The sequence below is a fragment of the Cupressus sempervirens genome, chromosome 4 (assembly GCF_028749045.1).
Source record: "Cupressus sempervirens isolate cs-2001-9-10 chromosome 4, ASM2874904v1, whole genome shotgun sequence".
NCBI classification, from domain to species: domain Eukaryota; kingdom Viridiplantae; phylum Streptophyta; class Pinopsida; order Cupressales; family Cupressaceae; genus Cupressus; species Cupressus sempervirens.
In genome coordinates this window covers 827,764,613-827,836,701 of record NC_143121.1, presented here as the reverse complement: position 1 = coordinate 827,836,701, position 72,089 = coordinate 827,764,613, and positions in this window count along the sequence as shown.

Below are 72,089 nucleotides of genomic sequence, written 5' to 3'. Positions count from 1 at the left end.
TGCTTAGCACTTATTACATTCTATCTTGCTTGGCACATGAAGAATTCTAATTCACTCCACACATAAAGCATTTTGGTTCACTCGGCACATGAAGAATTCTAGTTCACTTGGCATCAACTATGACTCCACACCTATATATCACTCAGCACCTGTATAATGCTCGACACTTGAAGTCACTTGGCACCTATTGAAATTTTGGCTTGGCACATATTGTAGCTCAACATATGTAGTATACTCAGCTTCTATGTGAAAAGTGGTTAAGTGTGCTAACACTCAAATGTCAAAACCAATTTGATACCAACAATTTCCCCCTTTGACATGAGTGTCAAAAACACTTAACTAAACATTATTTACTTTATAACTGCCCTTGAGCTAATTGGGCCTTTTTATTCCTGTAGCCAAAATTCTTGTGCTAAATTTGTTTCTCGTTGTTGTATCTAATGCTCTTTTCCTTTGCCCTATTTCTATAATCTATACCTATGTGCTGAGACTTACAAGTTTTATTCATATCTCCCCTAAAACATTATATCTCCCCTTTTTCTCCTTTTTGGCTATCTACAATCTTTCCCCTTTTATTTTCCAAAAGAATGAATGAAATAATGTAATCAAAATACTTAGTATTCTCCTCCTTTATTATATCTTCCTTATTATTTCTCCCCCTTTTTGATACTTATGTCAAAGGGTGCTAAGAAGTAATACCATACTTAGCCAAAAAAGTACTATTTACCTTCATTATCATTTTTAGAGCTGCATCCCAATTTTTCAAAGCAATTTCAAGTGACTTATGTTGGATGGTAGTCTCTGCAGCAAGATGTACAAGTCCATCAATTGTAAAAAGATTAGGATCTTTCTTTAGGATGGTTTCAACATAGACTTTCTCTTTATGGAGGACCTCCAGATGTGGGGTAATTGAGGACTATATCTACATTAATTTGGCCTTCATATTGGCCTCTTCACTTGCTAGCGCAGCTAGTTCTTTTTGAGTGTGAAGTGATTGAGAAAAATGCTTCTCACTTTGAGCTGGATTAATGGGTAGCTGCATGCTTGAAATCTTGAGATTTCACTCTAAGCTCAATATCCTCTGGCTTGTCTCTTGTGTGAAGTTGGGAAAATCACACAACTTGGGGTACAGTGAGAAAATTTTCTCAAGTATAGTTTTGACTTTCTCAATCTTCTTGGCAAAATCCACTTGTGCAAGTGCTCTATCACTGGATATTTTCTCATTTACTTTTCCTTGAAATTTCATTTTAAACCACTCCATAAGTTTGACATGGTGTCTTGGTCTTCACTTGTCACCTGGTCAACGATATCTGATAGTTGTTCCATTATAGGCTTAGACTCATCTGGTGACTACAAGCTAAAGGCATCCATAAAGATGTCCTTTATCTCATGTAGTGCTTGCTTGTGCTTATACTCCTTTCTAAGTATTTATTTCCTTCTCCTTCTATTTAATGCATCTTTTATTTCAGTGATCTATTCAATGGTGATAGTCTTAGAGTCATAAGAAGGTATAACTATCTCTTCATCTAACTCAGGGTCTCTAAAGTGAAGTACCCTAGCAAGCTTTGTAGAGCTCGAGCCTAGTGTGGAGATTTGCAATGGAATTGCATTAGTACTTGGCTTTTGAAGAGTTTTAGTAGGAGTGCCTATTTTTGGTAACTCTACATATATTTGAATTGTGGCTTGCTCCTCATCTTTTGTTGTATCCTTATTTTCTTCATCACACTTCCCTTGATCAATCGCAACTATCTATGGTGTACCTATTACTTGTATTGTAGGATCATATGTAGAAATATTTCCTATTTTCTCTATTGTTGTGTCCTTTCCATCTTTTGCACTCGACATCTAAATGGTGTCACCTGATGTGTCAATTGTTGCAATTGGTGGAGGTGGTGGTGGAAGCAGTAGGATTTGAGTGCTAGTAGCTATAGAGATAGAGGGTGGTTCTTGTGGATTTACCTTGACTCTTGATGGATCAACTACTTCCTTTTGTAGTTCATCAACACTAACCAATACAAGGTTTGTGCATAACCTAGCTTGTTGTGTTGATTGGTCAAGTATCTTAGAGAGATCCTCTACAGTTAATGGATTGATTTTCTAACATGATTTATCAGTAACTTTTTTTACTGTTATAGTTTCTACAAGTGTGATGGTAACATGAGAAGGGCTAAGAAGTGGCATTTGAGTGTCTTGTACACTTTATTCCTCTTGATGATGTTGCTCAGCTATTGCCATGTCTTCTCCCTTTTGTGTTTCCTCCTCTCCTTTTTCCTTATCCTCTTCCTCTTTCTTCTCTTCTTCTTGCTTCTCTTCCACTTTCTTCTCCTCTTGTTGCTTCTCTATTTTCTCCTTGGCACTAGCCTCTGCCTTATTTGCTTCTTCATCCTTATTTTCTTCTTCATCAATCAATTTTTAAATTGATTTCCACAATTTTGTGGATTTATTTACTACATCCTCAATATTATTTTGTAGGATGTTGAAGGCTCTATACTTTGGTGCAATTTTTCCACCATGTTTCTTATTAGCCTTTGTTATTTGACCTCTTTTCAGGTTAGGCATTACTTGTGCTAAGGTAGATTCTCTGATCTCCTTCTCCATTTTGAGACAATAATGCCATTTGTTTTCTACAATCTCATATAACTCCCTAGGCATGGTATTGTCTAGCTCTAGAGGTGTGTTCTTAAATTCAGCCATCATGGCATATACAAATTCCTCTATTTTGTTTTTCTCTTCTCTACTTAACTTATTGAAATCAAGGTTTTTCAAATAATATTTTCACAAATTTTATCTATAGCTGATTTTGGAGGATGGCTTACCACTTAGAATTGGCTATTATCCTCCACTCTATCTCCTCCTCATTAGAATCTGGCTGTGCTACATACTTTCTTCTTCTCTTCTACACTACACCAGTCTATTCAGTGGCCTTCTTCTTCTCTTTTATTTCCTCCTTGGCCTTTTTTTGTGGATGCCCTTGTGGTAGCTCTTGTTGTAGGTGTCTTTGGTTTGGTTTTTTGTAGGCTTGGTTACCTTATTGGATTTGGGTTGAGTTGGAGGTTGAGTTTTAGCCTTTCTCTTCTTTGACTCAACTTGTGTAGGTGTTTCCTTAGCTTCTTCTTGCTCGGTACCTTCATCCTTGTCTTCTCCTAAGCTCTGTGTCAACTCCATAGGGCCTTGCCCTTGTTCTTCTTCTTCTTCACTATCATCATCTTATTCTTCCTCTTCTACTACACCTACTATACTTTCAATGTTTGCAACAAATTTCTTCTTAATTTTTCTTACCTGCTTGTCCTTCCTCTTGACTATGAAGGTTGTCTTCAAATCCATTTCTACTTTTGACTTGACAACATCATAAGTGCCAAAGGGTTTGGTGGCTTTATCAATGTCCTCTTCAAGTAATGAAATTATTGTTGTTGATGCTTGATAAATATCCAACTCATAGCCTAGTGGCCTAAGCCATCTCACCCTTGGGACTACTACTTGGATGTAGGTGTAGTCAATGTCAACCAAAAAATAGATATCATTTATATGCTGTTCCACCAAGGAAACTATTATTCTAAGCCTTTGCTTCATGGATTTCTCGAAATCCTCAAAGTTGCTTATCATTTGGGCTTCAAAGTTATCACCCATATGTTCTATGTACTCATTGATATGTGTGATAGAAAACTTGTTTTAATTCTAGTTTACCTTTCCAATTGATGGAAACTCTTCCAATACATAGAAGAATATACACACAAGAACTGAACGAAACTTGCATTGAGCACCTTTTGACCTTCTTATTGCTCCTAGGTTCTCATTTATCTACTGTAACAATAGTTTTTCTAGATCATATTTATGATCTTTCTTCACAAGCTTGTATGCTACATCTACAACTATACATGGTGCACTATTCAATCTACTAGATTGGTAGAATTTGTGAGAAATCACTCTCACTGCAAAATCTAGAAGGGGTTCTATAATTGTATCTATTGTCATACCCCTCTTAGTCCACTGGGCCCCTATATTCCTTTCAATTGCCTCTATTGAATCATTTATCAAGGTCTTAGGCTGATCTAGGGTTGGGTATCATGTAACTCTATGTACAATCTTCTTAGTTATTTTGATAGGTCTTGTTTCTAGCCATAGATAGCCATCATGAATTTAGCTCAGTATAATGCAGATCCATTCTATCTTGAATACTATGGGAAAATCTAGGGCATTTGTCAAACCCTTCTTCTCTACAATCTGAAACTCATCCTTCAGAATCTCATTGTCACATGGTTTTTCATAGGCTTGGAAAATTTCAAGGTCACATATGACACCTATCTTGTAGTTGTAACACTTCCTAACATCTTGCACCACGAAAACCTTAGGTGGAATGAGAGACAACATGCCAATAGGGTTGTTCTTGTAGGCTACTTTGGGAATGGGTCTAAACTCGGGTTGTTTGATCACATTGCTAACTAGTTGAACCTCATGACTTTCCTTTCCCTTTGGGTTCTTAGAACTAGAAGCCATTATACTGATCTAGGGTTTCAATATATAGCAAACTTTAAAACTGCATAGCTTGGCACTTGATAAATATCTTAGATCAATGAAATTAATGTTGAATCATTTTTGAAATTGATGCAAAAGGCTTTAAGGTTGCTCTTTGATCTCTTCAACACTCTTCTTGTCTTTTCTTTGTGTTTGAATGGCATAAAAATGATTGAAATTTGACCTTATATCCCTTAAAACCTAGCATTTAATTCTTAGTACATCCAATTGTAAGCTCAAAAATTGAAGGTTTCAACATGACTTGGCTTCCATTAACATTTCCAACTCAGTAGCTACTGGCAACTCAACATGTACTGGAGCTTTACTTTGCATCTGAGGGTAACTTGACAGTATTGGCAAAAATTTCAAATTTGACTTGGCATCTTTTCTCATGTTGTTTTCTTCTTTGCACTACTTCTTTATCTTGGGACTGATGTATGATATAGCTTTATATATTAGTCCCATACACCTATCCTTTTCTTAGTTAGATGATCTATGACCACTTGACCTCTTAGGTGAAGTGATCCCTCCATTGGATGTGCTTGCTCCATCCCTTCTTTACCATGTCCTATTCATTTCTACCCTAATGTATTCCACATCAACCTTATCTTTACCCTTGTTGACTTTTAACCTGGGTGCCTTGGCCCTTGTTGGGCAATACCTGCCGATATGCCCAGTCTTCAAGGAACTAAAACATTTGGTTTGACTTAACCACTTATTGTAGTTCCCTCTGAAATGATTTCTTATGTAGTTCTTAGGAACATGCCCATACTCTTGATAGTAGTGACAACTTTTCCTAGTATTGTAATCCTAGTTGTAGTGGTGTGCATGGTTATTCCTCCTTGTAGGATGATTTGGTGTCCACATAGGCTTTGATATGAACTCAAAAGCTCTATGTCCATACTTTTTTCAATTATAGCAGTGACCATCAAATCTTGGTGTTTTCATGATCTTGGTCCTGCAATCTTGTGTCGGGTGTCCTTGCTTGTTGCACTTGTGAAAATGACCCGTGTTCTTGGGTTTGTCTTGCTGATTGGTCTTCCTAATCCTACATACATTAGGAGTGTGCCCCTTTTTACCACATAAATGATAAGTGGGTTTAGAGTTCTTACCTTTGTCACTCCTTTTCTCAACACTCTTTGATGATTCTCCTTCTTTAGTATTGGTGAAACCTAGTCCTAAAGTGTCATTGCTAGATCTTGGTGATTTCAGAAATTTCTCAAAGTGCTTGATGGCTTCACTTGATTTGTTGAAGCTCTCTGCTATCTCCTTCTCTCTCTTTAGTTCATTTTGCAATTGTTCATTTTTCATTTTCAGAGTGGAGATCTCAATGTCCTTCATATTTAACTCATGATGAGCATTCATCATCTGGCTAAGCGTATCTAACTACATGTTGGAGATCTCTTTAAGCTCTATGGGCTTCTCTTCTAGTTTGTTTGCAAGGTTTCTTTTGCCATCCTCAAGCATAGCCCTATCCTCAATTGCTCTTTTCTTTTGTTCAGTTATCTCACATAGCATCATGGCTTGTGATTCTTGCTCCAATTCAAGAGATCTTATCTCTTCTGCTTGGGCTCTGTTCCTCTCCATCAGTTCTGCTATTGCTGCATCAATTTCCTTGGAATCTCCATTTGCAAACACTTGTGTGGTATCAATTTCCTTGTAGTGTATGTCATTTTCAGCTATGGCTATATCCTTCCTTCTTTTCAAGGACTTTCTCAATTCCTCTAATTTGTGTATAGTGAGGAGTACATCAATCACCTAATTGTCTATGATCTTCCCAAGTTTGAAGACTTCCATCTTCAAATCTTTTCTCTAAGTTGTTAGGCTTCTCTTTGTGAGAACCTTTGCTTTGATACCAATTTTTGGAATATTCAAATGGGAAGAGTACTTCTGAGAGGTTGGGGGGGGGGATAAGAAGTAACTAAGTTTTAACCTTTTCAAATCCTTTAAAACACACAACTAAAAGTAAACTGCATGCATGTAAACATATTAAATAAACATAAAGTAAACACATGCATCATCACACATAACACCAAAACTTGGTAACCCAGAAACCCTCTAGGAATAAGAAGGTAAAACTAGGGTGGAGATGATACCCACAAAATCATTGCAGCAATAATTGTTTGACCACTTCTGATGATCTGCCCCGTTAAAGGCCTTCCTTGTTAAAGGCTTTACACTATGTCAATAGTGACCTAGTTAAAGGATTTAAAACATTTTACATGAAGTGTCACCCTATTAAATGATTTACAAAAGGCTGTTAGGCCCACCTAATTCCATAGGACTTTCAATCACCTTCTCAAAGGCTCTCCCACCTAGCTGTTAAGCTAACCTACTAATATAGGATATCGTTTCCTAATACAATGGCTAGAAAGTATTAGAATCATTAACCTAATATCATGAAATCTTCAATTATTGGACTTGGGCACTTGATTTTCTATCTTTGATCTTGATCCTTTCTTGATCTAATATTTGATCATAGCCCTTATACTATTCTGATCAACTGAATTTGTAATTGTTTCTCAATTAACTAAGTCCTTGACACCCCTACTACTAGCCCTATTCTACAATTTTCTACTACTTAGAAATTTCCTTAACAAATTCCCTCAACAAATAAAAATCATGTTGTCTAAGCCTTCTTATAAGGACTTCATAGAGTTAGGGTTTTCAATGAAATCACAAACTCAAATTTCCTGCTCAAATCCTTAGATTTAGCCTATTGGTTGCATGTTGTCTCCAATTTTCTGATTGGCTACATGCTGATAGGATAGGTAAAGTAAGAGATTTGATCTTATCTTCTTATCCCTTCTTGAATCATCCAAAAATGATTTTGCATCTAATTTTGTAAAGGCTTAAACTTATATGTTGATTCTGTGTTACTCAGCACATACTAGATTACTAGTGCTCAACACATATACTATTCTAGTTTTCTCAGCACCTATTACATTCTATCTTGCTTGGCACATGAACCATTTTAGTTCACTTGGCACATGAAACATTATGGTTCACTCAAAAAATGAAGCATTCTAGTTCACTTGGCATCAATTATGACTTGGCACCTATATCACTCGACACTTGTATAATGCTCGACACTTGAAGTCACTCGGCACCTATTGAAATTCTAGATCAGCACATATTGTAGCTCAAAATATTTAGTGTACTTAGCTTCAATGTGAAAAGTGGTTAAGTGTGCTGACACTCAAATGTCAAAACCAATTTGAGACCAACATTAATTGTATATCTAACATGCATATGTCAATTTCTGAGATCAAATGTACATGCACAAGGTGATCTACCTCCTATGTCTACAGTTCTAAGGAATGTGACTTTATGATTCACACTAGAGGAAAGATAGGAGCCCCTTTTGTATATGCACTAAGAATATGAAGATCCATGCCAAAATGATGGAGCCCAAGTGCATGTTGTGATGCTTGGATTAGATGTAGCTAGCAAGACAATGGTATTGTTCAAGCTACACATTGGAGAATTTCTATCTACGTTTCCTACAATTGGTTTTGAAATTTGAAAAGGTATAATACAAGAATGTCATGTTTATAGTATGGGATGTTGGTGGTCAAAAAAAATTAAAGCCTCTTTGGAAGCATTACTTTAGCACCAACGATGGCCTCAAACCAAGATTGGAAAATATTCTTTCACTATTCTTTGTAGTAGAGCTCAATAGTATTAAGCGGGTTTCCTAGACTTCTGAAAACAAAATATCCTTTACACATTTTTCCAGAAGCATATGGATTTTCTCGTGCAAGGAGTGAGAAATTGGGAGTGCACAAAAAAGTGCCTTTTTAAAAATTCAATTGAAGAATGTTTGCAGATTTGGGAAACCACCTTCCATTATAATTTATTAATGTTTTACACAACCAGAAGAATCAAGGAGATATTGTAAACTGGAATGGGTGCAAGCAATTGTATCTGTATGAGGAGCATCCCACCAACCATGCCTAAGGACAAAATTTGAAGTAAAGAGAAAGGCATGAGAATGTCTGCCATGGAGGAATAGACCAGGAAAATCCATGGCTAAGATGAATCTATAGTCCAAAGCAAGAGAATAGGAGACACCATTACAACTATAACTTAGGGCAAGAGCTAATTTATTTAAAAAAAAAAGGTTCAGGTGGTGTTTTCTATTCTTGCCATGTGGACTGCAAAATGAATGATCCTAGCTAGAATGGCACTTCTTCCTTGAGCACTCTCATGTCTCATTGTCCACAATAATCAAGTCCCCAATTTTGGAAAGTGTAAATAAGCCACCTTCTATCTTTCAATTGCCCAGTTAAAGCAAAGCAAGGCCCCCTTTCCAAGTACAACAACCAATTAAAAGGTAGGGGTTGGCATAAATATCCAACAAAATATGTTTTTTTTTTCTTTATAATTTGTTCATTAGAACATTGCTGCCCATATCAAATTTGAATAGAGGAAGAAGCTGCAGTTTATAATACCTACTATTAGTCATGAATTTGAGCTCTTGGGTTCCTTCTGTATGAAGGACGAAAGGTGAGATGTTTTCAAAAATAGGGTTTCTTTGTTTGTTGTTTGAGGTGTGGAAGCCACAGATGAAGGGAACAGGCACAAAAATGCTTAAAAAGCATTATTGCACATTTCCCATGCCAGGCTCTTTCTATGTATTTAAATACAAGAGCACTGAATAATCATGTTTTCTTAAAGACAAATGGCTTTTGGAAGCCTAGAATTACACATGGGGCCCACTTAGCTAGATGTAGAAAGTAAAATTTTGAATGAAAATGCAAACCAAAGATACTAACATCATTAGATGATGTGGAACTTGACGACAAATAATAAAGAAGCAAGTGGCAAAGACATTCAGACTGAGCACAATTAGGAGAAACCACTGACTATATTGTGGGAATGCATCTAGCTATCATGTGGCAGTGGGCCCCAGTCAAAGGTTATGTGGTGGTCTAGTTAGCATGGTGAGGTGGCAGTAGACTGGGCAGTTGGAGAGCCAATGAGGAGTTAAAATGTGGTAGTGATGTGTTAACCAGTTGAAAGGTATCATGAGGCACCTAGTGGCAGATGACATAGCAAACGTTGGCCAATGGCACGCTACCATGTGGCAAATAGGTGGTCAAACCTAGTTGACCTGAAATACATAGGTAGGGGAAAGATTAAAAAATATTAAAAAATACTCTTTTAATTCCTTTCAAAGATTCACATACAGATTTTTAAATCCAAAAAAGATATATTCTAAAACTTCAACTTTAGAAATTTTTAATTCTTTGAAAAATAGAAGTGTAGACTACAAAGAGCCATAACATGGGTATGTTTTTCAAAATGGGATTCTGGGTGTTTCTGATGGGCTAATATAGCAATATTATATATTGCCAAAAATGGGAGAAGATGAATTTTTTGTTTATGGAGTATTTTTTTCACACAAGAAGCCATCTATTTAGGTTATACAAGGTTTACTCCCAGATTCCCAATTTGCAACTGCATTTAGGTATTGAAGTTCAAACATGATTTCTAGCAAGGTAATGAGCTGAATCTATGTAAAAAACAATAAAAATGTAGTTAGGAATGAGTTTGATCACCTTCAAGTTAGTTAAATCTAGATTTTATCAACATTTCTTGATGCATTTCAGATATTTTGGTGACACATGAGTTTTCATCATTCATAAGAGATATTTCCAAGTTTGTTACAAAATAATGATGAAAACCAAATTAGATTTCAAGGTTAGAAAGAGAAGAGATGTACAACAACAAAGAATGGAGATTCAAGTAGACACATGTCACTTTCAAATTAGATCTAGGATTCCATTCTTCCTTTATATCTTTCTGTTTCTCATCCATTGAAAGGGTTCCAGTTTTGGAGAAATTTTCTCACTACTATGATATCTAGTTGGCAGTTTTCAGTGTGAGACCACATTGTTGGTTCTAGAACTATGATTCCACCATATTCTTCAACATATTTCTCTTGTATGAAAAACAATAGTTGTGATAATATAGATAGTTCTAATCTATTAGGCATTTCTATGTTTTAATTTCATGCATGCGAATGTATAGTTTCAAGGAGATGAATACAAATGAGCAAGAATCTATTTAGTTTCATTCTAATTCTCATCTCCTATCTCTATAAATCTATAATCTTAGTTGGTTTAAGGACAAAGAAAAAAGACCCATTTACATCCCCTTAAGGTTGTATATCTGATATATTTTCTATTGGAACAAAGGGCCAAGTAAATGCTTGATGTGTTTGACTGGGTTGCTAGTTATTTGAGAAGGATACTTCATAAGAATGAGGTCTTTATGAACATCGATGTCTGATTCACAAAGTGATAAGATAGATCTAATATCTAGATGTATGAAAAATGTCATTGATATCATAGATGTATGTGTTTAATTTGTGGAATTTCCCAATAGATAAGGTACTGATCAATTACTAGGATCAACTTGTTCTTACTACTGCATATTTGGGGTTTTGCTAAAAATCAACATCATTAATCAAAATATTTTCCCTTTCATATTGAAGAGCTGAAAAGGATGCCCTAACTTAGCTTGTGGATTTCATAGAGTTGCAATTTTCTACTGCATATCTTTTCCATTGCATGAGTATAGGAGAAATAAGGGTTTTATCTACTTTATTTAGATTCAGTGTATGCTTTGACAACTGGTACCATATAAAGAATCTATAGTTCCACCCACCTAGGTTTTGTAGAGCCTGAAGTAGAAGAAGGGTCAAGCCTTATAGTTGGCCTGGTGTCTTAAATGGTATGTTGAAGATGGGAAGTAGCTACCCCTAGATGTATCTTGTTCTCATTGGGGTAATTTGAAACCACATTGTTTCAAAACACCAACACATAGTACATCAATGAATGAAAGAGATAAGGGAAAATATCATTAATAGTTTAGAGGCAAAGGGAATTTACAATGTGCATATCAAAACATGCCAAAGAAAATAGCGAAGAAATGACCTTTCAAAAGATTGCAAAATGTGTTTTTATAGCTTAAGGATAACTTAGATAGCTTCTACCCTAAGGCAAAACTCAACAACCATATTCAAGATGGCAGAGAGAAGTCACTGCAAATCTAGGAAAGATCTGATCATGGCATACATCCAATTGTAGGAAAATCACATATTCACCAAACAGATCCCTTAAGAAGATAAAACAATGGCCATTATCACTGTGACTAATTAGATGGACCAACAGGTAGCAATTGAATGTCTCTCTTCATTTATTAGACATGGGGAACAATAAAAGTGGTTGTAGGAGATTGAAAAGATTGAATCTACCATCAAAGAGCTACTTCCCTTTTTATTAGTATGCCAAATCAGATATGTCATCAGTCAATTGTAGTCAAACCTCAGACCTTGCTATAGGGACCAATCATTCTTTGCCATTCTGCCACTTTGCAATGTTCTCCTTCTTTGACCATCCCATAAAATTATGGCTTCCCCACCTTGCCTTTAGACTAAGATCAAATACCTATAAATGAGCAAACAAAATGTTATCGTCGCTACATAGCTTGCTCTTGACATTCTATACTAATTGTCATGACCCTACAAAGCCTAAGACCTTAACTGCCATTGTACCATCACCACCCTAACCCAAGCTCAATCTTAACTCTCCACAACCTTCTGGAACAAGAAGGATCACTCTATTGTAGCACTAACTATGGTCTATTGTTTAACCTATGCGACTGTACAATACAAGAAAAATCACAATGTTGCCACTTAAACCCAAGTTAGTCACTCCATCCTTGTGACCATGCACACATGTTAGAATGCCTTCAGTCAAACTTTAACCCACTATGAATGTGTGAGAATAGTGCAGTTGCCTCATTGCCATTTGAACTTTTCTTAGATCTTACTTCATTGTGACTATGTGAACCAAAGGGTGATATGCACAGTCACAACTTAAAATATTTCAAAGGCATAACATGAAAATAAGGGTCACGAGACCTTGGATAAAAGGATATAGCAAAAGTTAAATCATTTCATAAAGCCTTTCAAATATCTGAAATTCAAAACCTTGGGTGAATGGTGAGTGGTGTATCATTTGAATTTGATTTTTTGGTGGGAGGGCATTTTGGCTAATAGTTTCTTAGAATAGAAACCCAATCTAGAGATTTTTTCCAAGGATTAGTCATCTTATTGTCCCTGTATAGTGAAACTTAGTGTTCCCTAGTTATTTCATTCCATCAAAGACACAACTTCCTTCAATTGTACATCTCCTACATAAAGGAGTGAGTTCCACTTTGTATCATATGGCACTTCTAAGTTATGCAGATATAATTCCCAAAAAAAATTCTTTAGAGTCACTGGAATGAATTGGAATGCATCATTAAATTCATGAGGAGTTGAAATAGATGGACTAAACCCTTCTATAATTCTTGTTGATTTTAAATTAATAAGATGTTCCTTGAGGAATAATGCATACACCAGAGATGGTGATCTACATTCCATAAGCTCAGGAATTATTCCTATAATTTGTCCAATTCTTCTCTTCAAATTTTTATTTTGGTCTGAGCTTTGCTTTAATCACTAGCCTTGCTCATCAATGACATGTTTTAATTTTAATTTTTCTAACTCCCACTATGCTCTTTCCCACAATAATTGTTGATATAAATTGATCCCCATAGATTGAGGTGTAAACAAATTAGGTGATGACAAGGGCTCTTGAATGAGAATATCTATCCATTCATGTGCCAGGTGAGGAACTTCTATGGTACTTTGTGACATGGAGGGTTCTCCCTTCCATAGAACAAGTTTTGTCACTACATTTTCTTTCTTACTAGACTCAGCTATTACTTTAGCCAACCTCTCTAATCCATCCTAATTGAGCTTTTCTAGCACTTCTTCAACAATTTCTTGTCTAAATTTTGGGTATTCCTCAGAAGGAAGATCTTTAGAATTCTCACAAGTTTCTTCCATAACAAGATTTTCTTCAAACTCTTTATATGCTTTAGCCTCTTTATAATCCTTATCACTATTAACAATCACATAGTTAACACTAAGATCAACTTCTAGTTGTAGATTCTAGTTGTGGAACTCAGTGTCACTAGCTATGTTTTGTTGAAATTTTCCCTCTGAAGAGGAGTTCTCCAAAAACTTAGGGGGCTCTAGGTTAACCATTTGAGTAGAAGTCTCTTCAACCCTACTACCTTTAGAAATCCTTGCACTTCTTCTTATAGGGGGTGTAGATGAGCATGGAGGATTCTTTCATTTCCTCCTTGTGATTGATTCTTCTGTAGCTTCTGCAAGAGGTTATTCTGAAGTTTCTTCCCCATGTGAGTGTAAGGTTTCATTGATATTATTATTACTATCAAGTTGTGGTTCTAATTTTCCTTCTTCCAGTTCTACAACTTTACCCTTGCCTCCCCTAATGGTAGACCTGGTCTTTACAGCTAATAGGGTTTTAGGGGCACTAGCAGTTTCTTTATTTATTTTTTTCTTCTTGCTAGAAATGGAGGCATCAACTTTGTAAATTCTTTCCCTAGATGGTCTAGAATTGGAGGGAGAAGCTTTAGGAACATTTTTTTTCCTTGGGATAACTTTTCAAAATCTAATGGATGTTTTTTTCCCTACACCCAACACCCTGGCCTTTAGGGTCAACCAATCTAGGTTCTACCTTATTCAATTGTAGAAACTCTTCTAGTGACCCAATTGATTGTTTGTTCGATTCTCTTTCCATAATTAATTTTATCAAAAAATGATGTGAAATAAAATGGTATTTTCCTAATTGAACTAAGGAAGCTTTCTTTTTTACAATATTAAATAGAAAATTAGAAATATTTACCAGTCTATTGTCGTGTCAAAGATGAGTCAAATTTTTGAAATATAAGCTATGCAAATACTTGTATCGACCTTGACAAGTGAAATAATGGATAATGAATGTAGTTGGCTACATGAATTCCCAGGGAAAAGATAATCTAGAACTACCTTGATTCTTATCTATGTCTAGTGGAGGGTCATCATGTAAATTGAACTATGCCCTAGTCAAATGTAAATCAAAATCCTTCACCTAGTTTTTACCTTCCTAGGGAAACCTAGTTACTTTAGCCACAACATCTTTTGTAAATTAATTTTCTTGTCCTTTGACCATAGAAAATCCATCTCTCAATGTGCTTAGAAATTGAAGAGCAACCTCTTCATCAAACCCTTTTAGACTCAGGTAGTAGTCTAACCATACTTTCCTTCTAAACATTTCACAATCAAACACATCACCTAGAAAAACCTTATAATCCATTGGCTCAAATCTCTAGATACCTCCTCCCACTGTTATGAACAATTTTTTTTTGTAGGATCTTAGTGTTCATAGAACATAATAATGGTGAATCAGCAAAATTCTCAGTGATGTTATAGACATAATATATGGTGTACAATTACTACATGCTTCTTAGAATTAAAAGTTTTTAATGGACAAAATCTAATGATATCTTTACTTGCATCAAATCTCATAATATTTCACTCATTTCAAGGCTTTCCAACCGGAAAAAATTGCTAATATATCATTAAAAGTTAAAATTCAACTTTTAATGTCCTTTATTTCTTTAATGATGCAATTATAGAAGGATGGGTCATTAAACATGTGATAAAAGTCAACTTATAAAGATAAAAACTCAAAGTTTACATGAAAGTTGAAAATTTGAAAAATAAATATTCCCCCTCCCCCCAACTAAGTAAGAGCACATGGCCCACTAGGTCAGGATATGCAAGAGTATAAAATTAAAACAACATCAATTCCTAATAAAGAGTGAATAAAATAAAATATGTACAAGGTTATGTGGCACAAATCTGGTGAGTGTTGCAGGAAAAGTTCTTTAGAATGTATCACCTAAAATGATGGAGTGATCGGATGGTATGGAAAGATGGTGAAGTAAGAGGGTGAGGTGGAACATATGGTAGAGAAATTACTTTTAGAAAGAAAGTGTTTATTATGGGGATCTTGAATGGAATCAAGAATCAACAGAAGTCAGGGTAGAAGACCCACACTCTTCAATTGTAGGAACAAATATGTCTTTATTATGCTAGAATTATTGTAAAAAATCCTCAAGACTAACTAGTTTGTTGTAGAGTTTGATTCAATGCCTGTTAACAAATAATTTGAACCATACAGGATCAATAATATATAACTAGACCGCTCCATTTGGAAACATAACAACAATTTCATATAGTCCTAACAAATGAGTTTGAAAATTTCCTACATTTTATTGATACTTGGAATCATAAAGAAGTGTCCAATTTCCCACAAAAAACATTTTATCCTTGATAAACTTATCATGTCATTATTTCCATTGATATTGGATGAGTTATGTGTTCTTCAATGCAGATTTGTGTCATTCATCAAGGTCATTTAAACTCAAAAATTGGTCCTATTGTGCAATAGTAAGATCCATACCAAGCTCTAGAGAAGTTTTTAATGTCTTATATTCAAACTCCACAGGCATTACATCCAACCTACCATAGACTAGCTCAAAAGGAGTAAAACCCGTTGTAGATTTCTAGGTGTTTCTATAAGCCCAAAGAACTTTAGGAAGGAATGTGGCCCATTCCTTCTTATGGAGTGCTACTATTTTTGTAAGAATGGATTCCAAACCTTATTGGTAACTTCTACTTGGCCATTAGCTTATAGATGGTAGGGTGATGATTTACCATACCGAATGGTATATTCCTCCATTAAAGCAGTTATCAAATGAGATGTAAATTGAGTTCCTTGACCAGATGTCAACTCCTTAAGGACACCAAAATGTGTAAAGATAGATCCATAGAAGAACATGGAAACATTTTTATCCCTTGGATTTTCCATGGGTTTGTCCTCAACCTACTTAGTTACATAATTAGTATAAACTAAAATATAGGATTTACCTTGTGAAGAAGATTCAATAGGACCTAAAAAGTCAATCCCCCATTTATTAGAGGGTGCAACAACTATTTGAGGCTATAGGGTCATTTCATCTAATTTAGTGGATCACCCCATGCATTGACACTTATCACATTTCTTTGTGTACCAAGCTGAATCCTTGTGTAAACTTTCCCAATAGTACCTGGTAGTCAATATTTTAAAGGTTGTTCACTTGGTTGCAAAATGACCTCTATAGGGCTCATCATGGCATGCCTATAAGATATCATATGTTTAATCTTCCCTTATGCACTGACACATTACTTGAGAAGGACTAGTATAAAATATAAATCAAGATATCCAAGAATAGTTAAAGCTCTTTTAAGCTAATATCTTCATACCATGGATTTTGTGCTAGCAATAGGAAGAGATGTTCATTTGGAAAAATATTGTTAATGGTTGTAGGATAATTGGGGACATGCAACCAAGAGAGAAAGTTAGCTACCACATTGGCCTTGTTGGGCTTATCTAATATTGTGATATCAAATTCCTGAATAGAAACTAGTGAGCCAATCTTCCTTATATTGTAGGCTTATTTATCAGGTAATTTATAGAAGAGTGGTCAACATGAACAAATATTTTATATCTTGTAATATAGTGCCCAAATCTATTCAATGCATAGATAACTACAAGTATCTCCTTTTTAGTGACTTTGTAGTTGAACTCTGCACCTTGCAAGTTTTAATGATGAAATAAATAACATGTTCAACTGAGTCTACCTTCTGACCTAGCGTGGCACCTATAGCATAGTCTGAGGAATCTGTATGAATGTGAAAAGGCAATCCCCAATTGGACCCTCTCAAAACTAGTGTTGTGGTGAGAATCTCTTTAAGTTGTAGGAAAGATGTAGTACACTCAGACTTCAAGGAAAATTCAAAATCCTTCTTTAACAAGCTATAAAGGGGTGTTCCAAGTTGACTAAAATTCATGATGAATCTTTTTTAGTACTTGGCATGTCCAATGACACTTTTCACATCTTTCTACTTTTCTGGCATGGGTGGGGTACTAATAATGGCTTCATTCTTTGTTGGATCTACTTGGATGTCTTGCGATGAAATGAAATGACATAGTACAACTCCTTCCATCATCATAATTTTTTTTTCACTATTTAGGGAAAGGTTTTAGTCTTGACATCTCTTGAGTACCTTTTCTAAGTTTTTTTGCTTCCTTAAAAGTAGTCCCATAAATAGTAAAATCATCCATGTAAATCTCCATACAATAAGTAGATATATTAGAAAAGATACTTATGACAACTCATTGGAATGTGGCTAAGGAATTGCACAAGCCAAAAATGAGTAGGAAAATGTTCCCCATGGACATGTGAAGGTTTTTTTTTTCTTGGTCGTCAAGAGCTATTTGTATCTGATTACAACCACTAAAACTATCCAGGAAAGAAAAATATTTCTTACCAGCTAGGTTGTCAAGAACTTGATCTATAAATGGCAATGGGAAGTGGTCTTTCTTAGTGGTTAAATTGAGCCCCCTATAATCCACACAAACTCTTCATTTCCTCCCTTCTTTGGTACTATAACCAGGGGTGATACCCATTGGCTATCAGAGATGGGGTAGATAAAACCAACATTTAATAACTTCTAGAGCTCATTTTTAACTATATCCCTCAGGATAGGGTTGACTCTCCTCTAAGGCTATCAAATAGGCTTGAACTTAGGACTCATGTAGATCTAGTGAGTGTATATTATAGGATTCAATTCCTTCATGCATATGTAGTCCCAAGAAAATGCTTGTTGATTCTCCTACAGTAACTATAGTACAATCTTCTAGTAGGAAGGTGATAAAGTGTTGCTAACATTAATCTCTCTCCTTGGGTCAACTTTCATCTTGATGACCTTGTCTACCAAAAATAATTGAGAAACTGGAGAAGAATTCACCTCATAGGTAATAATGAGTGAAATAATTGGGAGGCTTTTGACTATTGCAGAGGTGTTTTCAAAGGTGGTAATATGATTTCTAGGATACATTCCACTTGAGGACACACTTGAGACTCTAATCCTTACTCATTCATGAAGATGGATGAAATTATCTCATCTTCTTCTCAAGAATATATAAATGAATCTTGATCTATCATCATTAGTTGATGGATGTAATTGATCTTTGGATCATCATCACCCAAGTCTAGCCAGACTATTTGGTCATCTTGCAATAGTGGCTGAGCAAGGGAGTATAAAGTTAGGTTCTTGGTATGGATACAATTGAATATTGTCATCTTCCTAGACTGACAAGATATATAGACATCTACAATAGCTAATCATGGTTGTCATGGAATTAAATAATACCCACCCATGTTAGCCTTTAGGGAGAGGACAAAAAAGTCTACTAGATAATCCCAAGAGTTTAAGGTGACTATGACATTTTCTATCATCCTATCTGGCTTGATAGTAGAACTATCAACAAGCTGAAGTATGGTTGGTGTTTCTCAGAGACCAATGATATGCAATTAAGATAATACCTCTTTTTTAATGACATTTATGGATGATCCTAGGTCAACTAAAGTATTTTGAACTTACATCCCATGAATAGTGATAGCAACCACATGACTCTCATAGTCAGAATATTTGGGTATAGTTAGTTTCTCCAACATTAGATCAAGCAATTATCCTAAGACATGAATAGTTTTTGAATCCTTCTTTTTTCTTATTTGATATTTGATACATGTTTCCTTGATGGATTTAGTATAGATATGAACTTCCTTAATAGCATCAAGTAATGGTATTTTTACTATCACCTACTTTAGTTGATCAAACAAATCAATTACTACTTGGTTTTCTATAGGCTTACCCTACTCTATCAACCTATGAGGAAACAAGGGCTCTTTGGCTACAAGAGAAGTCTATTGAACTAAAACATTCACTTATTTAGCTGGGGAGTCTTCAATTTTAATTATTATAAGTTTTTCTAGTGAAGGAAGAGTAGTGCCTAACCTTAAGTGGATATCATTCAAGGAAATATCATAAATTTATTGTTATGCTAGTGTTTTGGTATTGTTGGGATTAGGATTAGGCTGAATTGGTAGTTGAGTCTTCTTAGGATGAGTATTAGTGGTTGTAGAAGGAAGCATTAGAGCTTGTTGTTGAGGTGGTGGCATTGAGGCTTACTAATTAGGTTGCTTATTTCAATTTTGAGGTTGTTGCCGCCCTTGCTAAGGTTGTTTCCAACCTTGTTGAGGTTGCCAACCTTGTAGAGGTTTCTTCCAACCTTGTTGGGGTTGTTGCCAATTATTATTTCCACTAAAACTAGTATTTTGAAAATTTTGTCATTTATTGTTACTATTATAATTTTGGAGAGGATCTTGTGGCATACCTTGTCTTTGAGCCCATGGCCTTCATTGAGCAACATAGAGAACATATCCATTTTTTTTCAGTGGCTTTAAACTTAGTAGGTATTGATTGTGACTCTAGGCTTGCAATAGACTTGCATCTATAGTTCTTTTTCTTCTCTCTACAATGTGAAAAGTATTCTACTAACATGACATCAACTTTTTCCTTCTTGTTTCTCACCTGCATGGTGTCTAGCTGCATAGCTACATCATTAATAATGTCTTGTTTTAAATTGGATAGAAGATTAGATATCTCCATCTTAGATACTCTTGATCCACCAATAGACTTATGTGGTAGGTCTCTAAGTCCCCTAACTTTCTTCACAGTAGCGCTTGAATAATTTAGACATGTGTTCTTTATGTCAACCTGATTTTTCTAATTAATCTCTCCTCTCACCATAAGGACTAAGGCCTCAATACTTCCATCAGTGACACCCTTCAGAAAAAGATGCTTTTGTGATTCATTGTTCAACTGGTGTTGTGTATTATGTTGTAGGCTGAACATGAACCGTGAGACATAATCCTCCAAGGTTTCATCCTCCTTTTGGGACATTTTGAAAATGTCATCCCCTTTTAAATCTTATGTCCTAGAATATTACTTATATTTTGAAAGGAACATATTTCTCATTACAAACCAATCTACTAACACCCAACCTCATGAACCATATCAGAGTAGCTTCCTTTAGAGTATATACAAACAACTTCATCTTGTGAGTGTTGGTTGTAGATTCATAACTCCTTAAAAGGATGTCTAAATAAAAGAGGAATGTTGCAAGGTCTTATGTGATAAGGCCATAGAATTCAGGTAATGTAGCGGCAGGGATATTCTTCAAATTTTTGTTACCATGTTGAGTAGGAATAGGAAAAGGAAATGTGGGTTAGGGCTGAGCCATTCTTGGAGGAGGACTTGGTGATAGTGGTTGATAGATAACAAGGGAAAGTAGGCTTTCTTGGTATTTAGGTTTAGAAAAAAGGTCATTCAAATGCAATTATTCTTTAGAGGATGAGGGTATTCATTCTTGAGCATCATCAAATTGATTTTCAAAGAGTTCTTCTTCATTTTTGTTCTGAGGTTATTCAGGCTTAGGATTAAAAATATCTAATGGTTTATTTTTTATTATTATTATGAGGAAGAAATCTCCCAAGGAGGTTTCTCCTTCTATTCATAAAATGCTTACTTAAGACTAAGCTCTAGATTATTAGAAATGGAAATGCAACTACAAAGATAAGTTTAAATTAACACCATCCCCTACAACAGTGCCAAAAATGATTGGCAAAATAATGGCATCATTAATCTACAACAATGGACTTCCTAATTCAAGATTGCACGCCCTGATTGGTTTCTATATGAATTATTTAGCCTCATTTAATTATCGACCAGGGACATAAACTTGGAATGGCATTCACAAAGTATATGTTTTAAACTTTCTCAATCTTAAGACTAACCTATGGAATTCAAATGCTTGAGCTTTAGGAAAACTAGACTAGAACTAGCAAATTAAATTACTCCAACAAAGCATGAAATCATCGATAGAGGCTACTCTAATCACCTATGCTACAAGAATAGTTCATCGATTCTGTTATCAATGGCTACATGAGCAACATAATTCCACCCTACTTAGAAATAAACAAGGAAATGAAATACACTCTTAATAGAATAGTTCACTCACCAATTGGGCCCCCTTGGATGAGTGATTAGGAAATACAATCAAGATAAGAGATATAAACTTGAAGTATGAATTCTATTCATTTGTGGAGAAAGATTACGCTTGATGAAAATTAATATCACAATAGTTCTGCTATGAAAATCAACTCATTCTACTTCTTTGACTACCCTCAAAGTTACACTAGTCATTATTTTAAAGGAAACTACAATTAATTCCTAAATCTAAGATCACTCCATTAATAAGGATCAATTACAGACTCATAAAGTTCAAAATAGAAACAACATTAACCACAAATAAATCCTCCTGGAAAATAGCAAGTTGTGGAAGCTACATCCATGCACTATAATAATAGAAAGCAATAAATGATTTTCCCTACTTACAAAGGTCTAGCAATCCATGGTTGGCTCTGACTACTACAACACTAAAATATTGATCCTTGAATACCCACAACAAACACCTATAAAATAATCAATGTGTTGTAATGCCCCGCCAAGGGATCCAAAAGAATTAACCTAAAGTTTTACTAAGTTTGTTAAACATTTTTTAATAAAAAAATCATGAAAGATAAACCATTCATATCAAACACATAGTAGCAGAAGCAATAACGTACATTCAACTGAAGCATACATAACAGGTTACATTCCTTAATGATCCCAAGATGTTGAGTCACATTTAATATAATTAATACTAAGTCTATCAACCACCTCATTCACATGAAATAATAATTAAAAATTCCAATATCCATAATATGCATTTGTTTCGAATGCCTCTTGGCAAATGAAATTTAGAATGCTCAATCATCCACTATTCATGTCATAGGGTATGAAAAGCTTAAAAGAATAAACATATGTAAAAATAAAGATACATCATCCTCATCAAATCCATGATACAAGTGCTATAAAGTAAATGAAACCAATAAAATACATGATACAACCATCCATCAATAAAGACATAACAACCATTGTAAAAGATAACCATCCATCATAAAACACAACTAACTAAGTGCACGATTCCTCCCAACTATCAATAGCATCATTAGACCATCGTGGGCCTTAGCCATCCCCCACGCGTAACATCCCAAGCCACTGAAGAGATCATTACTACTATTATAATAGGGATGTCACACCTAAAACATGTTACCACATATGCATAAATAAATCTAACATGCAAGAATAAAGCATAAGATGATCCTACAAAATAGATAATATCATCTATCACATGCTAATCATCAATAAAAAAAAAAACTAGTAAATAACATCCATCTTAATGATCCAAGAATAGAATGAAGGTAAATACCAACCAAGAATGCTCCAGCCATGGTGACTATGGATGGGTCTCAATGGTAAGAGTGAAAAAGCACTACCACCTGACCGCGTGGGACCTAAATGGCCCACTCCCACCATGCTGAGGAGATAGTCTCAAGTCCCAAACAAGATATCAAATCACATAGCACAAAAAATCTCTAAGTCCAAGAATCCTAAAAGTACACTAACTCAAAGGTTCCAACATAGACCGACATCTATACCCAGAGGCACACAAGATACATAGGAAACCTACTATGTAGGCGAGAAAGTGTCATCATACGAATCACACTAGAGTTACCCTGGTAGTCTCTCAATAGACCCTAGCCCCCTAGAGATCCCTATGTGGCCACTACTATCCTCTCATACTGACAAGGCATACTATGGAATGCAAGGTTGCAACCAAGTGTTCTCTCTACTCCCATCCTAGTCTGTACTAGCACTTGAGGCATGGGTGAGAGCATACAATTATCTTATTAGGTTAATTTTAATCCCCATTTAGTGTAATGTATTTACTTAATACAACCTACAATGAGTTACCTTGGCAACCACTTAGGGCCCCTGCCCCCATTGCAAGCCACTTCCCAACACTACATATAGATAACCTACCCTAGGCTCATGAAATCAAAAATCACATGATCACCTCAACCCTATACAAGCAACTAGAAGGCATCATAAAGATAATCAAAATAATCACATCAATTCTCTATGAGCAACTGAAAAGTATCAAATGATAGATCACAATATCCATTGGTTCTCAACGAGCAACCAAAAAGTATCTCAAAAAAATACTAATTGAAGACTCCAAAATGGTAAAGTCAAACATGCCACAACATGACATCATCAAGATCAAAAAAAACACTTTAGTCCCATCAAGGTGATTGGAAAGTAATCCAAGTATAACTGATCAAGACTCAAAATGGTTAAGTCAAGTATCTCATATACATACAACTCAGCTTCACATAGGAAGATTGGAAAGCAATAACAATCAATAAACCACACACTCATAGAGCATGCGATTGCATTACCATGGTTTGGTTTTAAAAAGATTGAGATCAAATAACATCAACACGACATCACATCTCATAACCCCCGAGCCTCTAGTAGACATCCTATAGTGGAAAGTAGATTTCCACAATCCATAGAATGCTTAGAATTTTTTTGGATTTGATTGTGTTGTAATTTTTGCATCAATGTTTTGGATCACACTCTGTGATCCATCATTAGGATGAAGAAAGAGAACATGAATGATGAAACGTTTCAAGGTGTGATTGATGAGCAAGTGGATGGAGTAGCTATGGGCTCCCCTCTTTCTCTTGTCATGGCTAACCTCTTTATTTAAGACTTTGAAGAAAAATCTCTCTTCTTTGCCTCTCTTAAGCCAAAGTGGTGGAACCGATATGTTGATGACACTAATGTTTGTTGGACACATGGTCAGGACAAACTTGATGAATTCTTGAGTCACCTCAATAGTGTTGCTCCATCTATCACCTTCATGATGGAGATTGAGGTCAATGGTCAACTCCCCTTCTTAGATGTCTTGTTGTTAAAAAATCGGATGGCTACCTTGGTCGTCGAGATTTTTGTAAAGCCATCGACATTGATCTTTACCTCCACTCGCTTTCTCATCACCATCCTAGTCAAAGATTTGGGGTTTTAAAAACTCTCGCCTTAAGGGCCTATAGAATTGGTGACATGAATAATATTAATCAAGAACTTGACCATCTGCACCACATCTTTAAGTTGAATGGGTACTCTAGCAAGCATATATCTAGGGCCCTTACCCAGGCCAAATCTTGATTTCTATCCCATTTTGCCCCTCTCCCAGTTCAAGCCCCCCTTGGCATCACCTTACCTTATGTTGAAGGTATCTCCCACAAGTTGGCTAGAATCCTTTCTAAGAAAGGCATTCATTGTGCCTTTAAACCTCTCTTTGTAGTTAGGAATTGCATTCCATCTCTCAAGGACCCTAGAGATAGCCTCTCTGAGTTAGGAGTGTACAAAGTGACTTGCTCTTGTGGTATTCCTTACATAGGTGAAACTAGTCATTCTTTCAAGACTAGATTCAAAGAACATAGTGCTAACATCAATCATGAGTGAGTCCTCAAATCAGTCTTGGTAGAACACTCCCTCATCACCAAACACCACATTTGTCTTCACGAGGCACAAATTTTCTCTAAAGAGGCCAATTTCTTTTGGAGGAAAATGAAGGAAGCCATTGCAATCAATAACCACCCATCTAACCTCACTCATGATGAGGGGTGGAGTTTAAGCATTTCATGGCAACCTCTGCTTACCAGCATCAAAAGCAATAGCTAGCTCCTCTTGCAGCTTTTGTTCATCCAGTCTGGGTTTGTTGGTCTTCTTGGTGCATCCTTCTTCCTTTCTCCTGTCCCTCTCCCTCTGTCTTATTTCTCCTTTTCTTCTCTTGTTTCTATTTGATTCTTAGTGTGGTTAAAATTTTGGTTTTTTAAATTTTAAATTTTATTTATTTTAAATTTTATTGTTAGTTTTTCATTTTCTTTATTTTATTTATGATTGCTATTATTTTTGTTTATATATATGTCTATATATATATATATATATATATATATATATATATATATATATATATATATATATATATATATATATATATATATATATATATATATATGTACACACACAACATGTGCTTTCATATATGTTTTTAGATATAAATCTTTCATTTTAAGTCCATTTTTAATTTGTTTTTAGGTTCTTATTTTTTATAGGTTCTGATAGTCAAGTACACTCATATATATATATATATATACCTCTTTGTTGTTATTATTATTATTATTTGATTTGTGCTCCTATTTATCTTCCTGTATTTATTTTGATTTATAATTAGAACGCCCTTTCTCTTATTATATTTTGGTCCTTTTTAAAGGTTATCCCCATTATTTTATTATTTTTTGTTATTTCTTTAATTTTTAAACTCATGAATTTATTAATTTTTATTTTTATTTTTATTAGTTATTATTTTTAATTTTGTTTAGTTTTATTTTTATCTTTATTTTATTTTTAGTTTTCTCCTTCTTCCTTTTAGGTTTGGGCGGTGGTTGGTCAGTTTCTTTGTTTGGTTTTGTTTATTATTATTATTATCATTTTATTATTATTTAATTTTAATTTTAAATGGCATTGTTTCTTTTTAATTTTTGAGTGTTAATTCTTTATTTATTTATTCTTTGAGTTTATTGTTTTTATATTTGTTTTTATACCCATCGCACCCCTCTTACCTAACTCCTAGTGGCCTGCATGATTATGTGCCCTACATTTACACTGTATACCGCGATGACAAAGGGACTGCATGACTCTTTATCATTAAGGCCGACAGTTTAATAACCCTACAATGATTTAAATATCACTTGGTAGTAATTTGGTTTGTGTTTTTTTTATATAGTATGTCTAGTAAATATAAACTGATAGAGAAATTTCAACCAACCATTCGAATTCCTAATTTAAATTCTCTTTTAAACCCTAGCCAAATTCAATTCTCAATTCTATTTTAATTTGAACCCAAACTTGATTTAATTTTCAAAATTTGATTCTACCAAGGGAAGGTTGCAATGATAATTTTTATTCCTCAATCCAGACGAGACAACATGCATACCCAAATTTCCACAATATAGAACATTCACCACAAGAATTATCCAAGCAGTCATCTAGCAGACACGATGAAGTCGTTAAGAGAGAGAGCGTAATAGAGTATGTGAAATAATCACTAGTGCCTACTTGGACACTGATGCTAATTTGCTATGCCTTAGAAAATCATAGAGAAGCTCCTCCTCTCAAATACCTCTCCTATTTGGAAATTCCTTCCTTCTCCAACATTCGTAATTCCTCCAAGAACTGAACCCCCCCAAGTGACTAGGAGTGCCTGAAGAAGCATATGAGCATGTCGAAGCATATGAGCTTGTAGAAGCCTATGAGCTTGTCCATATACACTAGGATAGCCTATATATAAAGGCCTCTAAGATGCATCTAGAATGTGTCTAGAAAGAACTAGGAGATAAGCATGACAACTAAACACATATCTTCCATGATAAGAAGATAAACATGATGAGGTGTCTAGAATGTTTTAGACACCATGTGCTCAAATAATGTGCTAATTCCTAAGTGTAGACAACATGTGCATAATTAGAGTGCAAACTCCTATGTTGTCAATATGAAAACTCACAAGAGTTTGCATACTCCTATGTAAATAAGTATTAAAATAATGCACATTACTTAATAAATTACTTAATTTAATATTCACTTGACTTTTTTAAAATTAATTTATTAATTTTAAATCTCATGCACTTATCATGCAATTTTTAATAAATTAATTTCTTTTCCACTTCTAAATTTATTTTTGAAACTTAATTGATGAAATATTTATTAACTTAAATAATAATATTATTTAGCATTTATTTAAAAATGAACTCTAAATATATTATTATTGAATTAAATAAATATTATCACATTCCAAATTTAAAATTATAACTTTTCTTCAAATTTAATTCCTTTTATTTAATTAATTTCTCAATTAATTAAATAAAATAAAATACTAAAAATATCATATTAATTTTCCATTTAATTAAATCTTTAAATTAGACTTAATTAATAGAAAATACACCAAAGACTTACAAACTAAAATATGAAAACCCATCATAGCAAAACACATACAAAATCAAACTAAATGGTTATAATCACGAATTATTTCACTAACACATTCAGAGGGTACTTGACTCAGATACTTGTCCTAATTTTCAATCAGGACAAATGGCTTAAGGGTTTAGGATTTGGACTTAAGGATTTATCTCCCCTCTCTTACCATTGAGATAATGCGATAGGGTATGCCCATCCTGGCAATTCAGGGAAGTTGACACTTGGTACCTACAACTTGCATGAAATCCATGCATGTACAAGCACAATATGTACTAAGCTAAACAGGCAATGGCAAGAAGTGGTGCATCATGTAGATCCCAACTTGTAGGTGACTACGACTCCCTTCCTTAACCACATAAAAAATGTCATACATAAAGAAAACAAACACACACACCATACACATGTAGTATGGGGTAAGTATCCATAAGAAAGCACATATGATAATAAACCATCTAACTATTCATCATCAATATCTGAAAATACTGGATAATCATTACGCAAACATGAAATATAAAGTACCAAGTAATCTCATCATATATCAACTGAATTTGAAATAATATATGATAATCTCAAAATAATGTTACTAATAATCATCAACATAAAACTAGCCCTAAAAGAGTTTGACAATGATAGCAAAAATGCAAACTAGGGGCAAGCACTACTATATATATATATTCATTCTCATCATCAATATTAGAGAAAAGTTGTAAAGTACCAATTAACACTTTTGCAAATCCTATGATTATAGGAAGAAAACTACTCAAAACATAACATAGATGGGGAAACATTTATAAACATGTATAACTACTTCATTATACCATTTATGTCAATGAGTTCAAGAAAATATAACATCTTTAAACTATCCATATTTCTACTTCATATATATATATATATATGTATATATACCATAAATTCATATGCTTGAAACCATAAAGTCATGATTTTATATATATGTAAACCATAAATTCATATGCTTGAAACCATAAAGTCATGATTGTTTCCAAAATACCTGTTTGAAAGTAAGATAAAAAAGAGTTCAGAAAGGTGGCTTTTTGGAGGCCCGTCAACAGATATTTTTAGAAAGAAACAAGCCATAACCTAGTTAAATTGGTCTAATTGTTGATTAGCTAGGTTGATTACAAATTCCTGTAGAAATGTCATTAGAGTAGGTACAATAAAATGAGTAATAAAGGGCATAATTCAAATCATGTGTATTATATATTTTTGACACGTAATCTAATTTTTGGTAGGTTCTATTCTAATTCAAGTTGGAAAATAATTATTTATAATTTGAAACTCTCAATTCAAAGGATTAATACTATTATTGACAAAGAAAACTTCATATTAGATTAGGAATCTTATCTTCATGACTTGTTCCTATAGAAACTCTTGATTTTCATCGGATACCTCTCCTTACATCTGCAGATTTTTCTGTATACAATATTATTTTCTAAGATAAAGGATTTGGATAGTAATATGATTAATTTTATATTTATAGAATATTCACTATATATGGTTGAAACCAAATGGCTTCGGTTTCTAAGATAAGCATTATCTTTGCTTCATTTAGAAGAAACAACATAATCTTGTGCATTATAGTAAGGGGTAATTATTTTTAGTGATGTAGTATGTTTGAGACTAGTACTCCCAAACATAACTATCTCTTCAAAAATGTTTTCCCTTGGATATTTCTCATTATATCTCAATGTATTCTCTCTCATTCAGAGACAATTTTTCTATATTTCAAGCTTATCTTTTGGTATAGATTTTAAGTTTAGTCTCTTTGACGTCTAATTTTTTTAAGAGTTAGATGATAGTTTTATAATATTATTTTAATCATATAGAATCTATTATTTATTTATTTTTATTTTTTCTATCATGGACCATATTGACCGAATGATAAAAAGATCAATATTCATAATAGATCAATCTGGATAGTACATGGGGATCTTTGCATCCTAGACTAGAAACCTTCCCCTTTTTTGGTCTATCATGAGGGTGAAAACCCTCAGTATACACTAGAAAGGGAATGCTTCTTTTCCTTCAATATATTTCTCTCATAGAGATTTATCTTTATGCCCTACATTAAATATGAAGGTATTGTGTGTATTAAGATTCTTGAATAACCATCCATATTTCTAGGAAATGATTTTACTTTATTTAAAAGCTATTTTGGACTATCTTATATACTTTAAGCAAATTAATCCTTAGTTTCTTTCAACCTTTCAATTTTTTGGGTTTTGTTTCACATTTTTTTTCCATTTTGGACAAGATATATGTATAACATACAATCGATATATCAGTATAATATAGGATCAATTTAAATTAGGTTCAAGTATGGAAATCACCATTAAGCTTCATGGACCTATGTATAAAATAGTATTCAATGGGCATATTGTAGAAAACATAATCAAGGAATGTTGTTGTCTATGCATTTTTTGGTCCTCAAAGTAGTTTATCAAAAACTAGGAAAGGAGTTCATTTTTAATCATGAAAAATAAAGAGTTCAGTTTGACATTACATCAATGTTCATTGCAATGTTCTATATGGTGGGAGACAAAAAATACATCATAAATTTTTTATGCACAATAATGTTTTAGAACGTATATTTAGGCAATTTAGAAAATGGAGCAAGGGCGATGTATATTGAAACAAAAAACTCAAACTTAAACATACAACAAGCCTTGCTCAGAGTTACACATAGAAGCGATATAAATATCACATGTAATAATGGAAACAAGATCCATATAAGACTAAGCAACTGACAGCCACACCAATATAATAATTAAAATACGTTTATCAACATTCTCGACTGTGAGGCCTTCCAGGTTTTGACCATATGAAAGGAATTCATGAAGTTAGAATCCAAATTCATGTCATATTCTTCTTCATCATATATTTTATATCATCTTCTACTACTTTCTATCTCTTTAACCAAGCTTCTTATATAACTAGCTAAGCCACAAGTTGGCTAGTCAAGCATTTAATTATATTATAGGTCCAGCCTAGGAAGAGTAAACCAAAACCAATGCTAAATGAGACATAAAGAATTGAGCACTCATAGGCAAATTCACATGTGTCATAGGAGTCAGATCCTAACTTGCAACATGTCATGTTAACATAACAAATTTCACCAAACGAAACAACACTCCACATTAGAAGGAAAATGCAAGAATAAAGACCACAAAGAATGGTTCATAACTCAAGGAGTAGGATCAAGAATAGTCCCCTTCATCATGGTAACCATGCAAAAAATGAAACCAATAGAAGCAACAACTATGTCACAAAAAAAAAGCTTGTATAGCAAATAAGAAATATTTTTGGTTGATACAAGACTGCTCAAAGACCCAAGATGATCTTGCATCAGAAACCTGGCATTAATAAAGAACTGATGTCCACATGAGGAACCAGGCACTTGGGGTTAATAAAGACTTGTTCCTATAGAAACTCTTGATTTTTATCAAATACCTCTACTTACATCTACAAATTTTTCTGTATACAATATTATATTTTAAGATAAAGGATTTGGATAGTAATATGATTAATTTTCTATTTAAAACATATTCACTATATATGGTTGAAACCACATGGCTATGATTTCTAAGATATGCAAGCCCAACAATGGAAGCCAAGGATGTTGAAGAAAATCTTTAGTGAAGGGTTGAGTGAAAGGAGTTGAAGAAGCAAGTTTTGCTTCTGTGTAAATGTCATAATCATGAGGCTCATTCCCTTGCAAAAGCCTCTTCCATAATGAAATTTCCTCTAAACCTCTAAACATATTGAGAGACATTTTGTGGTCAAAATTGAGGCCCTTTCAAATGATGATCAAATAGGGCCCTAAGGTGGAAATTTATTAGACATTGATTTAAACACCCAAGACCACAATTGAGGACTTCAAAGTCATGAGGATGAACTAGGTGAGATCACCTCCATAACATGGCTATCAAATTGAATGTGAGGGGGACAAAAAAAATAGCCCAATCCATCAGGAGTTAGCAAGGTAGATCTAATATCAACACCATGTTCTTGCTTCTAAGCTAATAGTTCTTTAGATGCATTTTCATGTAAAACATTAATCTTATTAAACAATTGTAAAATCTTAGAAAATGTATTTCTATTTTCTATTACCATTGATGAGCTTCCCTTGAACAAAATCAAAATGAAGAGGCATAAATACACCAAATTTTTATTTCAAAACCATATGTGCAGATATAAACATTAAGTACAACATGTCCAATATTTTTGCAGATATACACATTAATTACACCAAATATTTCTTTCAAAACCATATGTATATATATATATATATATAAACATTGAGTACAACATGTCCAATATTTTTGTAGATATACACATTAATTACACCAAATATTTCTTTCAAAACCATATGCATAGATATAAACATTAAGTACAACATGTTTAATATTTTTGTAGATATATACATTAATTACACCAATTTTTTCTTTCAAAACAATATGTGTAGATGTAAACATTAAGTACAACATTTTCAATATTTTTGAAGATATACACATTAATTATGCCAAATATTTCTTTCAAAACCATACATGTGTAGATATAAACATTAAGTACAATACGTCCAATATTTTTACAAATATACACATTAATTAAACCAAATATTTATTTCAAAATGATATGTGAAAATATAAACTTAAGGACAACAAACTCAATAAGGGTACATGAATAATTTATTTGCATAAAGAAGCATCATATCAGATAATACATAGGAGTTTGATCAAAATAGGGAGACAATCACTAGATTATTGTCTAACATTCAAAGAGGAGGTGATGGAAAATTTACTTGTCCTTGCAAGTGTTGCAATAGCTTAAAGAAAAGAATAATCAAAATAGCTAAGAGACATTATAGGGAAAATGGTCACACTAAAGGGGGGTTTGATTATCATCAATTGGTAAGTTGTTTGTTATATTGTTTGCACAATTAATATGCATATGAACCACATAATGGGGGTTTAATTATCATCATTTTTATATAGGTCGATCTCCCTAGGGTAGTACGTGATATGAACCAACACATCTTTGAGGAACATAGAGTTGTGAATATGGAGAAAAATGGAGGTGTGATTATTGAAGAAGAAGATCATGATCCTATGGAAGATGATGATCATGTGCCAGAAAACACATTTGAAGATAATGGTACGAATGTATTGATCCATGACACATTTGGTACTGGTGTTGTTGTTGCTGATGATGATGATGATGATGAGGATGCTAATGATGAGGATGATAATGATTTTGTCCATGATATACCTCTATTTGATAAGGAAAGCATGACCCTTTATGAAGCATCCCAATCAACTCTTCTCTCTGTTGTATTGTTGTTGGTAGATTTGAAGGATATGAATGGTTTATCCAACATAATAATGTCACATATGCTAAGGTTTGTGATATTCACCATTATAGTCTATAAAAGGTGAAATATGTACCATTAAGATTATTTATACTAATGAATAATATTTTTTGTTGTAGATTGATAGGCAATTATTTGTTACCACCATCAAATGCTCTCCCTCACTCATACTGAGAATTATGTGCCACTACAAAACATATTGGAATGGAGTATCAATAGATATATTCTTGTCCTCAAGATCATGTAATTTATCATAAAGAATACAAGAATGCAACATAATTCCTTGAATATCATACGAGAAGATATCGAGATGATCAAGTGACAAAAAAGGTGTCTCACAAGGTTCTTCATTACATTCCCATTATTTCACATCTTAAATGATTATTCAGGTGCATTATCTTGGCACAATGTATGGATTACCATGCATGCAATAGAAGTCAAGATGCCATTATTCGAATGCCTATAGATGGTTTAGCATTTAAGGACATAGAGAAAAAGAGGCCACACTTTAAAGAAGAACCTTGAAATCTCATGCTTTCTCTAGCAACTAAAGGTGCCAATCCATATGGAGAGATGAGATCTATTTACTCGATTTGGCCTATTTTTGTTATCAATAATAACCTTCATCCATGGATGTCAATAAAGAGGGAGCACATTATGTTGGAAATGATTGTTCTAGGTATTTTATTATTTTATTTTTACCTACATGTAATTATAAGTCTTGGAGTGAAATGACCATAATAATTATTTGATGTTGTTCATTCAACTAGGTAGGTACCAAGTGAAAGATATGAATGTATATATTGTGCCCCTTATCGATGAGTTTCTAGTGTTATGGAATAGTTTCACTATGTATAATATCTCTAGACCAATTGGACAAAAAATAATTCGATTCCATGAAATACTTTTGTGGACAATTAGTGATGTCCTAGGGTTGATACATTTATGTGGTATGTTATGCTAAAATCTAGTTGTACACGATAATACTAATTCCAAAAGTGAACATATTTAATCCAATTGCATCTTTATCTTGTAGGTCTTCAAACAAAGGGAATATTTTCATGTCCGATGTGTAGTCCAAAGGTTAAATCTCATTATTCCAAAAGTTTAAGAAAGCAGGGGTTTGATGAGAATGGGCACTTCCTCCACAAAAAATATAACTATTGAACATATGAAAAACATCTTTTCAATGGGAATGAAGAGACTACATCAAATACATGAAGAATGACACCTCACTTATGGCAATTGGAATATAATAAAGTTCAAGGTCATCAAGGCATCAGTATTGACCACCTTCCAATGGGACTAAAATGTTATCCCAAGGAATTTAGTAGGTTGTCCTACTATGAGTAGCTACAAATTGTGCATTTGTTTGATACCATGCATATTGAAAAGAATGTAACAAAGACATTGTAGAAAATATTGGATGGAAGGTGTAACAAAGAAAAACTTGCCAAAAATTTTAGTGCCATTTATGATTCCAATCATGTAATGAAAAATATCATTGAATAAATGTCCTTCCTTTCTTATTAATGGAGCAGAAAAGTGATGCCATAAAAGAAGTCATAAAAAAAATTGATTTCCTGTAGGATTTTCTATGAATATGGGCAATCTCATATCAAAGAAAAGTAAATTTGGCCTGGGGCTAAAATATTTGTGAAACTGCATTCAATTTTTTATTTTATGAATAGTCCTTTTCTATTAAAAAAAATATTCTTAGATAATAATTCATAAAAAAGTGACTAGGGGATACAAGATCACCCTAAAAGAGTTCACATGGCTAAAGCCAGAATAAAAAACTATTCATAATATATATATATATATAAGAAGCAACCCCTTAACCAGCTAAAGAAGTACCAGCTGAGGGGGGTTGTTCATCTTGATCATGAAATCCCTAATCATCCTTAGGGTTGGCAAGTAGGCTGGGAATAGTCCAACCATTAGCATAATCATTAGGGGCCTGGTCAGCATCTTTTGTATCAAGCCATGGAGGAGAAATGGCCAATTCCAAGTGAAAAGGTCACTTTCTAGAAACCATCAACCAAGGACCAAGAGAAGGACCCGAGGAATATCCAATGCCATCACAGGGTAGGGAAACCAATGGTGCCTCCACCCACCATCACCACCACTAGGAGAGTAGTGATAGGAAGCTTGGGAATGTAGGGTGAGTGAGAGAGATAGCCTGAAGAAGTGCACCCATGGCAGTGGCCTTTGGGTGCCAAGGTATTAACCGAGGCATCTGGAGGTACCTTGGCAATAGTACAAGGGAATTTCCCTAGTGATTAAGAAGCTCTTGAAGGTGGGCCACCTCTAGAGCCACCTTATTTGCTTGTACTTGAATCTGCATCATTACATTATTACAAATCCATGCCTTAGTATACATAGGAATATTTATATCAAGAAAATTGTGAGTGAAAAGAATAGCATTTCTATCTTTACATGAGTGAACAAAATCTCCATCCTATAGGTATGCCAAATATGGGTAAATTTTCTAGAGATTCTAGGGGAATCCCCCAAAATAACCATGTGCCAAGAAAAGGGTTTAGGCTAAAATGGCTTTAAAAAATCATGAATCTAGTGCCAATAATTTTGAGTACATGTACAACACTAGAAAATATGTAGGAAAGGCTTTGGTTGGCCACAAAAAGGAAATCTAGGATTTGAAACCCTAAAATGCTTGAGCTGAGGTCTACGAGGAAGACCTTGAAAAGCCAAGCACCAAGAAAAATGGGGAATCTTGGGCCCTGTAATGGCACTCCAAATAGTGTCAAAGCATTTTCTCAATTGAGAAAGGGAAGATTGCAAATGTGATCTCTAATTGATTGTATCCATCATCAACATATGGGGAGAAAGCCATCTATAACCCAACCTTGGTTTGTAACTAGTGAAAGGAGTGGTAGGATACCACTTCCAATCAATCCACCAAGGTCAAATAGAATAGATATCAACTTTATGAATTAAGTGACTTGGAATTATAGAAAGCAATAAGTCAAAAGTCTATCGATCTATTCTTCCCAAGATGTAAGACTCATGAAAACCCTAGAGAAAAGACTTTTAGGAGTCTTGATGCCTCATTTGAAAAAATGAAAAGCACTAGCACCTTGAGTCTTGGCTAGGGGAATACCCTTGATGGAAAATAGGGGAGACTACCAAATGTTCTACTAGTTCAAAGAGAGCCCATCATGGAACTCATCACCAAACTAGTGAAGTCAAGGCTTAATAGCTTCCCAAGCTTTCCATATTCTCTTGATAACAAAAGAGCCATGTATGTGTTTAGGTTCTCTCATGATGAGAAGGCTTTGAAAGCCAATACCCTTCCATGCAAGTCTATTGATAGGAAATCTAGAGGAAATGCAATGCTAAACTAGAATCTTCCAAGCTTCATCTCCAATGATGGCACAAATAATCCATTTGGAACATAGAGCAAGGCCTTGCTTCCAATTGGAGAGAAGGCCAAGGCCTCCAGATTCTTTGGAGAGACAACAAAAGTCCCAAGCAACTCTATGAGAGCCATGATGATTGGAACTAGAAGCTGAAAGAAAATCATGGAGCAATCACTCTAATTTTTTATAAGAGGCTTTTGAAGGAGCCCAACAAGAATAATAATAGACATGCATAGTAGCAAGAAATTTGGAGCAAATCTAGAATTTTAATGCAAGAAAAAGTGGTTTTGTAAGCCAATATTCAAGCTTCTTAGTAATCTTGGCAAGCACAGGGTTCCATAGATCCACTAGAAATGCTTGAAAGACAAAACGAATGCCTAAAAAGTATAAAATATCCCCATGAGTGACCCATTCAAACTAGTTAAGCCAAGGAGGAGCTCACAAAAAAAAATGGCAATAACAGAGTGTTTTATGCCATTAAATAGAAGAGCCAGAGGCTTGACAAAAAATGTCAAGGTAATTCAAGGCATTATTGATGTTTTCTTCATCCTCCAAAAGAGTGAGAAAAGAATCATCGACAAAATGACCATTGACCAATTGGGAAGAGGATTCTAGTAAAGAGATGCCATGAACCAAACCAGAGGATGCGAAGTGGGCTAGCAAGTAACCAAACCCTTCAACAACAAGAACATAAAGTGTCAGAGCAAGAGGGAAACATTTCTTGATGGAATGAAAAAGTCCAAAGGCATCAAATTGGGAGTTATTCATGGTAATGCAAGCATTAGCATCTCCAAAGAGCATCTCCATATATTATAGGAAACTGGGACCAAAACCAAGAGCCTGGAGCATAGCCAAAATGAAATGTAGTGCCTACCCTCATTCACATCTTTTCTAGACGTTGTTGTTGTTATTATCAGACTATGATCAATTAGTTTTATGTTGATGGATTAGTGGTATTGTTTTGAGACTATCAGACATTATGTTATGGATTCAGTGGTTATATGATGAGATCATTTAGACTTTACATTTCATGCATACATGATGATCATTACATTGCTTTCAGTTATTGTTGATGATTAGTTAGATGGTTTATTATCTCATGTGTTTTATTATGGATACTTACCCCATACTTGCATGTGTATGGTGTGTGTGTTTTCTTATTTTATGGCATTTTTGATGTGGTTAAGGAAGGGAGTCATAGTCACCTGCTTAGTTGGGATCTACATGATGCACCACTTCCTGCCATTGTCTGTTTAGCTTAGCATTATATATATATATATATATATATTGTATGTACATGCATGGTTTTTCTACAAGTTGCAGGTACTGGGTATCGACTTCCCTGAATTGCCAAGATGAGCGTACCCTATTTTGCTATCTCAATGATAAGAGAAGGGAGATAAATTCTCAAGTCCAAATCCCAAACCCTTAAACCAATTGTCCTAATGAGGTAGGACAAGTATCTGGATATTTTACCCACTGAATGTGTCAGATGACATAATTCGTGATTTTTAACCCTTTAGATTGATTTTGAGTGATTTTCTCTATGATGGGTTTTCATATTTTATCTTGGAGGTCTATGGTGAATTTTCTATTAATTAAGTCTTAATAAATAGATTTAATTAATTAATTAATTATTTATTTTGGAGAAAATTAATATAAAATATCATGATCTTTGATATTTTGATTATAATTAATTAAATGAGAATTAATTGAGGAAAAAGAATTAAATAAAAGAAAATTAGAAATTAAAATTAATAATAATAATAAAATAATAATAAATTAATAAATAAATAATAATAATAAAAGTTATAAGAATTAAAATGAAAGTTATAAATATTTAAATAGAAATTATATAAAGAGTAAATTGGAGTTATAAGCTTGGATGGGAGTTAACACACTTTTCTATTTCTCATGTGTCAACAACACGGAGGTTGGTGCATCAATTAAGCACATGGTGTCTACAACCCTATGACTCATCTAGAAGGTTGGAAAAGACCCATGCTTAGTTGGTGACACCTTCTAGCTATTTCTAGAGGCATTCTAGATGTTTCCTGAGAGCTCTTTATATTTAGGCATTCCTAGAAGCTTAGACATAGCGTTTGGAGTGCAATTGGAGCATTGGAGGATTCAAGAACTTTGAAGAAGGGAGCTTGCTCTGCGAGTTTTCTGAGGAAGAGCGAATTAGCATCAGAATCCGGGTAGATTCTTGTGATTTTACTTATGCTATTTCCGCATCTTGCATTCCCTGTCTTCTTCGTGTCTTCCATATATCTTCTGAGGATTTTCCTTTTTTTTTTTATTGTATGCATTCTCAATATGGGTAGTTAAATTTATTTGAGAATCTTATATGCATAGATCTGAAAAGAACACGGGGCTAGGGATTAAATTGTAGCCAAGCCATTAGATTAATTATTGGAAAATTTTTGAGATCAAAGGTTTATAGGAAAATTCTGAGGATTGGAATTTATATATATATATCTTGTGTATATATATGTTTATTTTTTTAATTTGCATACACATATACATACATACATGCATATATATATATATATATATATATGTATGCAATTATATATATATATATATATGTATATATGTTTATATGCTGTGATGTTTTTAATTCTGCATGTATACACACAGACACACATATATATACATATACCTTCACACACATATATATATATATACATACATATGTATATATAATATATATTTATTAAAAAATTGAATATTATACCATTAATCGAAAATGTTTTGAGAAACATTAAACTTTATAAAAAAACCAAATCGCATACCCGAATGGAAATCGCATAAGCGATTTTAAAGAAAGCAATATGCATAAGTGGGGGGGACGATACCCGCACCCCCGTGCCACTGCAGTCGTAGTGTACCACCGTGCAAGTACTATGACGGCAGGGGTACATAGTACCCACTGACATCGTAGGCCCTGCAACTGCAGGGTCCTACGTACCACCGAAAGTTAATATGTTATAAGTATGTTTATAACACTTGCCATATATGAAGTCAGGTTTTTTTTATTGTTATTAAAATTTTATATGTTAAATGGTATTAATCGAATTTATTAATTCGATTTTGTAAAATGTAATAATAATTTATATATTTATATATGTATATATATGTATATATATGTATATATTTAAATATAAATATATATATATGTATATATATAATATGTAAATATGTTAATAATAATTTGAATTATAATTGTATAACTAATAAATGATTTATACCAAAGGTTCATTTCTTTTATAATGGTGAACTCTTGTTTAAATTAATTTATTAAGTATATGAAATTTAATTGTTAGTTTGGTGGGGGACATTTTCAAACAAAGATTATAATTGGAAGCTGGAATTTAAGAAAAAACTTTTATTCATCCAAATGTACAAAATGTTCCTCCAATTCATTCTCTAAACTTGGAAACATAAAATCTCTACACGTAAATTCAAGTTTGTAAATATAGCAAAACCAAAACATGTGTTTGCATTGTGTATTCTCTATGCTATTTTTTTGGGTTTTGGGTTGACTAGTGTTGACCAATTATAGGACATCTACCAGAGGCTTGGGAGTTATGTGATTGTGATGTCATGATGATGTTTTATTCTCGATCTTTTAAAACCCAACCATGGTTATGTGATGGAATGCTCTATGTATGGGTTGTAATTACTAATTGTTATAGTTAAGATTCTTATGTATGAGATACTTGACTTAACCATTTTTGGTCATCGATCAGTTATCCTTGGTTATTTTCTAGTCGCCATGATGGGACTGTAATGTGGATTTATTCTTGATGATGTCATGTTGTGACATGTTTGACTCAACCATTGAGATATATTTTGGTTATTGAGAACCATTGGATACTTTTGATTATCAGTGATGCTTCAGTTGCCAATAGAGAGCTGTTGTGATCATGATTTTCTATGGATGTTTGCTCATGGAGATTTGATGCTTTTGTGCATATTTGATGATTTTATTATGGATTATCTTTTGTGATTTTGAGATTTATGATTCCATGAGCTTAGGGTAGGATATCTGCATGTAGTGTCGGAAAGTGGCTTGCAATGGGGGTTGGGGCCCTAAGAGGTTGCCAGGGTAACTCATTGTAAGTTGGATTAATAAGTGATAACATTCACACCTAATACTAACTGAATGAACCTAAAAAGATAATTGTTTTGGTTCTTTCCCATGCCTTGAGTGCTTGTACAGGCTAGGATGGGAGTAGTGAGAATGCATGGTTGCGACCTTGTATTCCATAGTATGCCTCGTCAGTAAGAGAGGATACTAGTGGTCGCATGAGATCAGTATGGACCCATGGAGTTTAGCTAACTGCTAGGGTAACTTGTACATGATAAATGCGATGACACTTTCTCGCTTGCATAGTAGGTTCCTACATGTCATTGTGTGCCTCTGGGATTAGATGTCAATTTTGTGTTTAGAACCTTTGAGTTAGTATACTTTTAGGATTCTTGGACTTATAGAGATTTGTGCTATATGTTTTGGATAGCCTGTTTAGGACTTGAGATTATTTCCTCAACACGGTGGGAGTGGACCACTTAGGTACCACGCGGTCAGGTGGTAGTGTTTTTCCACTCTTATCATTTGAGATTCATTGAGACATCGTGGCTGATGCGTCCTTCATGATGGTGGATATGTATCCTTTCATTGATGATTAGCATATGTTAGATGATGGTATCTTATGCTTATATTTGCATGTTAGATTATTTTCTACATATGATGTTATATATGTTAAGAGTGACATTCCTACTATGTTAATACCGATGATCTCTTCGGTGATTTGGAATGTTATGCATGGAGGGATGGCTAGGATCCACGATGGTCTAATGATGCTATTAACGGTTGGGAAGAACCGTGCACTTAGTTTATTATGTTTGATTTTTATGATGGATGTATATGTTTTCTATGAAGATGTATCATGTATATGATGTGATTATCTTTACTTTGATGTATCATGGATTAGAATAGGGTGATGTACCTTATTCTACATATGTATATTCTTTGAGTTTGTCATACCCTGTGACATGTACAGTGGATGATTGAGCATTTGAAATGTAATGTATAAACATTGGACTTATCATTATTATTTCATGTGGATGTTGTACTAGATGGATTCATGTATGTTAGTTGATTTAGATGTAATTCAATGTTAAGGGATTCTTAAAGAATGTAATCTATTATGTATGTTATGATTACTTTCAGATGGACATTGCTATTTTCTTCCGTTATTATGCATAAGTTATATGGTATTTACTTTCATGTTTAAAAAAAAAAAAAAATGCTACCAGACTTAGTGAAATTCTAGGTTAATTCTTTGGATCCCTTGGCGGGGCATTACATGAAATGCCATTCAATCTAGTCATAAGCTTTAGCAAAATCAATTTTCAAAAAGATAGTTAGTTGTTTGGACATGTGAGCCCACTCCATACCTTTGTAGATAGCAATGATGTTATCAAGAATATATCTAGACTTGATAAAGCGAGTTTACTTGAGGCATAGAGATGGAAAATTTTGAGAGAAATTGCCTTAACAATAATCTTATAGGACACATTAAGAAGGATAATGGGCTGCCAATTGCAAATATCCTTAGGATCTCCAACTTTAGGTATGAATTTAATGTTTCCTTTGTTGATAATAGCTCCTAGGCTCTTAGAATGATAAGCTTCAAGATAAACTTTGTGCATATTGGGACCAATATACTCCCAGAGGTGTTTGTAAAATTCACAAGGAAACCCATCACACTCGGGGGATTTATCATATACCATGGAGAAACCTGCCTCTTTAAGGTCTCAGAGGGTAAAAAGTTGTTGTTAGAAAGCATGTTGCTCAACTGCTAGGCAGTTTGGAGTAATAAATATACACTTTCTGAGAGCTTCCTCCTGAGCAACCAAATTTCTTTATGAAGAAAACACATTCTCATATTGATGAACAAATACTTGCAGGATGTCAAGGAGATTGGAGAGAATAGAAGTGCCTTATTTTATTTTTTTAATCCCAAAATTTGTATGATGAGCTCTAAGAACCTAAAAGAACTCTTTTGAAGTTCTATCACCAACCTCCAACCAATGGTGGAAAGCTTTGATTTGGGCCCCTCGAGCAGCATAATTATCTACAACCTATTTGTCATAGAAAAATTTGGCAAGTTGAATTTGCAAATCAACATCAAAAGGGTTAAGGGTGAGAGCCTCAAAAGCTTTTTTGATAGTAGTGGTAGTGGATTCATAAGACCAAATTTTGAAAACTTCCAATTGCTACCCATAGATGCATAGAAAGCAAGCAGTTCTGGTAATGGCATCATTCCACCACTGAATCCACCCTATCTAGGAATGTGGATGTGGCTCCAAATTATAGACACATAGGATATGGGCAATAATGGAGGCATGCATCAACACTATGTTGAGGAAACATTGAGATCTAACAACTCTTTGGATAGCTATGTGCCATGAAATAGAAAAATAAATGGGATAGTGGTTAGATAATATCACATCTAGCAAGGGAATGACAGGTAAATCTCAATCCTCAAAAAAGGAGAAAAAATATTGTGTAGTAATCATGGCATGATTAAGATGCTTTAATATGGGGTTAGAGCTAGCTCAAAATTTGGACCAAGTGTGTCAAACCCCATTATGCTAGTAGTAGTTAGTATTAGGATAAAAAAGAACCAATTTATTACACATATAGTACTAGGCTTCCCTTTCCCTAGCTATCTAGTGAAAAGGAAAATTTTCATCTTTGTCAGAGGCCAACCCAACCATATTGAAGTCACCTCACATAACCCAAGTAGTTGGAGGCAAGTTGTTAGCCATCCAGCCTCACAATTGAGATCTTTCCATAGCATCATTAGGAGCATAAACATTAATGACTCCAAAATAGTGATTGTTAATGGAAAGAAAAAGCCAAATGATTCTAAGCATTGGGTCAGAACCATGCAAAATAATAGCAAAATGAAGAGGAGGTGACAAGAGATTAACTAAACCACCCCTACCAGAATCATGTTGAGAAGAAAATATAATGTCATTTGATCAAATGATGTGACATACAGAAGAAAGCATGAAACTAGAGATCTTAACTTCTTGCATATAGAGAAAATCTAAATTTCTAAGTCTATGAAAAGTATCCCTAACATAGTACTTTCTAGAGAGGTCTGTAAGACCTCACACATTCCATCATAAAAAATTCATGAAAATTCTTCCATATATTCCTCATCCTCAAGAGAGGAGTAGCTATTCTACAAGAAAGTTGAAACTAGGTTAAACCTAGAAGGAAGATCCTTTGGATTGATGGCTTGACATTTCTCCTTTGGTTTCTTAGCATGTTCAGGAGGACTATGAGAATGTCACACATCCTAAATTACTATGAAATAGCAAGAGGGGTGTGAATCACAACCAAGGTCTTGGCCCTAGAGATCTCCTTAATCCCTTATGAACTAGGGTTTGAAACTTGTGAAACAATAGGGGTTGGTTCTAAAAAAACCACTTGTATACCTATACTGGCTAGGGTTTTCACTCCTATTGAGATAGGACAAACCAAAATGATAGCCACATATGGTTGTTTAGGAGCTAAGGGAGCCTTTCCCTTGCACCCAATAGTAGTCCATTCTTCTTTTTTTCCTTCTACTAGTTTGGCAGGAGCCTCTTTAGGTAGGGGTTTAACCCTAGGCATAGCCAAAGGGAAATCCCTAATCTTGTTCTACTGAATGGCACCTATAGAAGTTGTTAGGCAAGTTCAAATAAAGCACCTTCTAGGAGAAGGTTTGAGAACCAATCTGTATTTCCACAGAATCCTTAAGATCCTTGGAAAGATCAACATGAATGCAAACTCATTTTTAAGGACAAGCATTTTAAAAAAAATCATGTTTCTTTGTAATAACTTTTCCAAGAGTATGGCAATGGACTCAATAAAAGGCTAGCATGGAAAGGGTAAACCCGACAACTCTATCCACATAGGAACCCTAAGATTTTTATCCTCAGAGACATTGAAATCTCTTGACCATCATTGAAAAACAAGAAGGAAAAATTCATAGACCAAGGACTATTATTAAAAATTACATCTACCTATAATGGGTTAGCAAAGTGAAATAAAAATAGCCTTTGATAAGGTTTTGCATAGCATCAAGGAAAACTTCATGAGGAGTCCAATGTAAGGAAACTCAGGTGCGGAAACAGCTTCCTACACTAATCTCATAAGGGAAGTATGATGCAAATCCTATTAAAATCTTCTACACTTATAGATTCAATATCATGTAAACAACAATATTGCACCCAACCATGCATACAAAAAATAGACAAAGAAAGAAACACATAACAAAAAGATTTTCTGGTGGGGAAAAACCTTTTGGTAAAACAACCCCACCCCTCTAGAACCTGCACAATGTATTATCTTCAAAAAAATGTTACAATACACTTTGCAGTGAAAGCTCAATAGCGACAACAGAAGACTCCAATGGCAATTCACAGTACCAACAATACACTATTACGCATCACTTCTCTTCGTAACCCTAAAAATGCTTATAACATGCGCTTCACTTTAGGGCTACTCCCAAAGATAAACCGTATTAGGGTTTTACCATTCTCAGAGAAAATAGGAACCCTAACCTCGAACCCCACTATTGGGGTAGAGTGTACAGTACTCAAATATCTTAGTTGCCACATGTCTTCACCTGTCATTGAATCTTCCTAACATAGCTCTTACGTGTCATAGGAATCCGTCATAACCATTTTAGTCATGATCTCCTTACACACAATTCAAGATGTCGACACATCAACATTATTTGCAAGAAATACATTTTACAAAACAAATAATAATGAATAGGAATTATACAAGGTTGCGACACCTTATTCCTAACATCCAACTCTTGTTAACCCATCCTTAGAGCATAGCTTCAAGAGGAGTCCTACTCACAAAATACCCTATTAAGGTATGTTGTTTTAACCAATCACAAACAACATCAAATTCTAGCAAATTAAGGATAATATCAGGATTACCTCATGAAAAACCTTCAGGACGAACTTGTGAGAATGTTTGTTCAATATAGGTGCCATGGCTTTTTGAAGCAGCAGTGTGAACACCAGTATCAACAATTGGGTCACCATTGGCTAGAGCCATTATAAACTAGCATGAAAACTCTTGTAGTAAATGTAGTTTGATAAGTGGAGGACATAAAAGAAAATCTCAAATAGAGATTTGTATGTAAGGAAACTCAAAGATTGCATGAAACCCTAGAAGAGGGAAAAACCATTTTCCCCCTCTCTGTCTTGTCAATTGCATTCAATTTTCATTGTATTATGTAATAAAAGAATAAAATGATGAGTTGACAATTATTGCAATATGTGCTACCCTTATCACTCCCAAACAACTTTGATAATAATATCAAACAAGTGATATATGATCTTGGAAAATACATGAGGTAAGTAGTTCAATATATAAAACAAGTGATATATTGTAAAGTCTTGTATTGATATATTTTTTGTCTTGAATCCCTTGCAAGTAGTTGTCTTAAAAGATCCATAAAGAAGATATAAAATATTGGAAGAAAATAATTCCTCTACTAATGTGTGAAGTGCAAAAGTGCTTACCTTCAAGTTTTTTCAATGCACAAGAACACTACCTCATACACCAAGTTGAGGAGATTGAATTGTGTAGACCAATACAACTTAGGTCAATGTGGATGGTTGAGAGACACTTGAAATTTTTTAAGGGTTTGGTTTGAAAAAGAGTACATCACGAGGGTTCTATGACTGAGGGGTATAAGGGATACTAGATGATGTTGTACATTATTCAATATCTTCCTAATCTTGCAGCAAAGACCCATTTAGATTGCATTTGGGATCTCAACTCCATTAAAAAATTCAAAGGGAAGTACTTGGTGGGGAAGGGTAGATTTAGGAAAGTGAAAGGTAATAAATTATGAGATTTTATTTTAGTTAATTAATTCTTAATCTTCCAAATAAATCTATTCTAATTCATCTATTTACTTTTTGTACAACTGCTAAAGAATGGGATGCAATACATTTATTTATTGCAAACAATCAAAGATTGGATGATGGTATCGATTGAACAATGTCAACATTTTGGTCATGGATTAAAATAGGAATCTATGTCTTCGTTGGTTAAAGAAGCTCATTTTAATGGAGATCTCAATGTTACACAAAAGAAAATAGATTTAGCATATGGTTTAAGAGATCTCCAGGTACTTATAAAATTGTTAATCAACTATATGTTTTTAAACTAGTGATGGAATAATTTATACATGTTTGACATTATCATAGGTGGAAAACCACAAGACTATAATGGTTATAAATTTTGCATCAAACATTTAGATGATACAAAGAGAACTTGCGATTTTGGGATAAGTGTAGTCTTCTAGGTGCCCAATATCCTTGACAATCTCAAAATCAATACTATGGCATTTTGGTTGATTTAATTGACTATGACTTTAATTCCTTCAAATTAGTTCTCTTCATCATCAAGTGGTATAGACTATGACTCAATAAAAATAATTCTAATAGAACTATTTTTGAGCATGAGAATGGATTTCCAATTATTACTACAAGGTTGTTTGAGCTAGTTGGGGACGAGTCCTATGTTCTTCTAAGCCAATGTGAGTAGGTATTTTACTCAAAGTTTCCACATAAATTGGGTTGGTCATTTGTTTTTACACATAATCCAAGGAGAAGGTCGATAAAGTATAATGCGATGAAAGAGGAAGATACTAAGGAAGAAGGAGAAGTGGATCATGATCGAGAGTTAGTCGATGATGCTCCTAATGCAAATGATGTTTCTACTGATCATGATGATTATTCTTATACTAATGATGATGGTGGTGATGATGATGATGATGATGATGATGATGATGATGATGACAATGATGATGATGAAAATGATGATTATAATGATGATGATGACGATGACCAGGATAGTGGTGGTGATGATGTTGACAACAACGATGATCTTGATGATGGGATGGATGAAGAATAATATCAATCTATATACAAGTAAACATTTTCTATTTGATTTTTGATTTCTAAATTATTAATACAAGTAAACATTTTTAATTGAATTTGGTGTAGTAATACAAATTTAACTATAATATTTAGTGGGATTAAGAAAACATCTTACATTGTAGTTGTAGGGGATGCAGAGGTTGTTCCTGATGAGTGTGTTGAGGTCCAAGCCTATGGGCAAGATGATGTGGTTGGACAAGGTGAGGAGAACTACAGTGTTCTTTAAAATCTTTAGAGTCTCAAATTTTTAAATTTAACCCTTTTATTTGTTATTGTAGAGGACCAACATTTGCAAAGGATAGTGAGTGCACATCCATAAGTGAGAACAAATATTGATGACAACATGGATATGCCTCTACAACAATATAGGGAAGGAAATAAAAATGATTCATGTGAACTTATGTAACTTATTTGATAATGACTATGTTTATGTATAAATCTTTTATTTATGTTCTATTAAATGTTAATGTGAATGTTCTAATGAATGTTATGTTTCAATGTTAATGTGAATGTTTTAATAAAACTAATGTGTTAATGAATGCTATCATGTGATACTTCATGAATGTTACATTTTATTAATAGAATGAATGAATTTTAGATGTTAAGGAGGAATCTAGATGTTGGGAGGGGGTGGGGCCAAATGAGCTTCCCTCTTCACGTGGTTGGCCCTAATTAGTAGAGAATATTAAACTATTCTCAAAACCAAGTGAAGCTCAACATTAACCTATGATTGCATGACAACTAACTACGTGAATCTCTTGGTTTTAGACAATGCAAAAAGATGCCATAGTCAAACTCATTTATTTATAAAATTTAGTTGCAATGTATGAAGGATTTGAAAGAATGGATTTTTATGCATTGACTCAAATTATTCCTCTCTAAGGTATTCTATTGTTTCTATTTATCTACAATCATGTTTGATTGCATTTGATAACTTTTTTTGTAAATTGTGAGACATAAAGAAGAATTTGAATAGTGGAAACAAATGATATTAGATCATTCTAAAGTATACCTTGATTCATGAACTATTCTCATTATTTATTTTGAGTGTGTTGATATGTTGAATAATATTATAGGGAGGAAGTAGAGGATCCTAAAGTCTAGTCAAAGATTTGTCTTCAAAACATGGCCAAATTAGCAAAGGAGGCCACCACAATATATCATGTACTTGAACTAATGTTTCATTTTTTTGATAATGGGAAACACTAGTCCCTTCATAATGGACTCACACTATGTGCTCTATATGATATGCAATTCTTAATGGAGAAAGAAGGTAACATTTATATTTTAGTTACTATTTCCAAATGCCAATTTCACCTTTTAATTTTAATATTTTATGATATTTCATTTTTTTATGCTTTTCTATGATAGAAGAAACTTCAACCATCACAATGGTTTCTTGAATCACACAATCTTCTACATAATGTTGTGATTTATTAAGAATGATTTAAAGATCATACTTACAATATGTTAGTATATTTATTACCTCATATATATTTATAAGAAAAAAGTTAAAGTAGACCTTGTGAAATTGAGGACATTTGCAATATTAGGTAGAACTAAAAGAGAGCAAATGGAGTGTGCTTCAGAAGGAGGAATTTTTTCTACATGAATAAAGTTGCACCACATTGAAAGGACCTTATCAAAGAAATGTTAAGAAACAAAAGGTGTGATAAATCCCTTGGGTGTAGATAATTAAAAACAACACAATATCTCATCATGTGTCAAGACATGAGATATAACAAACATTAAATGATACCACAAGGAAAACATTTGAATAACATGTCATGCTACAAATATTTCTCTCAACTCTTGAGGATACACCCATGGCTAAGTAGCCAATTAAAACATACCTTTTATAAAGAGAATGATGAAAAAAAACTACTAAGTTTCCTATACATTTTAGTATGTTGTTCATACCTATGCCTCATGTTTTATAAAGATGATGATGAAAAAAAAAATTGTCTTCTTTGTTAGAAATGCATTTTACTATGTTGATCACATGCATACATTGTTTAGCACAAATCACACAGTTTCCTCTTTGGCCCCTCTCATAGAGATTGTGTTTGACATTCTTCTAAGTTGTCTTATTGATACTATTTCTACTCAATCATTTCACAAATAGTGTTACATTTCCATTTCCTTTTTATATTACTATAGATAGGAAGCCCAATGGCATGATTATTTCTCCATGCAAGAAACCATAGATTCAACATACATTTTCTATGCAACATTAGTTTATTAAGGAATTGACATGAAAATGGGTAGACCACCACCAAAATGCCACTTGGAAACATTTGTCCCTGCCAAAACTTTCAGCATCAGATTTTGCATTATATCATTTCCTTTACAAAGTTATATTTTGAGGAATATTGAAGGCACCACAATTGTAGAAATCCATGACTGCCAATTTGAATCCATAGGCACAAGAATTTATTCCCCTTGTTGTACATACATGACTCTCCCTCCACATCCATACACTTTTCCAATTGCCCCTCCAACAGTGAATGCAACCTCATTGATATCATACAATATCATTCCAGCTCCATTCCAACTAGAGATAAATTATGTTCCACACATCATGAATTATATTCTAGCAATCTCTCTACCAAGTTTCCCTCTCATGGGCTGCTTGATTCCTTTTTCTCCTATAAATACTCCCTTTCCTAGTGGAATAATAGTGGAACCATCTAATTCTCTATTCAAATTTTTTGTTTTCCCTCATGAGTAGTAAGGTTTGAAGGATCCTCCTCCACAACATCATTATCTTCATCTAAATATGTTATGAGATGTTGTACATTTGGACTCAATTGAAAGAGATAAAAAACATTGGTTCTAAGTCCATCCAATGAGAGGTCTAGATTACTATCTTACCTTGCACAATGCATAAACATTGAAGTGTACTCTCAAAGTATTCTTGCACTTTACTTGCAATGAAATTAAAGTTAACATAATATGATTAAGAATATCAATCCTTCAAGAATTTCTCAAGGTAAGAAGGTATAAAAAGCCTTACAAACTACATTCTAGATATAAGTTCTACCTAATGCACCATGATTAGATAATGCAAAAACATGGTAATTAAATCAACCAAAATTAAATCTCATTTTGTTTGGTTCAAGGTATAACTTTCCAACTATGTGCTCACCTCATGTTTCAGTCTAGGACTTAGTCCAATGTTCAATGTGGATGGATGATGGACATGGATATCCATCAAAACACTAGTAGATTGAATAGTTTTGTTAGATGATTTAGTTGCAGTTGCTCTTGTATCTATGTGTGCAAAATGTGGAAGAACACATGGGTAGAGTGCCTAAAATAAATGGATGTATATTTTATGGTAGAGTGAAATTTTGGAATTTCATGTGTCTATGCAAAAAAAAAACATTCAAAAATCAAGTGCATGGAATTTTAATGGAAGGAAAATAATACCAAGAATTGACAAACAAAATTGTGTGTCACAAAGACAAATTCTACTTCCTCTTGTAGCAACCACAAAGCCTAAAATTGAATTAAGTGGATGTTTTAGAATGATTAAATATTGAGGAAAAAAATTTATTATTTCAGCAATCTATCATAATTGTGACATCTTATTGCACCAGCATCTCATACCTGTCGCAACTACAATAGCTAAATCTGACGGATAGTCTTCGCAACCACATCACTACTATCACAATCCATCTCACTTACAATGACTTTTCCAATGGATGAGTTTTGGAAATATAGTGAGGGAATCACTATTAGGATGGAGGACTAAAATTTTTAGATATCATAATTGCAATGGTGGCTTGTCACAATTCCAACAATGTGACAATGAACTCTTGGTCTTGCCTTCAGCCAAATTGCGATGCCAAAAGTCATCAAAATTATGATGAAAAAAATTTCTATTGCAATTGTGACTCCAAAATCCTAATGTCTATCCAATGAGAGCTAATTCTTGGTACTATTTCTTGGGCAACAGTCGACTGTCACAATTATGACAACCTATCATTGCAATTTGAGTCCAAATATAGTAGTGACTAAGTATTGTGTGTCAATACTTAGAAGAATGTAAAAGATTCAAGAATTTTAACACTTAAAGGAAATTTTAATGGAGAAAAAATTATTGTACAAAATTGAACTAAATTAATCCAAGGTAAAACTTCAATGTTTAGTGCATTATCTCAAACTTGCCTTGCAAAATCTAAAAAATGTTAAAGGATGTAAGAAAATGTTTGTATTCGAATTCAAGAATGAACACTTCCAACATCCAACTAGTAGATTTATCTTCTTCCAAGTATTATAGGACCTCCCAAGGTGTGGATTTAGTTAAACCAACCATCGTGCCTTCCTTCCATGTCATAAGTAAAATTTGCACAAAATGTTGTGGATCAACTTTTAAAAGTTGTGGACCACATTGAAATATTTACATTTTTACTTCTAGACCCTTGAAACCTTTATTAATGGAACCAAATAGGTTTAATAAATATTTTTCGACATAATGTGGCCCCCTGGTAACAAATATGCCTCTTTTTGTCCCATAGACCCTTTTGAGCAACTTCTTGACAACTTAGCAATTGTTGGCATTTCATATACAACACAAAAAAAGCCCAAAAAAGGGTCGTTAGGTGCCCTACACTAGGATAATGACAGACAAAAGATATCCAAGAAAAAATGAAAGAACTATAGCTATAGGAATCATAAGAAGAGCATATATAATGTGTTTTCATGATTGAAGCTTTCAAAGAGATGGATAAGCAAGAAATATTGATATCAAATTGCATGAATAAATTAAAAAAATTATTTCAAGTCCTCTCATATTATGAATATAAAGCATATATAAAATCTTGGCATGGTTATGATGACAATAAGATTCAAGCTTAGACATTTACATAATGCAACCAACTCAAGAGTCAAACTTCAATGTTAATTGTATAATAATAATAAGAATTCAAGTTTCACTATTCTCATCCCAACAAAACCTCCAAATAAGTTACTCATAAACAAAAATTCTCATAACTTGTACAATTGAAATACAAATTAATATCATAGCCTTATTCAAATGTCAAAAGATACTATCAAATATTATTATAATGATTCCTACCCTTATTTTGGATGCAAATTACATTAAAGTTAAATATGTGAAATACTTAAAACATAATCAAGAAAAATAAGATATATATTATGATAGCCAATAATGTCATACATGAACAAATGGATGTATCAAATTTGTAAGTCTAATAATGTCATGCATCAAATATATGTCATACATAAAATATAAAATGTCATATATACATCAAATGTATGTTGAATATGTCCAATAACATAAAATCCAAGATATATGTCCACTAATGCCTATACATGTGTCCATCCTTATATCTTCTCCTTCCCACGAGGGGAAGGAAACAAATCCCTAGAGGTCTTTAGTCATTGTATGGAGGGAGATGATGGGGATGATGGATTCTTCTTCACATACTCGCTCGTCCTCTTGTTTAGGCTCCTTTCTTATTGCCATCAAATAGTCACTCTGTACATCCACCTCAAAGGCTAGCGAATGATCAAGAGTAACAAGACCCTACAACAATTCAATCAATATAATCACTCAATCATACTTATAAATACCATTTGAAATTCAAATACTAACTATTATAAATAACAACTAAAACTATGAAAACTATTTCATACCTCAGTCAATGGCTCTAAACTAGCCATCACACAAGCAACTCCATGATCGATGGACTAACGAAGATGAGGAGTCTTAGACTTCAACAACTACAAATCATATAATACAATTTACATTTTTTTTATAGAATATAATATAATCAAATGGATTAAATTAATATGAAACAAATGCACCTCTACAAATCTTGTACCATGCCTAGGCTCAAAGTCCCTTGTGAATGCTAATGGTCCAATAGAGAAATAATGCACATGGATTTAAAAAAAATTCAATCCTTCATATGATTACTTTATATATATATATATATATGATTAAATCAATACATACCTATCACCACATTAATGAAACTTAAAATGGGGTTGGGGAATCTATATTAGGGTCATTAACACTCTTAACCTAAATTTTGAACATTGTCAAGACATGCTAATTAATTAGTCATTCACTAAATATACAAAATGTGATCATATTAGTTTTTTATACTTGTAATTTATCAGTGTGCCAATGCAAAATGTGTCACTCAAGAACTGATCAATGACTAACCCATCATCCATAGTGTCTCCAATGTGACTACCAAATGTGCATAAGGATCCACATGACATGGACATGTGACCACAACAAAGAAGGCTCCTCCTCAACTAATGGATTGGTGCAATGAATGAGGATCTATGTCAAAGCATTGATAGTCCCTAGAGTACTGGTCTCTACATGTTCCTTTAAAACTAAAGGAATAATGACATGCTCACCTTGTGGCTTGACAATAGGTGCCCTAACTACACTAGGGTTATGACATGCCCCCGAATACTCAAATTATGACCCCACCTCTACCCTAAGAATCTAACATGTCAAAATAATTGGGGATCTCTTTGAGGAAAATTTCACAATACAATTTATTCAAGAAATACATTAGAACCTCATGATTATTGCAAAGAGGGGCATCAAAGACCATCCATCATCTATCCCAAAATTTATTTCTAATATCATCATGTATGCACTAGTGGATGGGAAACCTTTTAGTTGTATGTTTAACAGTGTTTGTTCTCCTAGCATTTTAAATAATGCATATATGTTACCTTTGATATTTCCTTTTTTATTATATCTCTACAAGATAATTTTTTTTGCATAATATCTTCTTTATTCTTCTCTCTTAACATGCCAAATATCCATCTGACCACTAATAGAAGCTACATAACTCAATGGACTCAAGGGAGGATGTCAATTGTGCACTTATAGGATTAGTTTTCTAGAAAACTTTCAACCTACCAATCATTTTTTCTAATTCATTTTTCCCTCCTTCTATTTCATTCATTATATTATCTTGGGTGCTAGGAGGAGTTCTTGTAATTGGTGGAGGTCATGGAAGTTCTTGCTCTTCCTCACGAGGGTTTTCATTTTGATCTTGTGGAGGTTTTTATTTTGATTTTGTTCATTAGGATAAGGATTTGGTGGTTGATTATTCACATTTTCAGATAAGAACCCAATAGCATTTTAAATAAATAAATAGATTTGAAGCAAAATGTAAAAAAAAAATACAAAATATTGCTAAAACATACAAAACAATTCAAAAAAAGGAGTAGAAAATATACTTGAGATAATGATCTTGATCTTCGGCAATGAGGAGGCATTTTGAGGAGAGTGAGAAAATTATTCAACTTCTACAAAATGTGTGCATGTTGCTGAGGGCAAAGAAGGCACCAGTAGAAAGAAACAAAGAAAAATGGAATGGGTCATGGGTTTGCAACATATATATAAGTTTTTTTAAAGCTTGTGCATGTTATAGCACGTGCATGCTTTTAAAATTTCCAAAATTTTAGTTGTGTGTCATCTTTTTGGCACCACAACTTGGTGCATTTTCCCATATGATATATTTTATAACAATTGTAATGTAAAAATAGGAGAGAAGAGTTTGGATGTGAGTGTATACGTGAAAACTTAACCTACTGGGAGCACACATAAATAAGAAAATGTTAATGACATATGCAGTTCAACAAGGATACTCATGTGAACCTTGTTAGTGTACTCTAGTTTGGAGGGATGTAGATGTGCTCTCTCAAACACAACTATTTGAATCCCAAAATGGAAAATGAAAAATGAAACTAAGCTAAAATAAATGAATAATACCTTCAAACAATGGCTATGGAAGCAACCATGTTTGAGAGAATTCAAGAATATGGATGATGGAAGTGGATGTAAGAAGAAAATCTAAGAGTGCAATACTATCATGAATATGAAAAATGATGCAAGAAGTAAATAACTACCAAAGGGTTATAACTAAAATCTCTAAAATAACTAGAAAATTCTAAGCACAAACTAGCATGATAACAATGCAATGGAGGAGATGATAAATGCTTGAGATAAGGGCTCTATTTATAAGTTTGAGAGAGGCCTTGGGGAGGTGGTATCCATGTGGCATCCACATAGGTGCTACAAGGGAGGCACATGGGCTAAGGGGACAAGCCATGCAAAGGTCAACATAAGCCTTTTTAGTGAAAGAGATGGCTCAAGGCTTGCTCAGACATGTGTGAGAAACTTTGGAGAAATGAAAAGGGGGACAAGTGTGTAAGATTGTAAGACTTTTTGGATAAAATAATAAAATGGACGATTTCTTGGATCTTGAGTTGCTTCCACGTGTGGGCAAACACTTAGGGACTAGAAGGTGTTTAGGATTAATTAAGTGTGATTAACTAATGGGTAGGCTTAGAAAGATGAGAGTGATGGGTGTACACTAGGTTTTAGGATGGGATTAGGATTATATTAAATAGGATTTAATTTAATCATAGGTTTAAATAATTTAATAAAGTGGAGGGACTTAAATAAATTAAAATTTATTTAAGGGGAATTTTATGGAGCACTATGCATTAAATAAATGTAATACATTGGAGGGGATGTATTTAAATTAAATTTAAATACATTAGGGAAATTAACCTATTTAATTAAGTGAATTTAATCAAATAAGTAGAAGAATATGAAAAATATAATTAATTAATTATAATGTCAAAGGAAATATTAAATAAATCAATATAGTGTTTGGGATGAATTTAAGCATCTACATTTTTCCCATCTTTGATGTGATGTCGGGATGACATTATATCAAAGAAAAGAAAATATAGGTTGCCCTAGAGAGGATATGAGTCCTAGGAGTTGTTTTGTAGCAATGACAAGGGAGGAGGGCTCCTCCTTGAACAAATGGGGTGAAAGAGGAAATATATTTTCCCTATTTTCTCAAAAATAGACACGGGAAGGAAAAGGGAAAGAGAATAGGCTAAAAGATGACCTTGCAGGACTTAATGATAAGATCAAAATGAACCAGGGTGAATTGGATAATGATTTAACTAGATGCATCCTAACTACATGAATGCATGGGATTCAATTATGTTCATATGGGAGAGCACACCCTAGTTTGATATTGCAAGAGGAGTGATGCACCAAATGCTATAATAGCATAGATGACAAGGTTCCTTTGTGTGGACTAGACTCTCAACAGAATAGAGATTATGTAGTTGTGATGGAACAAATTATAGAAACACACTAGAGAGGTATGGGCAAACCCAAAGTCTTTTCAAGGATCTTGGTGGAAAGTGTGCTCACGCATTGCTCCCAATGAGCAATCATAATTATAACTAGAAACCATTAGAGATGTGTTAAAGAATCATGAACATAGATCATATCACAAAATGACACTAAGATATTGAAGATCAAGGCACACTTGAGAAGGCTATCATTGATACACAAAGATAAATTCAACAAAAAGACCTTATGACCAAGTAGTCATTCAATCTACAGTTCTTCCTAGGAACTTTATTTTGATGGTGAATTTGTTAAGCTTGTGTAGGAAGGATGCATCCTATAAGAAAAAATTGATTGTTTGATTGAATTGTATTGAAATTTTTGTGATTATTCACTCACAATTGTGTGAAAGGAACAAGGTTCTCAAACCATTTAGTCTTAATGTGAATTTGTGTAAGTTTTTTTTGCAATCACTATTTTGATAAGCTCAATTTGATGGGTTGAAGCTCAATATCATGAGATTAGATGATGAATAGACAAATTTGGAAAAGATGATGGATGAAGGAAGAACATGATTGAATTAGTAGAATGATTGTGATAGGATGGAAATTGATTTGTAGGAAATTATTGGAAGAAGTAAAAATTGCTAGAAGGTGGAATAGATTATAACCGATGACGAGGGACAACCAAGGAATGTTAAATGGATGAGAAGGGTGGGGATATATGAATGGTGAAAGAATATGGGGGACCAAAAGATTTAATATAGGAAAATAGGGAGCCAAGGACCATAAAGGAGTTAATGTGCCACATACCAAGCATAGGAAAATGGAAGAAAATATGGTAGGAAAATGTGCATAGAAATGGCAAGATGGTGTGAAGGCTATTGTATGGAGGAAGAGAAGGCATGTGTATTTCCAAAGCATGTATGAACATTTTGTTGTCATGCCTCTAGTATTGATCATGATCATAGGCCTAAAAGTGGAATGAATAAGGGATATAGGAGGAAGGGTATAAATATGAAATAGAGGAAATGCATGGGATAATCAAGATCAAGAACATATGGAAGGAGGATGGGATTATATGGGACTATGAATGGAGGATGGAGGATGGAGGATGGAGGAAATGAACAAGACACGGACTATATGATACAAGATATATATATATATATATATATATATATATATATATATATATATATATATATATATATATATATATATATATATATATATATATATATATATATATATATATATAATGTCAAGATAAAATATGTGAATGGATGGTGGCAAATATGTAGGATAATGGATGGATATGAAAAGTGAGAATTAATGGATGAAAGGAATAGGATAGTCAAGATCAAAGATGGAAAAGGATGATGAATGATAGGTGAAATATGGAAGATATTTAAGGAAATGTGGTATGGATTGAGCTTGCCCCCAGTGTAGAGTACAAGAGGAAGAGGATAAGTGAATGGACAGATAAGTGGAATTGGAAGACATTAGATACATGATAGGAAAATAAAGGGAGGACTCAAGCATCTAGATACATGGATGGGATCCCTTGTTATTTATTTCTCTTTCTTCTTTTCAAGGAATTTTTACTATTTTCTCATAGATGTTGTTAGGATAGTGAAAAGAAGGATAAAATTGAGGACAATGACTTATGGAAAAGTTTGGATTAAGGGGGTGGAATGGTAGGGAGGAAGACATGGTTGATGAATGCTAGGTTGGAAGACTTGTGAATGAGTGGATGAATGAGGTGAAAATATTGTCATTGACACACACCTTGGAGGGTGATGGAAAGGAGAAAATTTCAAAGGATATATAGGAGAAAGTTTAAATTTTTGGATATAGGGACCCAAAATGGATGAAGAAGATGATGGATTTAGGATGGTGGATTTTGGGCATAATGACCCAAAATGGAGTTGTTAAATGGATTTTTTTAGGATTTTTGGAAGAAGGAAGCCTTGGCATTAGCAAAATTGGATGCCAGTTTGAACTTTTTTTTTCAAATTCATTACTTCATTAAGTAGCTTTGGAATCCTCATAATTTTTGTATTTTTTATTTTTAGCCTTTGTGGCCTTTTAATTTTTTTTTCTTTTTGGATCACATTTTTCTTTTCTTAAACATGTCTTTTAGAGGGGACATGTTGATCCTTTGTGTGGATATTTGGCTTCATTCATTTTATCTTTGGCATCCAATTTTCTTCCCTTGGCCATGGTATGGGTATATGAGGACATAAAGGGTATGTAGATCTTATGGATGAAATTATGGATGGTAAACATTGGAAAGAATTCAAGGATGTGTGCCTTTTTTGATCTTTATTAGGAGCATGAGGGGATGAAGTGGAAAAATTGGATATGGTGCATGTAAGGACCCAAAATGGATGGAAATGAGGAATGAAATAGATTATGGATATAAGGGCCCAAATTGGACTTGGAATATGGATGATGGGAACATTTAGGTTTGGATGGAGGAATTTTGTTTTTGGAAGGAGGGGAAGGTGTACCAAAATCATGAGATGTTATTTCTTCAATGGGATACTTATCATTTTCAATAAAAGATGTGAGCCCATGTATGGGGAGTTTATGAGTAGATTGGATAGGTTTTGCAAGGTATTGTGGAGGATTGGTATCATGAGATGAATTATGAGGGATAATAGGATCATGAAATGCACATGAAGGGTTACTTTGATCTTGACTTAAAAGAGGATCATGTAGTGGGATGGAAGGAATTATTGGATCATCTAGTGGGATAGGATTATATAATGGAGTTGATGGAATGGAATTATGAGATAGAACATTTTGATCTTGGAAAGGGGAGAGCTAGTGGATTCTATAGAAGGAACATCTTCATGAGGTGGAGAATCTATGGATACTAACTCTTGAGACGGAATGGAATAAGTAATGTCTGTGGTACATGGAATGTCTTGATCTTGATTAGGAAGGGGATCATGAGATGGATGAAGAGGGATAAATGGATCTTTAGGGATAAGGTAATTATAGTATGGAGAATTTCTTGGGTCTAGAGGAGAAGAGGAATCCATAATAGCATGCTTTGGAACAATTTCTTCAGATGGCATTGGGTGTATGACTTTGGGTGATTGGATCACATCAATTTTAGTTTTGTATTTAGATAATTTTTTTACCAATGATTGTGGGACAAATACATACTTATTACAAGGTGGGGATGATGTTGATTATGGAGGATTAGGATTTTATGGTGATTAGGTGTTAGGTAGGGGATTGGGATGATGGTTTTGGACATTAAACTCAAAGTACAAGGAATTACATGGAGGATTTGTGTTGGATAGGACATCAAGATTATGGTCTTCATGGAAGATGACATATTTCATGGAAGGTAGATTTTTGCTTTTGATTTTCTAGGCTCAAGATATAATTCATGATTTCCTCAATTTATTTGGCAATGCAATTTCTATTTGAGGAATTTCTTAGGCTATGAATAGATTTATATGTGGTTGAAGGAAGATGAGGTGGATTTCCCTTATCACAAGTAGAAGAATAATGAACATGAGATGGATTACAATTAGATATGAAGTTTTGAGGATTGATTTGATATGGGGTTTATGCTGGAGGTATGTCTCCATATTGCTTTTGAAGGTCCCCAACCATTTGGTTAAGCCAACTTTTATCCATGGAGCTTAGATGAGGGGTGATGAAAGATTTGATGATGGATGAAATATGAACTTGGGACTAGGAACAATTTTGGACTTTGTTTTGATTTGATATTGGATGAAGGTTTGAGATAAAAATGATAAGATTTGGATCATTCAAGCTAACTAGGATTAAAGTCCAATAATTTGGATGGTGCTCCTAAGTCCAATGTAGAAGATTTTATAAAAATTTGAAATAGAAGAATATTGGAATAAATAAAATTAGAAATATTGATTTTGCATGAAGATGTAAATGGATTGAATTAGGAAACAATTAGAAAGGGATGAATTCGAAAAGGGATTGGATTAAAAATCATGAGGATGAATCATTGAATGAGGTAATTGGATCTTCATGTGGATTACAAATCATGACTAGAATGAAGATTGGGAATTTTATTGAAGGATCGGGAAGATGAGGAAATAATTAGGATGAATAGAGATGATTAAGAATTTGAGGAATGATTTGAATGATTAAGACAAGAGATGCATGATGGTGATGAATTTGATGGATAGAAGAAGTGATTTGAAATTGATGTGGACAACTTGACTAAGAGGAATTAAAAAAAGACTTGTTTTTTTTGTTTTTGAGATTTTTTATTTATTTTAATTTTTTTGAATTTTGAACTTTTATGAAGTTTTTAGATTTTTTTGAAACATAACACTCAAAAGCATATAATGAAGTATATACAAGAAAATTTTAGATGGTCTGCCCCCTTCAACTGGGAAGGGTTTCAAACACTTAAGAATGTCAAACACACCAACAATCATATAAAGTTTTGACTAGGATATACAAGCTCAACTAGAGGTGTCCTTGATATACACAAGGTAAGTGAGGCCCAAATGTATAGATGAAAGAAAATAATGCCACACAGCCAAGAGGAGATGGTAACCCAAATCTCCACCTTCACTTCCCAAAGGTATAAAGTCATTTGGGGCTTAGCCAAGAGTGACAAGATTATGCTTCCAAGAGAGGTGTCTTTTGATTCACCTCCCAATATTTATACTCCACCAGAATGCTAGAGTTGAGGTTGTCTAAACGAGTGATGAAATCCCCAAGAAGGCCTCCTAAAAAATGTGTAAAAAAAGGCCACTTATTTCTTGTGCACTCAAGATCACCCAAAGGCATGAGAGGAGAGAATATGTAAGTGGTTTTCAGATTTAAAAAAAACTTATTCTTTTTCAATTGATTATTTAGATTTTTTAATCTATTGTTGAATACACTCATGTTTATAGCACACAATGTTCTTTCCAACTTATTTCTTATGCACTCAAGATAACCCAAAGGCATGCAAGGAGAGAATATGTAAGTGGTATTGAGGTTTAAAAGACACTTATTCTTTTTCAATGGATTGTTTAGATTTTGCAATCTATTGTTGAATACACTCGTGTTTATAGCACACAATGTTCTTTCCAACTTGATAACATTGTCAACATAATAAAAATCAAGAGTTAACCAACACAAGTAAATTGAGAATCATTCACATAAGAAATTTGATGATGAAAGAGTCAATTCCTTTATGCAATCAAGATTGAGTGAGTGTTTTCTTTAAGCACCAAACTTGAGTGTTTCATCGTAATGGTTCTTTGATCCTTAAGAACTCAAAGAGTGTGTTCACTAGCATGCATTCCAATGAAAAATGTGTTCTCTTTAGGGAACTCAAGAGTGTATTTTAGCATTCATTCTAATGAAAAACATGTAGGTTTTTATCCATGGAATTCAAGATTTATTTTGGCACATTCACTCCAATGATAAATTGTAAGTTCCCTTAATGCATTCAATATTGAGTTTTGGATTCTTTTAGCTTCAAGGCATTCAAGAGTGTGTTTGATTTATCCAATTAAGTGCAACATAAATTCAAAGAAAAGTGTTTAATCATTCAAGTTCATTTCCCAAGAGCAACAAAACTTTAAGAAAATATACAAGACAACATGGTTAGGTGTTTCTAGAAGGCTCCCTTCTGCAATGCTGCAATAAAAAACTTGATTATCTTTAACAAAATCCCAAAAAATGAAATCTCAACTATGGAAAAACTTATTTTTAACTATTTTTGTTATTTTTTATACATGTAGATCAACTTAAAAAATCCCATATCACTGCATAGAAGGCTAAAAAAATGAAGCAAAATCTATGGTGCTCATGTGGGGGCTGAGGATTGTGAGATCTCAGGGGATCGATAAGCTTTCCATCGAGGGGGATTCTATGCTTATCATTAAGGCCACTAAGGGAGAAGGACAGAGTAACTAGTTGATTATACTCATAATCGAGAAAATATTAGTGTTGTTGGAAGATTACCATGACATCCAAGTGGCACACATATATTGGGAAGGAAATAGCATGGTAGATGAGCTGGCCAAATTTGGCCATAGTGTCAAGGATTTAATGGAATGCGAGGATGTCATAATGTTACCATCATCAATGCAAGTGGTGATGGAAAAGGAGCATACTTTCAAAAATTCCATATGATGAATCAAAATAGGTGGCAAGCTATCTCTTTTCCATGTGGGCATGAGGAAAAGATGATCCATAAAGGGCTTGTTTGGAAAGATTGTATGAGGATATGCATTAATGTTTTAGTTGTTAGGAACATTGATTATTGTCATAAAAGCATGCAGAGGGGGGAGTTTGGGACATATAGAAAATGACCTACTAATAATCATAATGGAAAATTATTGTATTCTTGCAATAACTATAGTTGGCATTAGCCATACGGAGGGAAAGAGACCACTCACAGGTGCCATGGAGGAAGGATTTTTTTTCTTTTAGGAAACTTTGCTGAATTATGATGACTATGCAATACCTTTTCATTTTTATCATTTTAGCTTCTCATTTTATATTTCATACCTATAAAGAGGCTATATCATCTGAAGAATTGGTTGTTAATTGCAATGAAGACATGGGTGTTAGTGATCACATAGAACTGGTTTGTGTGGAGAAGGGCATCCGTAGGAGTGAGGTAGAGATCATCTACTTATAGGAAGGTGGCCTCTTACCATATATGGAGGGAATGGGGAAGCATGATGAGATTGTGTCAATGTAGTTCTTCCATACTTGGAAGGACAAAAAGGTGACTATTAATGATATAAAGTTTGAAATCTCTGAGAAAATCATTGTAAGGAATAGATATTTTACTATGGAAGGAAAGAAATGGTGAAGGAAGGCTAAGGTTAATGTGGAGCCTAGTTTGCAAAAAAATTTCAATCTCAAGGAGGAACTGATATGAATGCATGAAGGATTTTCATGGGAAGCCCTCCCTCAACCTTGGGACACCATCTACTATGTGATTATGCAATATATCACCCTTGAGGATCACTTTCAAGTAATCTATTATTACCACTTCCCCATATTGAATCACTTCAGGAATCTTGACCGCATTTTCTTCTCATTTCTATTATTGTATTCGCTAAAAGATTCTATTTTTAAGGCTAGGAGGAAACACAAGGAGGGTAAAACTTTCTACCTTATCCATCAGGGGCTTATGAACAAGTTGTATATCTAGTACCTAGCCCAAAACCTACCTCTTTTGGTTAACTCTCTAGCCTTAGTGACCCCCAAAGTCTCCTTGGACCCTAGACTTGGCCCTAGCCATAAGAAGTTCAAGAAAACCCATGGCCTAGAAGTCAAAATAGACCCAAAAGCCAAAATAAACCTCAAAGAGTCAGACTTAGATACTAAGAAGGGTAAGAAAAACACCAAGAGAACTTGTAAGTGACTCTAGTTAGATAAATTCAAGTCACCACCCTAAAAATATTACACTTCTAAGTCTTCTGACAATGATGTCAAATCCACAAGAAAGAAGAGATTACCTTAGTATGCCCCTAGCCCTCTTAGCCCCTCCCATATCTCCAACACTCTAGAGGATACCTCGGCTAGAAGTGAGGGGGGGGCACAAGAAATCACTTCCCCTAGGAAATAACTCAAAAAAGACACTAAGAAGAAAGGGAAGCACATCCATAGTAAGGCTAGATTGGAAAAGCTAGAACATTCTATCAAGGACCTAGCTGATAATCAAACTATTATTTGCTAGCTATTTGAAACATTGGTTGAGTTTTCCACCAAGGTCATGCACTTCGTGGCCATAGCCTTATACTTCTTCCAGGCTAAGATGGAGGAGAAGGATCTAGGAAAAGCTAATGAGACCACCCAATCCATCTATGGGTTTCTAGCAAATGACTGGCTAAAGACCATACTAGAAAAGCTAATTAAGGGGAAGGGTAGGATGTAGTTAGGGATGTTGTTGAGGAAAATAAGGAGGACAAGCAAGGGAAAGAAGAGCGTAGTTAGCCCTAGTTCTAGTGTTTTGTATGTGTAGTTTTTTTTATGCTTAATACTTTGAACTTGATACTCGATGGGGTCTTATCTTTTAAGATAATGTTGATTAAGAGAAGCATGTTTTTTAACATAAAAAATTACAAATGATAGAATGTAGGCACAAATGAAAAAAATTGTAGAGATGACCAAATAAGGACAAGAAAAGAGGAAATAGTGAATAATTGATAGTTACTCTGGTCAATTGTAGATGATAGTGGTGTTGTGGTTCCACAACACACACCCCATTTCAATAAAAAAATGGGGACCCCCTACTTTATTTTTTGGCTTCTTTAGACCCTAGTCCAGGCTTTGGGTCATTTTGAGGTCTCACCAAGAGTCCTAGTTCACGTCTAGGTCCTGTTTGAGAAGTCCAGACAAAGTTCTGACAAGGAATAAACCAAGATTGCATAAAATTGCACAACAAATGCATGTACTAGATGTGCCTAGTGCACCAAATCTTTATGATGGTTTTGAATCCATATTTGATGTAGCTATGCACCTACACAATTGTGCCAAAAGTCTTACAACCTATTTATATGTGGTTGTGGGGGGGGGGGGGGGGTTGTTCATCATTCTCACTTCTCTTCTCTTTTCTCTATGTCTTTGCCTCCTATGTTCTCTCTAGACCAGCCTCTAACCGCAGCTCTACACTAACTTAGGTGTGGAAAACTCCTTCTTCCACCCACAAAACCTATGCAAAATAGCACACACTAAGTTAAGAATTTTGGTGCACACAAGCACACCTCTCTGGGTGTGCTAATCTACACCAATACTCATGGTGAAAAATTTCAAAAATTAAAGAAATCACATAATAAAAAAACTTTTAAAATCACCCAAGTTTGGGTGTGCATCAGTGTACCTCACGTAGTGCATTGATGTGCACCCATGTCCACATATGGAACTTAGAAAAAACCTTAAAATAACTTTTAAATCAAATTTTAAAACCTCTTTTCAGTGTGCAATAGTACATCTCGTAAGGTGTGCTACTACACACTTGAAGGACATATGTAAATTATATAAAGGATTTTTGTGCATCAAGCGCACCTATTAGGTGCGCTTGGTGTGCCAAAATTGCACTCTTAAGGTTTTAAAGTAGTCTTTTCGGGTTTTCAAGCTATCAAAATTTTAGTTTTTTTTATTTGAATCATTTTTTTAGGGTCTAATTTTTTTTTTTTCAATTCTAGACTAATGGACATATTTTTGTGTAGATATAATGGCATCCTCTTCATCTTCCCTTGGTGAGAAAATGACACTAAAAATTGTGGTATTTAAGCTCCAGGGAATTAAAAAAAAGTCACACTTTTAGGATGACAACTTAGAGATTAGGGATATAGATTTGGGACATATAGACTTGGGGGAATTCCTAAATATTTGTAACAAACCCTCTAAGAGGTCACAAATGGTTTCCATGCTCATCTGATTGGGACTTGTTAATGCAGCTTTGCACTTGGTATTAGTACAATCCTTAGAACTCATTATGACACTTGCGAAACACTTTGTCCCTGAGGAGATGGTTGTGAAGACTATAACAAGAGAAATTGTTCTTGATCTCTGACTGAAGAATATTGAAAAATTGTTCCATCTCCCACGAGAAGATTAGTTCATTAGGCTCACCTATGAGCAAGTAGAAAGGTGGTATTAGGAATACATTGAGGAAGCCTCTGATATCATTTGATCTTCATACCTCATAGAGAAGACTCCTTTGGGAAAGAAAACTAGCAAAGTGGATATGACTAGAGGATACATGATTAAAGACATTGGATACTCGATCATACTTTTAAGTAGAGTTATGGGTTTATCGGCAGCTAGACATTTGAACATCTTCATGGTGCACTTTATTGAAACAATAAAGAAAGCACAAATGCCACTAGATTGGGCTTCCACTCTTAGTTAGAATTTGTATAAACAATTGGTCATGGTGAAGAATCAAAGGAATTTCTACATGAAATCCTACTTGGTATACTTGTTGGCCACAAGAGCGATAGACTATCTAGGGCTATACAAGAGGGGTAGCATGCATGATCCTAATGCATTGCAATATATCATCTATCCTCAGATAGTCAAGAAGAAGCTCTTAGAGTAGAGAAAAGAATATAGAATTATGAACAATGTTTTCATATTCTCCATAATCCAGTTCGTAGAAGGGGATTATGTGAAAAGAATATTAGAGGAGGCAACTATGTAGATAACACTTGTCAAAGCTTACTAAATCCAGTTCCATACATTTACATAATTGAGTACAACTATCAACCCCAAAAAGCTCCCTAGGTATCCCAGGGACAGGCTTATCCTCTTGGAGATTTCCTGACAACACTTGTCTACATATTATAGAGTTAGGAAACAACATAAGATAGGTTGGGTGTGGCCTATGATGATAGGACCTTTTCAAGTAGATCGGAGGCAAGATATGCACTTTTTTGAATGTGAGTAAGATCAATATCCATTAGAAGAGTATAATTCTCTATAACCATATTTTGATAGTATTGGGAGAGTACAGTACTTGGCAGGCAAAACATTTCAGCACAAAGAAGCTATTGAGGATCATTGGATGAATGCAACAAGACTATGATGTATAAATAAGGTTTTATCATAGGATGACTTTGTACCTAGTAGAGAAGGCCTTAAAAATAAAGATACCATTGAATATATTATAGTAAGACTTAGAGGAGTTATTTGATCCTCTATTTAATAGGGACAAGATTAACGCAAGGACCATTATGAATGTTGAGGTTGATAGAGAAGAGAATTCTGATATTAAACATAGGGCAAGGAACATCATTGAAATGACATGGGATTGGATCAAGAAACCATTCAAACTTGATCCAATTCCTAAGATAGTAATATTTCATGCACAAGAAAATCTAGCCAAAGGTAGAGGGAAGAAAGTCACCATCCCTATATTTATGGCTTAGTCACCAATGAGGCCTAAGATGGTACACCAACTTGATAGGCTAGTTCATTACTATGAAGCTCAGAAGGGTGGAGATTAGGGCAAGAAGAAAAGAATTTCTCCTTAGAGAGTTAAACTTGAAGACAGAGAAATCCCAGCACCTTCATAGCAAGGAGAAGAAAATATACAAGGGCTAGAGAATACTATAGCCACATAAGCCTAGGGTGATCCTCAAGTGCGACAAGTTGCACTGAGCCAAATAGAGGAAGAGATTGAGGTTCAAGAGGTCTCCTCACCTCATCAAGAAGAATAGGCATCTCCTCTAGCACAAAAAAGGAGAAAGATTAAGACTCTAGTGAAAAGGAGGCAAAAGGTGATCAAGAAAATGATTCCTTTTCTGTCCATCCCAAAACCTATCCTAGAAGAAGGAGAAGAAGAGAATGACGACAATAAAGAGGAAAATTTACCTTTGAGTTTGAGGACCAAGATAGCTAGAGCCATAGAACAAGAATGAAGAAGAAGTTCTATAGCTATGCCACCATCTATCCCAAATAAACCTCTGCAAACTACTACATCAGAGGATGAGATGTAACAATGGATAGATGATTAGCATGTAGAAGGAACTGATGTCTTTGAGATTTCAAATTTCTACTTTATTCCCATAGGAACTAAGTTGGTTGGGGATAAAATTAGAGACATGCCAACCAATTAACCTCAACAAGAGGATTAGACTCAGATGCCCCCCAATTCACAAGGACTCAAAATAGTTCCTGCATCCACATCCCAGTTGCAAATCACATTTTGTGTTGACAAGGGATTAGTTACTTCTCCTCATCTAGAAATAGAAATTGTGAAGGTCTAGGTAGAGCCTGAAGGAGAGCCACAACAAGTATCTACCAATGAAGTTTTGAAAGAGGGACAAATAGGTGAACAACCTCAACAAACTTCCCAAGAAATAGAGGTGAAAACTATGGGCTCAACTGATATAGGAACTATAGATGAGGAGCCTTCACAAAGGGAAAATAACCCAGAGATGAGCAATAAGGGCAAGATTATAGCCAAGAAAACTCTTTCATCTTTGAAAGGAAAGTTCTCTACGTGTGGCTCTGAAAAGAAGTGATCAAAAGAATGAAGTGGTAATTCACTACTGAAGAGGAAGATAGAATGTAATTGATATAAGTACTAAGGAAACTTGGTTCACCTTAGCCTTCATTATGAGTGATTTGAATTAGGACCTCTTTTCTCATGTAGATTTTCCTCCTCTGCAATCAAATGTTAAAGAAGTGACTTTGGGAGATTATCAAATTTAAGAGGTCATGCTTGGAAATCCAACCTTGGAAATAGCCAAGTTGGTGGTCACAATTGGGATGAAGGAAGTTTTCAAAATCCTAGAACAGGATGGGCTAGAATTGATGACACTTCAGCAAAAAAATAAAATCCTAAAAGCATATTTGAGTGAAATTGTTGGCCCTTTGGATCCCACTAACTCCAAGAAAAATCTAAAAGTTTCTATTGAAAGAAGAGATAGCGGAGCAGTGCAATTAGATACATTTTTGAATGCCTATAAACAATAGTAGAATTTTTTTTAGGAGAAAGGCATACCTATCATCCAGAGGAATATTAAGCTACTACATGTCATGTCGTAGAATGTAGATAAAATGGTAGTAATTTTGAATCAAGATTTTGGTCTTATGGATGAAGTACGTACCTGGGGAAAGGATCTACAGGTATTACAAGCAATAAAATGCCAAAGGTATCAGATGCTCATGGATGTATATATAGAAGAGGAGCTAGATTTAATAGATGATTGGATTGAGAAGATAGAAAATAGTAATAAATTAATGGAGTCATTACACATGAAGACCCACAGCCTCACGGACCAAGCCCGAGAGAAAATTTTGGAAGTTGAGAAACACTATAGTGATGCATGTCTAGACATTCTTGAAGATGATGCATGAGAGAATTAATACTAGTAGAGGTGATAGTTCTGAGATTCAAGATAATTTTTTATGAGGTTTCTAATGATTAAGGTATTCAACAAGCATTTAGGACAGAAGAAGCTTTCCTAGAGTTGGATATCAAACTTGAGGATTTTGTTGAAACCTGTATATAGGTAGAAAGTCAAAGATAAATATAATGCCTTAGATTTATTGGGTGTAGCATGGGTCACTGAGATAATATATAAAATTGAGGGCAAACACCCAGGCATAGCTTTGGTATGAAGGGTAACGAAACCTAGAAGCCAAAATTTCATTTTTGACACTTAGTGAAATTTTGCATTTTTTGACCTCTGAGGTGCGTTGGTTTGCCAGGTGCACTGTTGTGCTAGGTGCGGTGGTGCAAATTTTGCAACAAAGTGTTGGAATAATTTTGAAGAATTTAGAGGTGTGCAAGTGTGCTAGGTGCATTTCTTCCGAGGTGGACTTTTATAGAGGTGTGCCAACAGTTAATTGCTAGTTCCAAAATTAGAGCTTTCCATGCATCAAAAATGCATTCTGATAATAGTTTAACTCTAACAGATGGCCAATGAAGTATGAGCTTCTATTATGGTGGCTCCAAACACTTCTACATCAATTGAAGGCTCTTTTCTTCTTATTCTCTCATAATTTCTTTGTTTTATGACATGTAAAGACTAAGGATATTAAAATGGTTAGTGTCTTACTAAGGACTAGTTAGATAGTTAGTTTCTTTATAATTAGTTGTTTTTATTAAATTAGAAGCATATGATTACAAGAAGATATTTCTAACTCTCAACACAAATTGAGGAGATGAAATCTTAGAAATATGAGATTGTAATATGTAATCAAGGTCATCATTATTTTGCAAGAATATATACTTTTGGTGCTCACATTTGGAGTGTAGTGATTCTTGCCTAAATGTGTCATATTTTTGTGAATGTATGTTCATGGAATTGTGATTGAGCCAAAAGTTTATTGTATTATTTCTAGTTGTGCGATCTTTTAATTCTAGTGTTTGCTATAGTTTTACGAATTACCCTGACATATCTAGCTCAAGAAGAAATTATCAAATTATTCCTACATATCTTTTCATCTTGTATGAGCACACTTTTCATGGACTTATGATTTGATGAAAACTAAAACATCTCACAGTTACTTAATTTCCATCGACGACTGCATTAGTGGAATTAAGGAAGCAATGCTCCTACTTTCATTGGTTACCTACCAATTTCTTCAAAAGCTTAACTCACAGACGTGTTGTTTTCTATAGCTTATGTCTGTTAGGATTTTACTTTCATGTTATTTGCTTAATTTTCTCATTACCTTATCTTTGTTATTTTCTTTACTAACCCCTTGTTAAATTAGGAATTCATATTAGTTGCATTGTTAGATTGCATTCATTTAAAAATAGAAAAATAGAAAAATATATTTCTTTTTTGTGTTTATTATTTTGAAGTAGCGAACAGATACTACATCTTACCTGAAGTCATCCAAACCAGCAAAGGCCTCCTCATGAACACTCACATTTATTTTCAACTAAGTAGATTCAAGTAGGTGACAAGATCACCTAGAACCTTGGAGTTGATCTCCACGATTAACTTTTCAAGAGAGGAGTTCAAAAGGATTCATGTTGTTAAGCATTGTGCAAAATGATAGCTCAATAGAAGTCATGCTAGAAGGAGGGCCTCTTGATTTTTGGAATAGAAGGAAAATTTTCTAAAGTCGCAAAATTCTATACTTTTTTAAAGTTCATAAAAAATAATAAGTGTTTGAGAAATTCAGGTACGCTAGGTGCATTGTTGCACTAAATTCTAAAGTGCGCCTTACTTGTGAGAAAGTGTACTTATGCAAAGGTGCACTTTTTCTAGAATTGATGCAAACTAGATGGTCTTGATCCAAAATCCCCATTTTAGTGAGCTTTAAGATCTTCACCAAGTACACATGATTTTCTTGAGCTTAGCCTTTTCCTTAAGCCTCATAGTGACAAAGGAATACCTCAAATGCAACCACTTCCATTCAACATTTTTTCGTCTTCTTCAACTCCACCTCCACAAAAACCACTTGATGGACCATCAAATATTCCATCAGTTTTACCTACATAGCAACCACCCTTTGGTCCACTTGGTCCACCAAATCCTCTGATGGTCTTTTTTGCAAATGTTGTAAACTTAATGATCAACTTAATAGGTGTACTCAATGACCTTCCTAATAATCTTGAGAAGATTTTCCCAAAATTCATTTATGAAGAGACACAAACTACCAAAGATTACATCAAAATATTCAAAAAAATTTGTAACATAAAGCAGATTGCAAATGAGAATGTGGTTCTTCATTTATTCCCCTACTCTTTGGGAGTTGCCTTTAATTGGTACATTAATTTGCCACCAAGATGTATTGGAGACTCCGATACTTTCAAGAGATTTTTCTTGGAACAATTCAAAAACTTCATCAACCTAGCAATGATACATCAAAAAATCATATCAATTAAAAGGGACCTAGGTGAGATAGATTCATGCTTCAATCATTGCTTCCACATGGCTTATCACAAATTGGAAGCACCATACACTATACCGATTGAAGCTTCTATTCAAATTTATCTAAATGCTATGGGCCATCTTACTACTATCTTTCTGAGAAGAATTCTTGCAGCAAATATTGATACATTGGAAAAAGTCTTTGCAAAAGCAATTACCTTCACTAAGCAAGCCCATCGTAATGGAGGACAATTGATGCTTCTAGCTCAAGCTATCACTAAGTACCCATGATGCCTACCCAATTCATACCTATGAATCTAGCTCCATTACAATAGGAACCTACTCCACAAAACCCTGCTCTAACATATCCAAGGTATGAAGCTCAAAAAGCCACTTTCTTTGAGCAAAAGGTAGCAGTTTCCATAGAAGGAGACAATAGCTTTGTTTCTAAA